Genomic DNA, 72,089 nt, shown 5'->3' on the forward strand with positions numbered 1-72,089 from the left:
TATGGGACATATATCATATACTTTTATAAAACAAAAAACCAAAAAACAGAAAACCACAGCAATGCCAAACGAACCCTTAGCTTTTTATTGTGGATTTGGGGGGTAGTCCAAAGACAACTAGTCAAACACCATGTCTCTAGCTAGTAATTAAATTTATTACTGTTATTAAATACTACCTTTATTTTTTTTAGTTGACACATTTCTATTATCACGCTTGCCAACACATGTTTTTAACGTTTAATATCTCTAATTATCAACATTGTAAAATTATAAAAAGTGGATATTAATAAAATATATATCGAGATAATTCAAACAAAATCCTACATGACTATATTTTATCGTATTATAAATCACAAAAGCGAATCAAAGTGTAGTGTGTAAATTGTGTAAAAGTCAAACGGTGTCAACTTAAAATAATGGAGGTAGTATATGGGAAATTTGGATATCCACAAGTTCTCCAAATTACCATTGGTAACAACTATTGACAAACAAGGTCATAGCCACACCTCCCACAAGTGTCTATTTCACAAGTTCAAGGAGATTCCACCTCAAAATCATATGACAATGAGGGAGTAGCCCCTTAGCCTTATAAAAGGAACACGACTTATTATTATTATTTTTTTTATGTGGGATAGACATTTCAATATTCCTCTTCACTTTATACTCTTTTAATGTGGGACAATACTTTCCCTCACATGTGGGTTTTCTCATGAATCAACATTCCCCCTCACATGTGAGTTGTCCATAATACTGACACATATCACAACACAATCAACCCTGGGCTGTGATACCATGTAGAAAAATTTAAGGACTCAAAGCTTACCCTTCTTTCATTTATCAATATATAGCATACAAAGCTTTCAACAAAACATATGGGATAAAATAAAAAGATACACCAAATATATTCTTGTACCAATCTACTACTAACAAGGAGATAATCAACCAAGATATATCACAAAATATTCTCATAATAATCCTAACAACTATATTACATTAATGATCAAATGATAGTCCAAATACAAAAATCTAAGAATGCATTTTTTTTCCTTGTAAACATGACACAAATTGTATCCATGAGTATATTTATTTACGGATCGGAGTACTTTTAACTAAAAAAAATAAAATTATATTTGTGTCTACAATATTAACAGATCTCGAATTAAATTATCTAAAGCATTATAAGTAGGGGTGTCAAATAAGTCAATTGAATAGAGTTTGGGTTTACGTTACTCACGACTGGTTGGGTTTGTTCGACCAAGTATGTTTGGGTCTAAGTTATCATTTTGACCTACCTCAGTTTGGATTGGGTTAAGCTCAATCGATTTAGGGCTGTGTTTCGGTTAGGTCAACTTCAGATCAGCTCGGTTCATATTCGCTTTTGATGAATTCGTAACGGTTTCAAACTCAGCTTGACTGGGTTAATTTGGGTCGAATGACTTTGGGTTGGATTGATTACGATTCGACAGATTTTGGTTCAGTTTAGTTTGATTATGATATAATTGAGTCATTATTAGGTCAATTCCAATTCAAAACCTTAATGGGTTTGTCTAAATTTTGGTCAAGATAACCAAATTAAATATTTAAATAAGGGCATTTTAAAACTAGAGTAATTAATGAGTTAATACATTATTATTGGGTCACTATTATGTCTTTTATGTATTATCTTTCGTATCGTGTCATTAACATTTCTAAGTTTTGTTATTAGATTAGGTCATGTATAACTTTCTTTAAGTCACAATTTGTCAATACATTGCCATATCTATATAAATTAGACGATAATTAATGAACTAATAATAGATAGATAGATGATAGCCATATGTTGTCGGGTCATACTTAAGTAAAAAGAGAAAATCTAACGATTAATTAAATAATCAATTACGACAATGTCGAAGTAAATATATTTAAGTTAAAAAAAAGTAAGGTCAATATAAGATTGCTGTAAAATATGTTGGTTTAATTCAAGTGAGGTAAAAATCACGTCAGGTCAAAACAATACATATCAGGTTGAATTAGGTATAGTATTTGTCGGAGCAATTTGGGTCGAGTTAAGTTGAAGTTAGTCAAATTAGTGTGAGTTTGACTTCTTGTTAGGTTAAATCGGTTTCAGGTTTATTTAAGGTCAGGTCAAATCGATGTTGGTTAAGTCTAGATCGGGTCAAATTTATATTCAAATTAAGTTCAGATCGATTATAGATCAAGTTTAAAATTTGAATTTCTTAGATCAAATCAAGCCGGTTATAATTTGAGCGCGGCTTACTGTTTTTCGAGACTGGTCAATTTTGGCACCTCTAATTATTAGTAAAGCTGAGCTAAGTAGAGCTATTTAATTTGCAACGGTTTAATTAACTGCCTCAATCTTCCATTATTGCAATATATGATTGATGTTTAATTTATTTTTTTCATCTCTTTTCCTTGACTAGCATTGTATTACGTTAGTAGTTCTTTTTTTTTTTTTGGAGGGACAACAACATAGTTAATATAGAAGAAATACTATAACGACTTGGAAGGATATACATATCCACGCACATTTTTGTTACTGCAAATGTAGTAAAAAGAAAACTAAGTTTCATCCTATCACTGTACATGTTGCTACCTAGCCTTCAGCTAGCATTAAACTTGGGTAGTTGGGTGAACACTAGCGGACCTCGTTGTAACCCGAGAGTCGAGTGCTACCCCTGTAAATTTTTTATAAAAAGAAATTTACAAAAATAAATTTTGTTTACAAAAAATCTCTTGGACGTGGAATACTCCGGTACTGTATATGATTTAAGCATCACACAATTGTGGTCCAAAAATTCTTCGATTACATAGGTAAATATACGCTTTTTTGTTATTGCAAATGTAGTACAATGAAAACTAAGTTTCATCCTATCACTGTACAAGTCACTACATGGCTTAGCATTAGCAACAAGTCAACATTCTTATTTACTTGGCTGTGACCACTGGCGGACCGAAGGGCACGTGATATACCCCCATAAATTTTTTTTTATAAAAATTAAAAGTCTATTTACAAAAAATCTCTTGTGAATATGGTTTTAACATTAAACAATTGTGGTCCAAAAATCTTTCCGAGTCATAGGTAATCCACGTTTTAGCTATTGCTAATGTAGTACAATAATTGAAACTAAGTTTCATCCTATCACTGTACATGGCCACTAGCTAGCATAAGCAACAAGCCAACATTCTTATCTGCTTGGGAGACCACTGGTGGCCAATAATTTTCATTGATTTTCCGCTTCTTCGCCCGACTTTCGTCGATAACTTGGGAACCCCCTCCTAGGAAGGGACCGATGATCGGCCACCTGTGGGACCGACTCCCGACCAGGAAGTACCGGCAGCTACTCGGCCTTTTTCTGATCAATCTCCGCCTTCTTGTGCCATAACCGGGTTTCCCCCTAAGCTGCTCAACTGAGCCTTGGATCTTATTGCTGTTTTTGTAGCTCTGCCAAGCATTTTGTTGAACAAATTAGGGACCTAGATTTTGTATTTTTTTCAACAATGTCTGCTCCACTTCTGAATCCCCACAGACCTCGCATGCCCCAAGAATCCCTAATTACGGTTTCTTCAACCTGACTAAGCTATTGTTTTTGCGAACTTCCTTCTTGGGAAAACTCTCCCTCGTGGGGTTGGGAGGTCGAGTTCCTTTTTGCTGTTTTTCTAAAGCGGAAGTTCACCTGCTCATTTAGGGAAAGGAATGCTTGGGGGGGGGGGGGGGCGTAGGCTTACAGCACAAGGATGGGTACGCTACTCCCGCGAAACATTAAGGCGCTCCTTTCTTCTAACTCCATGGTAGCAATCTTCCTTCTAGTCGTGAGAATCTACCCTCGCGAAGCAGACTCCTCCCCTGGTTCTTTATCGAGATCTACCACTTTGCCGAGGTAATGGATACCACTCCTAGCGTTCGCTTTAACCTACATGAATGGTTTGGTTAAAAATGCGAACCCTTGGGAGCACCAACCCTACTGAGGTTTGTAGCAACCCCCCCAACCTTTTGGGCTGAGCGCCCGCCTCCTTTTCTTGTAGGGGTCGGCCATTATCGGATGACTGCTCAGCAAGTCTTAATAGCGCATGCGCTATAGCGATAGGACCATAAGGAATGACACGTGCGGGTAGTCAGCCTAGCCTCTACGCTGCCAAAGATTCCGAAGCTCAGAATTTGAGAAAAAAAAACTCCAATTTTCATTGATTCACAACAAGCAATAACCCGAGGGGCACGTGCTAACCCAATAATTTTTTCTAAAAAATATAAATTTTGAAAATCTGTTTACAAAAAATATCTCATGAAATACTCATATTGTATATTGTTAGAGATATGAGATACCGGAAATATATGTGTGATATATTTTGCGTGGATATCATTAAGAGAATAATATATTTATGTTAAGATATTATTTAGTGAATATATCTTTAAGATTTATCATTATTCTATCTTGTATGAAGATTGTTTTCCTATATTATAAGCTTTAGTTTTGTATAAATATAGTACCTAATGATCTATAATAATCAAGCCATTCAATTATTGCATCCTTCTAATTTGTCATGGTGCGACTGTTCACAAAATTTCCCCCTCTACTGGTGGGGTAGAACACCCACTGGCGGTCGGTGGGATAAAATTTTAGCCAAAAATATAAATTTTTCTTAAAATATTTCCACAAGTGCGTGAATGCACTTTAAGCATTTATTGGTGATGACTAGCAATGGTTTTCTACACCTGGGTGTACCATGAGCATGGTACACCCGAATTAAAGCAGAAAGAACATAGCTTATAAATGTAAAGAACATATTAAATTATAAAAGAACACATCATTGAAATATAAAGAACATGGTAAGTTATGAGAAACTAATTTTTAAAAAAAGGTAATAGATAGTTACTAATTGATTTTCACCACACATTTAATGTCAAATCATTTCAAAATATTGGTTTTCAAAATTTTCTTTATCTGGGATTATTTTCTACCAAAACTAATTCAAGATTTCATTTTCAAATTAAATTTCAAAAATTCAAAATTTAAAATTTCATTTTCAATATACTTTATTTCAATTTTTTTTTTAAAAAAAATATGTACAAAAATTAATCATATTTTTTCACCGTTACCAAAAAAAACATAAGGGATAAAACAAGGGAGCGCAATGATTAAAAAAATAATACAAGGTTAAAGCAAACGCATATCAATATAGAAGAACATATTATCTAAGTTAAAAGAACATGATTTGTATTAATGAAACCCATCAAAGAACATTTTTAATCTATATATATTAAAGTGCGTACAATGTTTATAATGTAAAGAACATATAGTTCATATACAAAGAACATATTGATCAGATTTAATGAACATATTACATACCAATAATAATAAAAAAAAGAATATGTATGAAGAAATGATAAAAGAACATTTATCATAATACGAAAAACATCATCTTCAACCTCAGAAAATAGTACGAAAACAAGGAAAAAAAATTTAAAAAATACATTTTCTCTCAACAACGAATCAATCAATTACATCATTAAGAGATTATATTGGAACGATAAAATCAACTCTATTATACATTGAATCACTTTGAGATACAAAATTTACCATGGTTTCTCTCTCTATATAAATTCAATTTCTCTCTCTTAACAAAAAAAATGAACTTCTATTCACCAAAAGTATTCTATTAATATATAAAATGTAAATAATAAATCAATTTCATGAATCAAAGAATATAAATAACAAATCAATACCTTAAATCAAGGAGGGAATCGTTTTGATTTTTTTTTTGACTCATGTACTTTAATTTGTATGCAAGGTTCTTTTCGTAATTTTTAATTTCCTTGTATTATGACTGATGTACCATGCTCATGGTACACCCTGGTGTATGGTGAAATTTTCAGATGACTAGATGTAATTACAGCAGCATGCATGGCTTTTGTCATTCTTTGATAATGGGGTGATTTTTTTTGAGTTTGTGTTGTTGACAAGGTGAAAACAAAGGGTCTTAGCCTTTGAGTTTTATTTAAAAAAAACAAATTCCTGCTCTCTTGTGTTGTGAGACAAGATATATTAGTTCTCCTTGTGCCGTGAGACAAGGTTCATGTAATACTCCGTAATTTTATTGTATTTTTACATATATAAATTAATTATTTTATTTTATGTATTAAAATGATTTATTTCATTTTAAAAAGAAATTATTCATTTAATTAAATTATAAGTGTGTATAAATTAAATGGATCATGAATTGACACAACAAAAGTATTTTCAATTGGATCAATCGTAATTAAGTGAGTTGACCAACTTATTGGGAATTTAGAGGCCCAATAATTTGGCCCAAGTGAAAATTTGAGGGGGAGTAGGAATTAGTAATGACATAGTTGTAAATATGAGTTTTATTTTTAAAAGGAGAGTATAAATACCTTAAAATCTCAAGATTTTTTCACACAAGTTTCATAATTGTCAGATTACACAAAAGTCCAAAGTTTTTCTCTTCATTTTCTCTCCCTTTTTCTCCTTATTTTTTTTTGTTTCCTTCTTCTTTTCCCCTATTTTTCCCACGCACTCTCCTCTCTCCTTCTTCCTCCTCACGCAGGCCAACACTACCGGCGCCACCACCAGCACCGGCGGCCCATTTCACGGCAATGGCAGCCCAGACGGCGTCCCTCTCTTCCTTCTCTCTCCTTTTTTGCAGTTTGTGTATATAAAATAAAAAAAAAACTCTTTTACTCCTAAAATTAATTCTATTGATTTATTATTTCATAAGGCATGATTTTTATTATGTTTTGGTATTGATTTTAGGATTTTGATGTTGTTAATTTATTAATATAAATTTCAAATTTTTATTTAATTAAAAACCCCAAATTATAAACCCTAGAAATTGGGGATTTTATATAGTTGGTTAGGGATTGGTGTTAGGTTATTGTTATTGATTAATACATGGTCTAATCATGTTTTTGATGAGTTTAAAGCCCTCAATTTAATGCTGGAATTTAATTATACACACTACTCTTTAATTAATGAGTTAGAGTTTGATTACCCATAAAAGGAAAAAAGATTTTAATGATTTATATGATTTCCTAGTCTAAAAGTGATATTTAATATTAAATAAGTATGCTAGAATTTCATTTAAGTCTTGAAAACTAAGTCTTTTTTAAAGGATTTGAATTATCCACTTTAAGAAAAGATTTTATGGCTTTTATGTCATTAAAAGAGATTGATTAGTATGGTTTTAATAGTATTATAGTTGTTGGAAATTTGTGAGATTAGTATATTAATTATAGTTATGTATTTTCAATTGTAGGAAGCTTCGAGCTAAGTGATTTCTAGCGAGTGTGGCCAATTTAAGACGATATTCAAGATACGTATGTGCACAAGAATATTTGTGTATGCGTAGTATCATGTTAGGATTGTGAATTATGATTGAGGTGATAAATTAGTAGCATTTTTAGTTGATTATATGTTTGGAATTGATGTTGGTTGAACATGAATTATACAAGCATATGAATATGATATTTGAAGCATGATACAAGTGATTGTATGTGAATCATGGAAGTATGTTTTATTTTTAAATATCAAGGGAGCATGAAATTATTAAGTAAGGCTTATGTATCTTTAAAAGAGTTATAATTAGAATTATTGAACATGATTCATGAATTTTATTCTCACCCATTTATTATTGATGTTGAGTCAAGGAAGTTAGTTTATTTATTTGCTCACTCAAGTAAGTTGAGATTGAGTCAAGAAAGTTAATTAGTGCATTCTATGCACCAAGGTAGTAATCGTGCAATATTGTGCACAAAACTAGGCAAGGAACCTTAATTAAAATAAATAGTATGTGCTCACTAATTAATTCAAGAATGAATTGGATGTATGTATTGAATGTTGTTATGTTTATTCTTGATTGATTGGTTGGAATCTTCACATGTTAAATTGATAAATAATGTAAAGTGTAAGAGGATATGCACCAAAACTCTTGGAACGTATATACCTTGAGTATGAACATATGGAGGGAGTTATGGGGTTTTATATTTAACCATAGCTTCTACAAGGGTACCGGACGTTGTACTTTCTTTCTTTATTATTATGCGTTGAAATTCCGTCAAAAGGTGACACTAGTTGGTACTCGCTTGGTTAGCTCCCAAGTGAGAGGTCCCTTATTATTTTAAGGGATAGTTAAGGCAAGGAAACTCATTCGATGCGTAATCTAAAGCTATTATTTAATAATTAATATTGCAAGTTCTGAGTCAAAGGTAAGTTGACTTGTGATTAAATGGCAAGCATGTTTTATTATTTTTCTTGATTATAGGTTATTCATGTTAGTGTGGTGCTTATGTACTCAGCTTTTGCTGATTCGTACTTTTGTGTTTGTGTTTGGCTTTCCTTTGGTTGGCCCTACTATGATCCATTTATATGGTGAGTAGAGGTTTGAAATAAAAGGGAAAGTGATAGGTATTTGAAGTATGAAGAGCATGATGGTAATGAATGCTGAGAGTTATTTGTTATGCTTTCCTAGTTTTATGTTTTGAATTGTTGGATTGTTGATTATGGACTAACTTGTTATGTTTATTTTAAGTTGGATTTTTAAAAGGACCATGTTTGGATTGGTTCCAACTTGAGGTTTATTTATTTTCTATTTTGTTTTGAGGTTGTGAACTCAAATTTTATTTTAAAAGTTAGTTTTTATTTTAGACTTCTGCTATGTGACTTTGAAAAATAGCCTTAGACATTATCACGGTGGCGACGATATTTTGGATATTTCCTTAAGATAAATTTATTTAGAGTAAAAAGAGTATTTTACAGTAAGGGAATTTCCAGGGTGTTACAGTTCATGTGTTGGTTCTTATTGTGCCACGAGACATGGTTTGTGATATGATTTGAGCATGATTTTGCTCTTTGGATATGAGTTTGGTTTTGCTATAAAATAAAACAAATAAAAATTTTAAGTGTGGTTTACGTTGAAAAATTAAAATTTAATTGGAGCTCGGTTTACTTTATTGATGACTGGTGAGTTCGAAAAGAATGAACATTCTCATCATTGAAAAAGAAAAAAAAAATTGAAGGAGTAGTGCATCTCGACTTCAAGAAAATGAAGAATTTCCAATCGCTACATTCATGTTAAATTACTATCGCTACGATTGCAGAGGGTGCTACAGATGTGAGATATCGGAAAACATATGTGTAATATATTTTCCATAGATATCATTAAAAGAAAAATATATTTTGGTTTATTTTATGTTAAGATATTGTTTAGTGAACATATCTATAAGATTTATGGTTAGACTAGTATATCTTTTATGAAGATTGTTTCCTATCTTATATGGCCTTGTTTACTTCACCTTAAAAAAAATATTAAGTAAAAATAAGTTCAGTTCAGTAAAATTAATTTCAGTTCAATAAAATTAATTTCAGTTCAGTAAAAATAATTTCAGTTCAGTAAAAATAAATTCAGTTCAGTAAAATTCAGTTTTCTTAAAGAAGAATTATAATAGAAAATCAGTAAAAATAATTTCAGTTCAGCAAAAATAATTTATGTTCATTAAAATTAATTTAAAATAATTTAAGTTCAACAAATATAATTTTGTTTCAGTAAAAATAATTTCAATTAGCAAAAATAAGGTGAAGTGAACGAGGCCTAAGTTTAGGTTTTGTATAAATACTCTACCTAATGATCAATGATAATCAAGCCATTCAATTATCGTTTCCTTCTAATTTGTCATATATGGTTTAAATGTTACACAATTTATAAATAAGTAAAGCTTATTTAGTGGTAACAAAGCAGGTCAATCCAATCCAAGTTAACGGGTTAGGACATTGGGAGTGACGATAAAGGGTATAGGAATCTCCTCCCTAACGTTTCTCTAGTGGAATTTGATCTTTAATCCCATAATCTGGTACCCGCAAGATGTAAAGTTTCCCACTAAACCAAACTTTGCTTGATAGGATTGAAGGAGTATTGAATAATAAAAGGGCAAGTCTTGTATGTGGCTAACCACACGATGTGACCACATTGTTTTATAAGAGTAATCTTCATTTACATATATGAGTAACCTCATTTTTTCATAAGAGTAAACCCATGTTGTCCATAAAAGTAACAAAAATTCATTGTACAATTGAAATCAAGTAATTTAAAAATAAGTTTAGGTTTTGTATAAATACTCTACCTAATGATCAATAATAATCATGCCATTCAATTATCGTTTCCTTCTAATTTATCATGTATGGTTTAAATGTTACAAAATTTGTATAAAAGTGAAGCTAATTTAGTGGTAACAAAGTAGGTCAATCCAATCCAAGTTAATGGGTTAGGTTATTGGGAGTGAGGATAAAGGGTATAGGAATATCCTCCCTAACGTTTCTCTAGTGGAATTTGATCTTTAATCCCATAATCTGATACCCCTAAGATGTAAATTTTCCCACTAAACCAAACCTTGCTTGATAGGATTGAAGGAGTATTGAATAATAAAAGGGCAAGTCTTGTATGTGGCTAGCCTCACGGTATGACCACATTGTTTTATAAGAGTAATCTTAATTTATATATATGAGTAACCTCATTTTTTCATAAGAGTAATCCCATGTTGTCCAAAAAGTAACAAAAATTCATTATACGAGTGAAATCAAGTAATTTAAAAATACGTAACCTTATTTGTTCATTCTAGTAACCCCTATTATTTTATTTTTAAAAAAATGAAAGAATAATTCCACTTATTTAAGCGAGTCACTCTTTTTTGTCATTTAAGTAACATACATACATCCTTAAAAAAAAAAAAAAAGTAACATACATACATTAATGTAACCCCATTTGCACATCACTGTAACCCTCTATTACTTAATTAATTGTCTTATGTGTGATTATGTGAAATGACCACACCATGTAGCTAGCCCCATATAAGGTTTTGTGATAACTAGACCTAGCAAATGGATCATTCGGGTCGAGTATGGGTTGGGTCATTTCGGGTCGGGTCAAGTTCGGGTCAAAAAGTTATCGGGTCAAGTTCGGGTCGGGTCATTTTGGGTTTTGGGTTGATTTCGGGTCAACTAATAATCAGGTTGGGTGGGGTTTCGGGTCAACATTTCGGGCCGAGTTCGGGTTGGGTTAATTTTCGGGTCGGGGTAGTTTGGATCATATTCGGGTCGATGCATTGAGTTAAATTCAACTTTATATATATATTTATATATTTTTTGACGAGAAACTCACTATATTTATTAAGGCTACTTTTTCATGGAATACAATAATTGTTTGACTTTAGATTATTTTGTAATTTCATTTGGTATTGAACATTATGTTATGTACACATTATTATTGTACTGTTTTCTTTTTTCTAGACTTGTGAGAATTGTGACTTTTATTTCGAGCTATAGTTAATTTTTTTAATCTTATGGACAAACTCCGTAGAATAGTCGTTAAATTTCAATCTTTTTACGATTTTTTAATAACATATAGAGATAAAAGGCCGAAGAAATCGAGAAAAGTAATGCTCAAAATATGAAATTACTTACACTGTTACACATTACAAATTAATAAAAAAAAATTAAGTCACTTTGATTGCGTTTTTTCTCTATTTCGGTTTGCTCGGGTCAAATCTTTAGCTTAAATAGATGCTGGTCATTTAAGGTATAAGATAATTTTGGTTCGGGTCACTTTGGGTTTTGAGTCTATTTGGGTCAATTAATTCAAGTTAAAGGTCGGGTCACTTTGGGTATCGGGTCTCGGGTCACTTCGGGTCGAGTCATTTCGGGTCTCGGGTCAACTTCGGGTCGGGTCATCTCTGGTCGGGTCGTTTTGGGTCGGGTCATTTCGGGTTTCGGGTTAAGGTCGAGTCAATTCCACATCGGGTAGAGTATGGGTCTGGTCGGGTTGATTTGGGTTTTGGGTCAATTTCGGTTCACTGTTTTCGGGTCGATTTTGGGTCATGGGTCAAGTCATTCGGGTCGGGTCAACGGGTCTAGGTCAGAATTGTCAGGTCTAGTGATAACGATTCGAGCAAAAGCTAGTGTAGTGATCATGTAATTAGAACAAAGGAAGTAACTAACATTTTAAAAACTTATAGTTTCATTCGTTGGAGCCTCTTATAAATACTCCCTCCGTACCTATATTAAAAGCCTCTTTCTCTTTATTATGTAAGTAATAAATGCTAGAAAGAGGCTTTGTATTAAGGGATGGAGGGAATATCATTTTACAAGCTCCTACTTTTCAAAACAACTTAGCAACCAAAGCTCAAAAAATCTTAAGAAAATGACTACCTTTCTCCAACCAACAATAATTGCAATAACTGCTCTTCTTTTGCTCCAACTCCTTCCTCTCCCTACTATGGCCGCCTCGTTTTCTTATATCATGGACGAGGATGGTGAACTAGTGCTAAATGGCGGAACCTATTACATTATCCCACAGAGAACCGCCAATGGTGGAGGCCTCACCGTGGCACAAAAACAACAAACCTCGGCATGCCCTCTCTTTATAGCCCAAGAGAAGATGGTTCATCTAATGGTCACCCTTTAAAAATCATTTCTCGAATAAACTGTTAGGGTTGGTGAGCACACAGCGGAAGTGAAGATGTATAAATTGAATTGATAATTGGCAAGATAATTAATATAAATGAACACACGATTTTATATAACGACGAGCACTTTTATTCCACTATTTGAAAATAGAAGAGTACAAGTATCCCTTTAAGGGTTTATATTACAATATGACTCTCTCTATATTACTCTCTAAGGATTATTACAAAAGAGGAATAGTGGATTTGTAAACATGGTAAATAGTACAAGGAGGTGTAGTATGTAGGAAGGCTTGTGTGTAGTATGGCTTATTGTGTTGTGTTGTTTTTCATGGTTGAATGCCCATGACCTATATTTATAGGTGTAGATGGAGTTTGGAAGAAATGGCCGGAATATTCTAGATATTCCTCTATCATTCTTGTATCCATAATGTTCTAGAAAATTCACGAACCATGTATTATATTCTAGCTAATAGCTTCCAATGTCAATAATACTCTAGAACATTCAAGTAGGATATAATTCTAGAGATTCTGGAAGCCTCTAGAATATGCACAATACTCCACCAAAATAATGGGCTTATAGAATTTGGACCATACCCAACAATCTCCACCTTGGACCAAATTTTATATGTGCGCTCATCGTATGTTACCCGATCGACATTAAGTGAATATTTCACATGCTAAACCCGATTGAAACTTAGGTTTAGAATAAGAAAGTGACTTACTTGGACCCGTATTATTAGGGCGTTTTTGCCGAGTCGAGATTGTGTATGATGAAGCCATAATAGAAGATCCTTGTAATACATAGAGATTTCTATGTTTGATAGTCTTCAATATTTCTTGAGCACCTTTGTAGACTTTGCGTACTCCATCTTGAGCCGAAATCTTATATCCTTTGAGTCCAGAATGCCAAGAGAGATTATATTCTTTTTTAGATCAGGAACATGATGATTAAAATTAGACAAAGTCCTGATCACACCATCTTGCGTCTTGATCCATACGGAGCCAACACCATGAACTTTGCAATGATAACCGTTACCCATTGTAATAGTTTTATTCTTCACCAGCTGATAGTCGGTAAAGTGAGACTTTTGAGAACAAATATGGTTGGCAGAACCCGAATCAAGTACCCAGTCAGAATTTTTATTTCTTCTTGGCGAAGTAGCTAAGAGAACTTCATCATCGGACTCTATTTCTCCAAAACTGGCTTTTGCCGTCTCTTTCGGCTTTTCCTCTTGCTCTTTCTTTTCGAGCTTTTTATTTGCAAACCAGCATTCTTCAACTATGTGCCCAAGTTTCTTGCAAAAGTTGCAAGATTTTCCGGATTTGTGTCCATTAAATTTGGACTTCTTATTGGTACTTTTACTACCGTGTGATCTCCCTTTTATATTTAAACCTTCGGCATTTTCATTAGAATGAACTTCAAGGTCAAGCTTTTCTTTTGAAAGTAAGTGAGATTTAACATCCTCAAAAGAAAGAGTATCACTATTGCCATAAAGAATAATTTCCTTAAAGTGTTTATACGAAGGTGGTAGGGAGATAATTAATAACACGGCCTTATCCTCATCTTCGATTTTAACATCTAAATTTTCAAGATCAATTATAATTGAATTAAATTCATCGAGATGAGTTTGAATGGAAATACCTTCGGCCATCCGGATTGTATAAAGCCTTTCCTTGAGACGGAGTTTGTTGGCGAGGCTTTTAGTCATGTAGAGGGACTCCAACTTCAACCATAATCCGGCTGCTGTCTCCTCGTGAATTATCTCACGCGGTACCTCCTTGGTTAAACATAGTTGGATTGCCGAGAGGGCTTTTTCGTCCAAATCTTGTCATTGCTCGTCTGTCATTGTAGGGAATATTTCAAGCCATCCCACACTTGAACCCCACTGTGATCATACACTTAAGCATGGTGGCGTCCAAAGGCAAGGAAGCTAGAGCAAAAGAGTCGCCAACAAGTTTTAGGAACTTGTAAACTGTTCACAAGGTGAAGATTACACCCCTTAACGATCCAGGAGATCGTCAACTCCAAAAGGTCTTGAACCAAATAGGGTTCGGGGATGAGGGTACGAATCCAATCTACAAAAGAAAGAACTCGCCCTAATAATAGGCCTCTACTTTATTCTACTCGTATTCATGTGCGCTTTCTAACTAACAGGCAATCAACAGGTTAATCCTAAACCTGTTTATCTATGTTGATTGAATTTAATGCACAAGCAAAACTATTATTGGCGATCACTTGAATTATAATCATATTAGCCCTAAACAAGATTATTAATTATCTTATTAAGCGTGATTACAAGTACAAATTCCCTTTAAACCTACAAGAGAGGGCGTGATCAAACAATAACAATGAATAAGCATCAAGCAACATAATAATTATCATAATAATCATAACAATTATAATCATGTTAATAATAAAGCTTAGATATAATAGGAAGATCCTAGGCATGATACTAACAAGATTAGTAACAAATCCTAGAATGTCACTAAGCATTAAAGATCAAAGCTTTAAACCTAACATGGTACTAACATGCTATTAGAAAAGAGTAAAAGGCACCTTAAACACGATACTATAAAGCAATAGAAACATCCTAACATGATACTAGGAATTGAACAAATTTAAACATGCTTTCTACAAGAATAGAGCAATAAGATTACATACTTTGATGCCTCGTACCTCTTTCTAATAACAAAATACACGCGTTACTAACTTCAAGGAAAATATAAAACAAACAATTAAATCAAATAATTGAAATAGAGATTAGGGACCAAACCCTCAGAAATTATAACCTTTCACGTCTAGGGCGAAGGCAACTCAGAACTTGGCTAGGTGTGTCTAGATCTTGTGAATGCGGAATTGTGTTTGTGAAAAGCTAGAGAGATGAGAGCTTAGAGAGAATAGATGATAATTGATGATTGTTGATGATTGTGGATTGTAGATTATTGTTGATGATTAAAAACGAAGGTTCAGGACCCTATTTATAAGAAAACAGTCCGAAAATAGGTAGAATTTGATAAGGAATAAAACTCCACTGTCGCCGCAAAACCAAACTTGTCGCTTGGCGAAAGCCTGGATTCCTACGCGCTTTCAAACACGGAGTCCACTTATCAATCAAAATTGACTCGTAAAGTCCGTATGAAAATTGAAATCATATTTTCATAAAATAATATTTTATTCCAAGTAAAATTTATCAAAATATAATTAATTCTAATTTTATTAGGTCTTAAAAGAACTTTCTAGAGAATTCTAGAAGACTATAATCAATTCTAATAACTTTAGGAATAATAATTAACATTGGGCCCTCCCCTAGATCATCGGGCCACATGTAAAGATCAATCGGGCCCAGTTTAGTATTTTGGCCATGACTTCCTCATTATTCATCGGAATTGGGCTTATAATATATCGTTGGAAAGCTCTTTGCAAGCCCCATCCAACTACACTATTATTGGACCCTTATCATGGATCAAAATAAACTAGAATGCACGTTTTCATAAAACAGGGTGAGAAAAGAAATATTTTCAAAAACAGAAGGAAGAGATATTTTAATAAAAAACATCCTCATCACTAGACTTTTCACACTTTCACCTCGATCGATAATCAAATGAAATGAAAGGTATTCATCACTGGGTTTGGTTTTGGGGAGACACATTTGGGTGTCTACAGTCATTAACTCTGGTTTTTTAGCTTTTCCATCCAGAGCTTTCTTTAGTCCGCTCTGTACTAGAACGACTTTCATCTGGACTTTCCAGATGCTGAAATTAATCTTGCCATCAAATTTCTCAATCTCGAACTTCGTGACCGAAGACATCTTTAATGTGTAAACACTCGAATCAACCTGGCTCGGATACCACTTGTTAGGGTTGGTGAGTGCACAACGGAAGTGAAGATGTGTTTGATTGAGATGTATAAATTGAATTGATAATTGGAAAGATAATTAATATAAATGAACACACGATTTTATGTAACGACGAGCACTTTTATTCCACTATTTGAAAATAGGAGAGTACAAGTATCCCTTTAAGGGTTTATATTACAATATGAATCTCTCTATATTACTCTCTAAGGAGTATTACAAAAGAGGAATAATGGATTTGTAAAGATGGTAAATAGTACAAGGAGGTGTAGTATGTAGGAAGGCTTGTGTGTAGTATGGCTTATTGTGTCGTGTTGTTTTTCATGGTTGAATGCCCATGACCTATATTCATAGGTGTAGATGGAGCTTGGAAGAAATGGCCGGAATATTCTAGATATTCCTCCATCATTCTTGTATCCATAATGTTCTAGAAAATTCACGAACCATGTATTATATTCTAGCTAATAGCTTCCAATGTCAATAATACTCTAGAACATTCAAGTAGGATATAATTCTAGAGATTCCGAAAGCCTCTAGAATATGCACAATACTCCACCAAAATAATGGGCTTATAAAATTTGGGCCATACCCAACATAAAATCAAAGTACATTCCACATGGTCCAACTGAATTCTACCTAGTCGACAACACTACCGCCTGCACGAAACCACTTGCGTGGCGATAAACCACGGATAATGTAACCGGCCACATCTATGTGGCTGCAGGTACTACTCATTCGCTCGGGCCTAGTCCATTCAGTATTACAGTACCATCCATTGATGACCAACCAGATGAATATGAGATATTCAATTGTGACAACGTCCTATGCAAACTTGCTGGAATCTTTGAGAACGGACTTTTGGGCATGGATAATGATTTTACTCTTAAATTTACCTTTCGTTTCAGAAAAGCTTTTACCTAAACTTCACAGATTATGTGATGTTTAAATTAATATGGCAAATGTTTGATGTTCCATGCTATGTATGTAGTGTGCATAAATTCCTTCGTGGATTAATAATAAGGCCCCATTCACTTCACCTTATTTTTGCTGAACTAAAATTATTTTTACTAAATTGAAATTATCCTAAACTTAAATTATTTTTCCTGAACTGGAATTAATTTTACTTAACTGAAATTATTTTTGATGAACTGAAATTATTTTTACTAATTTTATATTACATTTTTTTAGGTTTACTGATTTTTACTGAATTGAAATTATTTTTACTAAACTAAAATTATTTTTGCTAAACTAAACTTATTTTTACTGAACTGAAATTATTTACAGAATTGAAATTATTTTTACTGAATATTTTTTTTGTAAGGTAAAGTGAAGAGGCCTAAGACTGAAGTGTTCCAATTTTACAATAATAAAACTCAAGTGTTCCAATTTCTCAAGTGTTCCAATTTTACAATAATGAAAGTGGATTGCTAAACACCGCCAACAAAAATGATCACCACCGCCAATATTTGGTGTGAATGGACAATCGTACCCTTACTACTTCACCATTCCTTCATCCTCCCGGCAACCCACAACCCCTTCCAACCGTGGACCCACAACCCCATTTGACTGACGACCCACCACACCCCCCTCTATGACAACCCACCACCTTCCCTGGCCGGCGGGAAGGTGGTGGTTTTTTTTTATAATTTCAGGCAATCGTGGTAATCGGAGCCCAAAATCGATTACCGTGCGTGGTAATCGGAGCCCAAAACAGGTTACCGTGCATGGTAACCGAAGCCCAAAATCGGTTACCATTGGGTTTCGGTTACCACGCACGGCAACTGATTTTGGGCTCCGGTTATCGTGCACCTTAACCGATTCTATGGTAATCGAGCCCAACACCGGTTACCATGCACGGTAACCGGTTTTGGGCTCTGATTACCACGCACGGTAACCGGTTTTGGGCTCCGGGTACCACGCACGGTAACCGGTTTTGGGCTCCGGTTACCATACACAGTAATTGATTTTGGGCTTTGGTTACCGCGGTTGCCTGAAATAAAAATAAATATAAAAAAAGTAGGGAAGGTGATGGGTCGTCGGTCCGGGTTGCAGCGGCGGTGATCGTCGCCGGTCAGTGTGGTGGTGGTGGTGGTGTTAATCGTCAATTAGGGTGGTGGTGTCAAGGTGTTAGTGATTGGTGGCAATAGGGAAGATAGTAGTGAAGTACTTAGGACATGGTTGTCCATTTACACTAAATGTTGGTGGTTTTGATTATTTTGGATGGTGGTATTTAACACCCCCGAATGAAACTCAAGGATTAATAATAAAACTTGTTATAGGTTAATTTTGTACATTGGTTGACCGACGATGATAGTCGACGACCAACAACCAAGAACGGTGGAATGGGTCAAGAAAGTTAGCCATGCTCCCTAAAATTGATGAGATAATCTCTCTTGCTAAGAAGAAGTCTATTGAACTCCTTGACTGTATGTACACTCCATAATGTCTACATTCAGCAGAAGACCAAGTAAAAGAATTAATCGCCACTTCCTAAATTAAAGGAGTCATGATCATATCTTTCTCCAACCGCCTACTTCAAGCTCTATAAATAGAAGCACTTCCTCTCACACAGACTAAGCCATTTCCACGTATAATATTTCCACCATGCAATCCTATTTCTCCATAATTTACCCCACTTATCCATGATTAACCCCAAATACTTCTACTTTAGTCATCCTTAGCCTTCCTCACAATGCCATAATCAACCATACGTAGCCATTATGATGTATAAAACAAGTTATTGTTTATTCCACCCAAATGATATACTACTTCCCTAATTGAGCCTCCTGATTATACCATAAAGACCACGTACAAGCTAATTACCTTTATTTCTATACATGCTTTATTGTTATCAATTATTATACACATATTGTACTTGTAACATTGGTTTTATGCCCGTATTATAGTGGGTTGGTGTACTCATTGTCATCCGCGGTTTTTACCCATCTTTATTGGGGTTTTTTGCGTCACCATATCGTGTCTCCCTTCTCTCTTTATTTTCCGTCAATTATATTCCACATTTAATATTCCTTATTTTAATTTAGTTGGTCCGCAACTGTATCCCACATCAAATCCTATGTACGAAATCTAGCATAAACATAACTCAAGTGTTCCAATTTCTTAAGTGTTCTAATTTTACAACAAAAATCTGATTATATACATGTTCCACGTAGAATTTTCTTAAGTATAATACTTTAGACATAAAACCAAAATAAACATTTTTATACCATATTCCACTGTTTGATAAAAGGCGATGTTAATTTTTTAAACTAACTTCACCATTATATTAATTTACTTTTGTTAGTTTAGTTTCTTTAAATTTTTTCAAATGATCTTAAATAATAGTATAATTTAAAAACTTAAATATTATTGATGATATTAATTGTATCAAAAAAATTTAACACAAGAAAATTTGAGCTCAAATCTAAGCTCAAGAATTTGTATCAAATATTATCCATTACAGTTGACTCTTATGTGAATAAGAACTTCCCTCACATAATTTTCACTAACCAATTTTTAATTTATTTTTTTGTTGGTTAAACTTATTATTAAAAATAATTGTTCTTTTTTAAAAATTAATCTATTAACTTATACGAGTAATAAAACAAAACATGATGACATCATCCGTCCCTTCCCCAAATTGTATACATGTCACTCTCACATAAATGCATATTTGCTATGATGGCACCATTAGTTTTTTTTTTTTTTTTGGTTTAAACTTTACCTTTATATTTTTATCTATACCTTGTATGTTGATATTTTAATGTTCAAAAGTATTCGTTGTGTTTTTTTTTAAAATTTTTTATGTTTTATTTTTAAAAGAAATATATTGCAGTAGAAATTACTTCTTAAGTATATACGACGTAAAAAATATACGAAGTAGAAAACTATCTTACTTCGTATTATAAACAAATCTCACAATGTATTTATTTAATAAATTCGTGCATCGCACATGAACTAAACTCGTTTTATTTTTTAAAAAAATATTTGAAAATATTTTTTTGATTAATTTTCGGAAAAAAATATATATTTTAAAAAATATTAATCATTTTTATTAAGTTTGACAAGAAAAATAAAAATAATAGTCATTGGCTAATAATTAAGTGTATAGTGATAGTTATTTTAAGGATGACTACAGTAAAAATAAAGTATACTTAACTAGCTTAATTAACAGTTAGAATTTGAATTTCCATTAATTTTAATAAGCAAGGGGATAACTTATAATTTAATTCTCATGTTTTATATTGAGATCCCCATGATTTTATACTTTAGCTACTAGTAATTCATGTGTCAAACAAAGAAACACTAAATATATTTTGTGATACTTTTTTTTTTTTTTTTTTTTTTTTAGGAAATATTGCGTAATACTTACAATACTATATACGAAGTAATTTTGATTTTTTTTTTCTTGAAAGGGAAAGTAATCTATACTTATATATTAAAAAGCGTTCCTAAAATAAAATATGTTACACGTGTCACCTTTTTTAAGTTCGACATGTCAGCAATATACGCTACATGTCATTATAAACATGACATGTCACTATCACATGTATTAGGTTTGCATCTAAAAAATGGTTATAACAAGACTTGAACTCAAGGCCAACAAGTCTTAAGTTAAGATTCTTACCATCTTAGCCATTTCTTAATTGTGTTTTTTTTATCCAACAAAATTATAGTTAAGTTTGATAAGTTAATTTGCGTCTTATTATACTATTTGTTTCCATTATGTAATGATTGAGTTTGATAACTAAAAAATATTTAACAAAACTTAAACTCGAAACCAACAAGTCTTACTATCTAAACAGTCGAATTTGATTGATAAATTAAACAAGTACAAACTAGCGACCAGGTGCATCGCGCGGGCCACACACTAGTTATGATTAGAGTCGTGTGAGTTGGTTTACTTAGTATTTTCTATAAATAAGCTCTAGAGCACTAGTTTTTTTCTTCTCAAACTTCAGAAGTAAAAAAACGAACAAAACCCAAAAAATGGCTAATCTTTTTCCCCGACTTTCAACGACGATAATCCTCCTTATTTTCTGTCTTACCATCGTCACTTCAACCAAAGCCGCCAACGACGTAGACTCCCTTGTCTTAGATGTCGAAGGGAACCCACTCGAAGCAGGCTCATCTTATTACGTCCGCACTGAACTTTCAAAAGTCAGAATAGGAGGTGGCATAGTCGCGGCATCCAAACCAAACCAACCTGAATGCCCTCAATACGTAGCCCAATTAGCCGAAGGCTGGTACGGCGAATCCCCAATAACATTCCTACCATCAGACCCATCACAAAAACACATCCACCTTTCCTCAGACCTTAACATAATCTTCAACACCTCATCTAGCGTCTGCTCACAAGGGGCATGGCAACTTACCCCCGACGCCAACTCCGGTAATCTCCTCTTGTCTACTGGAGGTGGTATTGGAAACCCGAGCCCTCAGACCGCAGCTAATTGGTTCAAGATAGAGAAAAGTATTACTGGTTCGGAGTTTTACCAGCTCGAATATTGTCCGTCTAGTAGTACAATCAATGGGTTTGCAGCTAAGAAAGATATTGTATGCGGCGTTATTGACGCTACTTCGGGCACAGATGATTACCGGATGTTGTGGTTAGGTCTAGTTCCAAGAAGGGCAGACTTCTTCCACATTCTAAGTTTCATTAAAGTTTAAGTGTTGCATTGTCTTAAGCATATAAATAATTAAGAAGGTTGTATGAAGTATAATAATGTATGTTGTCGATCTTATCAATAAAAGAATTTCATCTTGGAAATTTCTCTTCATTTGATTACTTAATTACAGTATGATTTTTTTTATTTTTATTTTTATTTTTTTTTTATTTTATTTTTGGTAAAATTGGGTAATTTTCGAGTCAGATTAGATCGATGGTACAGGTCAGATTTTCACACCGCTAATTTAAACACCATGTCTCTAGTAAATTTAATACTCCCTCTGTTTTTTTATTTTTTTATTTTTTTTTATTTTTTTTAATGCATCATTAGCTGATGTGCGAAATTTTAGAAAACTAATATGCTCTCCATTCTTGAAAGTCCGACTCACTTTACAATTTTATGATCTCCAATTAATAACTTTGATCAATAATAACTCCGCTTGTGTATAAGTGAAAATTATAAAAAGTTGATATATATAGATTATTTAAAATAAGGGGAATCTAATAAGATATCACATGCTAATTTATTGATATTGTTTAGCTCATAAAATGTGGTCAAAATTATTTTAATTATTTTGACCACATGATTAGTAAGTGGATCGAATTTCAGAATGGAGTAGTATAATATTGTGAGTTGGTGAATAATTTATTATAGTTAAAGTAAGATGAGACCATAACAGAGAAAATATGTGTGAGTGAATAGATATTTTTATTATTTAAGTGAGGATCATGGAAGAAAGAGAGAAATAATAAAATAATTTAAGTGAAATTTAAAGTAGAAGAGGGAATTAATTAGATATACTATAAAGTTGTCAAGTATAGAAGTGATGCATTTAAAAAAATCACCCATAAAAAAAATGATACATTAAAATAAATAAATAAATAAAAAAAGCATGAGTAGTTTTATTTTAACTTATGGGGAATTGGATGTCCACAAGTTCTCCAAAATATCACCGGCAATAATTAGGGTACATGAATGATAAAATGATAAAATGATAAATTGATAGTCCAATAGGTGGAAGATATTAAACGCATCTATTTCCTTGTAAACATGACCTTGAAATTGTACTTGGAAAATATAATACAAAAAATGATCAATGTTGTCTAATAGAATTAGCTGATCTTGAGTTAAGTCGTTTATAAATAGATTGTAAGTAGCACAAAGTAGAAATTGTTTGATCATGAGTTTATATGAAATGTTCAACAGCTTATATCTAAGTTTTAAAAATTATATTAAAAAAATTTATATAAAATTTCAAATAACTTATATTTGGTTTTACCGTTAGTCTGCATTCACACAATGTCTTCTCATTTAATGGGGAGAATAATTAATTAAAAAATTTGGCGAGTTAGCAAAATATCACAACTTTAGAATGCAATTCAATCTCACATAACTTATAAGTGTACAAACTTGAGGAAAGGGTATTTCCAATTGGATTTTTCATTCATTTAGTTAAGGACATATCGGTAAAATCACTTCAATTTTGAAGGTCTTTCTACGGCCGTGTTTGTTCAGATTGGCAGACTCTGCGTGGATCTTGTGGTTTATGCTTGATCCAAATGGAAATGGAAATCTGTCAAGTTTCTATCTCCAATTAAATTATTGTCCTACATCTATCTCCACAAATTGTGGTCTAAAAATCCTTCGGAGTACATAGGTAAATATATCCACGTTTTTTTTTTTTTTTTTTTATTTATTTTTTTTTATTTATTTTTTTTTTTTTTACTGGAAGTGTAGTACATTGAAAGCTATCAAACATCAGTACATGTCGCTACTTGGACTCTATGGTCTCTATCTAGCATTAGTAACAAGCCAACAACATTCTTATCTACTTGGGGGACTTTGCAATATTTGAAGCTAAGGATAATATAACCAAGAAATATATAGATAATAAGTGAAGGATATAAGTCCAAATTTTTCTTTATAAAGAATAAATATTTTATTTTTGGATATTTTAGGAAAAGCTACCATATACGTTTCAAATTTTGTGAAAAATTATCTTTTATAAAAAGGGTAATGATATATGTAGCCCTTAGGGCTGTGTATAAGCATTAAATATACTTCCTAAAATGGAATTAAGTTGGAAATTCATGACAAAATCATGCACAGATCGGTGTAATTAATGTTAATCTTCTTCCATTATTTCCTTTTTTAGCTTCTTATACATAGCTTTAAGTAACTTCCTTATAAAACACTAATGTTATAAGAAACTACCTTATAAAGTACTAAATGTTATAAGAAGCTACCTTTTGCTGGATTATTGCACCTTTTGCTGGATTAATGCATTGAATAAGAGACCTTAATGACCCGTTTTCAATCATATTTTTATCCTTTTCCCACCCAATTTCCCCTTAGCCCCCTTATAACCCCTAATTTCGCTTTCCTTTCATTGTTAATCAAGCACATGGTAGTAACTTCCTGCATTTAGTTTTTATATAAGGTAGTTTCTTACAACAATTTTTTTATGAGTTGTCACAAAATTTGAAGTATATAAGGTAGTTTTTAACAAAAAATCCTTTTTTTTTGTTCCATCTAGTTCACCCTTAGGACTAATCCGGATTCAAGGATCAATTCTGAGTTGTTAGGTTCCAGTCCCCTCCCAATTCTCTACAAAAAATAGCTCGATTTCGATGGACACGAAAATCTGTTGGAAGTCCTGTATTTTCCGATGAATTTTGTGAGAAACTACTTACTAAAACCTAAATTTTGTGAGAAATTACCTAATAATTTTTTTTTGTTAGAAACTACCTAATAAAAGGTAAAATGTTGTAAGATACTACCTTTGACCGAATTTCTACACTTAATTTTATGATGGTTGCTTCTCAAGGTGGTAAGGTTATTTTCGGGGTGGTTAGAGGATATTCTGAGATGTTGAGGGTAGATTAATGCTTCGGGATGGTAGTTTTTTGGGTTATAGGTGGTGGTAAGACAATTTTAAGCAAGTTGTGTTAGTTTTGGGAATGAAAGTAGTGGTTTGAGAGTGTTTTTTTGGCCGAACAGCATTGGAAATCCGGTATGGGTAGTATTTTACAGCATTTTACCTTTTTTTAGGTTGTCTTTTTTTACAACATTTTACCTTTATTAGGTAGTTTATTATAATATTTTTTTTATTAGGTAGTTTCTCTTAAAATGTGGGTTTTATTAGTTAGTTTTTGACAAAAAGATGCTCATAAAAAAAGAATAAAAAACCTTCATATGTAACTAATTATATAATTTGAGATTTAGCACTAATTCGGCTTAAAATCCCCAAATGCATAGTCGTTTGGGAGTAAATACTGATATGATTGTTTAAATACTTACGACGAATATAAAATAAACACAAAATCATCAACCGGGATCTATTTATTGAATGCAATGAAAAGGTTTGGGGCTTATCACTGGTTAGTACACCAGTGGAAGCCCCTACAAATATTCACAACCGAGATCAAGAAGAAGAAATGAGATGTAAAAAACGAGAGAAAAGAGTAAAAAAAATCTTCTACAAAACAGAAAATCTAAAAACGGAGGCTAGGAAAAACCCTAGAGAATACCCTAATTAGCATAAATTAACTAGTTTTCAGCCCGTGCAATATAATGCACTGGTTTTTTGGCATATTTAAACTAGAGAAATTTGTGAAAAATGACCTTTTAGTGGTCGACTTTTTGTAAAAGTAACTTTTTAGTGAAAAGTTGTGAAAAAGGACCTTTTAAGTTGTATTTTTTTTAGGGGGTACTTGGGCGAATTTTTTGGTGGTCAACGCCGAAACTTCAGTATTGACTTTCACATGTTAGTCACGTGAATTAAAAAAAAAAAAATTCCCCAAATTTCCCTCCATTCTCGAACTACCCCTTTCATTTTCCCCCTTTCTCTTTCTTTGTCTCTCCCTTCTCTAATTCGTCACTTATGTTCTCTGCAAATGGAGGGCCAAACATTTACTCATTCTTCCATTGTTGGTGAGCAATGAATTGAAGGGAAATTGAGAGCAATTGCAGATGAACTAATTATAGGGTTTGAACTTTATATCTGATATGTTAACTCTTTCTCTAACGAATTAGAGAGGAGGAGAGAGGAACAAAAAGGGGAAAAAAATGAAAGGGGTAGTTCGAAAATGGAGGGAAATTTGGGGTGAAAAATGTACTTCATATTTTTTATTTTTTTAACTTACATGATTAAACGTGAATGTCAAAGTCGGAGCTCCGGCATTGACCACCAAGAAAACTCATCTAAGTGCCCTCTAAAACAATAGTACAACTTAAAAGGTATTTTTTCACAATTTTTTATTTAAAAGGTCATCTTACAAAAAATCGACTACTAATAGATTCCTTTTCGCAAATTTCTCTTTAAACTAAGTTATTATAAAATAAAGAAAAATCTTGGTGTAACGACTATATTGTGACAGTGGGGGTAACATTTTTTCTCTTATAAATACCAACTCTTACTAGCTCCTACTTTCCCATACTACTCAAACAACCTATCAAATAAACCTCAAAAATTCTAAAGAAAATGACTCCCTTTCTCCAACCAGCAGTTGCAATAACCACTCTTCTTCTGCTCCAACTTATACCTCTCCCTACTTTGGCGGCCTCGACTGCTTATATTAGGGACGAGGATGGTGAACCGTTGCTAAACGGCGGAACCTATTACATCATCCCACAGAGAACCGCCAACGGTGGAGGCCTCACCGTGGCCCAAAAACCACAAACCTCACCGTGCCCTCTCTTTGTAGCCCAAGACAAGGACGGTTCATCTAATGGCCACGCTTTCAAAATCACTTCTCCAATAAGCTCAAAGTACCTTCCATTTGGTCCAACTGAATTCTACTTAACCGACGTCACTACCACCTGCACTAAACCACTAGCGTGGCGATTAATCACAGATAATGCAACCGGCCATATCTATGTGGCTGCAGGTACTACTCAGTCACTCGGGCCGAGTGCATTCAGTATTACAGTACCATTTTTTTATGTCCAACCATTTGAATATCAGATATTCTATTGTGACAATGTCTTATGCAAACTTGCTGGACCCTATGAGAACGGACTTTTGGGCATGAATAATGATGTTAATCTTGCCTATCGTTTCAGAAAAGCTTTTACCCACACTTCACAAGTTATGTGATGTTTAACTTATTAATTTTGCCAGTGTTTGTTCCATGCTATGTAATTAATGTGAACAAATTCCTCCTTGGATTAATAATAAAACTATAGTGTCGCTGTTATTACATTTTTGTGCTAAATCATATATATTTATAACAAGTCCGTCCATTGATGCTTTTTGTGCTAATTTTAATTTAGCTATATATTGAGGCTAACACACCAATGTTGAATGGATATCCCTCTGTTTTATGATGTTTCTCACTTTTGCATTTAATAAACAATTGCTAATTTGCCCTATTTTGATTATTAATTTATATTTTTCAATCATGTTTAGTAAAATTGTAAACTTTTTATTAATTGTAAAAGTAATTCATTAATAAAAAATCATTCGTCATCTATAAAAGAAATCGAATATAATAAATACTTAACATATTGAATTCTATAAAGAGTTCTTTTATAAAAATTAGGAAACTTGGTATTTTACCTCCCACATATATCCCAACTTTTGAAATTACCACCGGATTTTTTTTGGGATGTACATACAATAAGGCGTATGCAAAATCATCAAGTAATTTCATTCATAAGAGAGTACATGAGGTTTATGTAAGGGAAGGTGTGTATTATCCAATCTATACCCTTGTCTCATCTTTTTTTTCACTTTTACTTTGCCTATTTATATTCAGTATATTGTTGTGTATATGTCACACAAATCAAACACATTAGAAGAATTCAATAAATCCAAAATATGGTCCCCCAGCTAAAAAAAACAATAAATTCAATTTTTTTTTTTTTAGCATTTAGAAGGATAAGAAGCCAAGAACCACATTGAAATGATAGATTGCCAATTCTCTTTTGTCTTGATCAATTATGGTAAAAAAAATAATATAAAATAAAAAGACAAAATTCGTACACTATTTATGGTAAACATCTAAATAGACTTGGTTCACAACCACAAATATTAGAGACATTGTGGTCGTTTTATTAAAAAAAAAAAAAAAGTCACTATATTAAAATAAAGGTTATTGTGTTAAAATTAAAGTCATGTGCTATTCTACATGTTTTAAGAGGTTAATTTATTAAAATGAAAATTTTAATATATTGATTTTAATTAATAATATAGGTTACTATGTTAAAACTATTAGAGTTACTATTTTCAACATAACATCGTATTTGAGATTCACAATAATATTAAATGTTTTTAAACAATATCCACACCTAACTCATAGTGTCACTTGTACTTGAACTCATAATTACTCGCACTTAAATTTACAAATGTTGTCCAATTACTAACCCCTTAGTGATTCAAATACAACACCCAACATCCCCTTAATAACCCTTTCTCACAAAGCAAAGGTAAGACACAATTTATTCGTAACAAGATATGTGCATAAACAATTACTAAACTGACGAGATGTTTTCCAAGAGTGTTTTGAGCTTTTCAATAAATGTCTCAAAAATATAAGTGAAAAACTATTTATTCAATCCTGAAAAATATGTGTGTGTTTTATAGTCCTTGGGAGATGAATCATTTCGTGACATAAAATATCATATCTTAGGTAAAGATCCTTTCGTTTATGCATAACTTGCATAAAGGAAATTAAAACACCTCATATATTATTCTTTTTCCACAAATAGGACTAGAAGAATATCTTAGGATATATGTGAAATAATGTATCGTTCTCCTAATTATCACAAACACATATTCCATTAGTTGGAAAATATTCCCAAGCTAAAAATATGTTAGGATAGAATCATAAACTTTAGCAAATATCAAACATTCACAAACTAATGGATCGTTAAAAAGTGGCAAAACAAGTTTGAGATAATCTAGGGAAGTTGCTTCAGCTTGCTACCCAAGTTTCTCTTTAAGAGCAACTCCAATCGTTGTAGCTAGAGAGTTGCTTGCAATTCAGAAAATATCCTAACTGTTATAGCTTGACCATTGGATCTAAAAAATTAAATTAGCTTGGTCAAACAAATTAGGTTGGGAGCTTGACAAAAAAACTTGTCAAAAAGATAGGTTGATACATTAATAAATTTATATGTAAAATGCTAATTAACAAATTAAGACTCAATTAAATCACAAGCTACTAGCTAACCATTGGAGCACAAATTAACTACAAAAGAGATTAGCTTAAAATCTTATGTGGCATAACAAGCTAATTTGCTACTTAGCTTACCATTGGAGTTGCTCTAACTGCACTTCCTAAAATTAAGGGAGTGTTGACTTAGTGGGGTTTAAGCAACGACTAATGTAACTGCCTAACTCTTCTACAAAAAAAAAAAAAAACTTTGTTTTTAGTTAGAAAAAATACACTTGAGCTTACAATTTTTCTAGTTTTAAAGAAGTTGAAATCCACTTGAGTCTTAAAGTGTATTGTGCTTAATATTAGAGTTAATTTTGTGTTGTATTGGGTTAGAGTTTGAGTGAACTTTAAATGTGAGTTGCTTTGAGTGAAGCAAGGAGAAAGTGAGAGTTTGAGAGATCAGCTGGTTGAGGGATTAGTTGATAGGGGAACTCGAGTTTGTCGAGGAATTTGAGTTAGAGTCTTAGTTTGCAATAGGTTGTTTTCCCTATTATAATTAAGAGTTGAGTTTTAAGATCCCTTGTGGTCATGGTTTTTCTTCGTGATTAGGCCAAAAAGTTTTCCACGTAAAATCTTTCTTTGCACTTAAGTTCATTTAAGCTTTGTTTTATAAATTCCGCAAAATTACCCTATTTCCTCTACAATATAATTCACCCCCACCAGTCCTGATCTTGGAAATTTATGGGCCCTAGGCATAATGTAAGAAAAGGGCCCCTTACGTAAAAAAAAATTTTTATGCAATAGATATAGATAAAAGACAATAAAAATAACCTATATCATTTAAATAGTAAGTCTCGATACACAATTATAACTTTGCATAATATTAAAATAAATTTCTCCGTCCTAAAAAATCGTAACAAGCAATTTCTTTAAGTATTTTTTTGATGCAAAATCATTTATAATTAAATCAACATCGATGCTATTAGAGTCGGTTTGGTTAATTATATTAATATTGTATATTTGGAAAGTATATCTTGTTAGGAGTTTTAGGCAAGTTAGGTTATGTGTTGTATTGTGTATATATATGTGATTATTAACAATACAAAGGCTAAGCCGTTTTCTCCACATCTTTCTCCAATTCGACATGGTATCAAAGCCTCTCTAATTTCTAGGGATTTTTAATTCGATCTTGGTTTGTTCTTGATTTTAATTCTGCAAATTTCTTTGTTTCATTGTGAGATTCGTGCTTCGATTTTTTTTTTTTTTTTTTTTCTGTTTTCACAAATTTTTTTGGCTCAACATTAGGGCTCCCAAACCCTAATATTTTTTCTCGAGAATTGTGTGGGTGCGCATCTCTTGTGTGTGTTGTGTTGTGGTGCCTCGAGTGGGGTGCTGCGGCAGTTTGGTGTTGTTGTGCGTGCTGTGAAGTTGTGTGGTGCATGTGTTGTGTGGGTTGTGTGTGTAGGGTAGTGCTTGGCGTGGTGTGTATGTGTTGTGTGGGAGTTGTGGCTCGTGTGTGGTTAATGCTGCTGTCTTGTTGTTGCGAGGCAGTGGGTGTGTGCGTGCTGCGTTCGTGGTGCGGTGCGTGTGTCTTGTTCCGTGTGGTGAAGTTGTGTGCTCGTGATTTGGTGTGATGGCTGGCGACGATAACACTTCTTCTCCTCCTCCTCCAAAGTACAAGTCGTTCACCGACTATTATCTTCCTAGTGAGGGTTCTCAGTTGGTGATTTGTCCTGTGTTGCTTATTGTTGACAACTACGAAGAGTGGTCAAGGTCAATTCGCAACAATCTTCGGTCCAAGAGCAAGCTCGGGTTTGTTGATGGTTTTATTGTCAAGCCCGATCCCAATCATGTGGATTATCGTCAGTGGGGTATTGTAAATTCTACTGTTGTTGCTTGGATTTATAATACTCTTGATGTTAGTATTCGTTCTACTGTTATTATTCCTGATGATGCTAGAACTTTATGGGATGATTTGCGTGATTGTTACTCTCTTGGTAACAGTCCCCGTATTTTTGAATTGAAACATGATATTGCTGATTATAAGCAAAGAGGTCGTTCTGTTGCAGTTTATTATGGTGAATTAAATACATTACAGAGTTTGTTGTCTAGTTATGTTAAGTTGCCTGCTTGTACTTGTTCCGCTGCGAAAGAATATGCTAGTTTGCATGAGAATGAGTTATTGCATCAGTTTTGTCTTGGTTTGGATCCAAAGAAGTTTGGTTCTATTGTGTCTACTTTGTTGATGAGTGATCCTTTGCCTACTATGAATGCTGCTTATGCTAAAGTTGTTGTTGATGAGCATAAGCAATCTGTGTCTGATGCACATGAGACCTCTTCTTCAATTCTTCTGCGAATGTTGGTTTTAATGCAACAGGTACGGCTTTCGGTCGGATGTCCGAACGAAAGGAGTGTACTTATTGTAAGAAGTTTGGTCATGATAAGGACCATTGTTATGAGCTTTACGGTTTTCCGGGTGGAGTTCGTGGTGGTCGTGGAGGTCGAGGTGGTTGGTCGTTTGGTAAAGGCAAGGGTGAGTTTGCTGGTGCTGCTGGTAGCTCTACCAACCCCATCGCCGGACCGGCTACAAGCCCCACCACCTACTCGCCGCACAGCCAGCTAACCACCGCACTACACAACGCACACAATCACCACACAGCCACCGCACCAACCGCATCCACCGCACCCACAACACACCAGCCACAACCATTGCACCTACAACACACTAGCCACAGCCACCGCACCGCACAGCCCACAACCCAAAAAGCCCTTTCCTACCGAATTTCGACCACTCCTAAAACCCTAGCCGCTACCAAATTTCACCTACTCCTAAAACCCTATCCACCACTTAATTCCGACCCCTCTTTAGCCAACACCAAATTCCGACCGTCCCTAACACCACTTGAAATTTCGACCAACCGAGGTGAGTCAATTTCGCTGCCAGCTAGTTGACATGGAAGATTAGGGGAGATGAAGAGAAAACGTCAAAAAGGTGGGCCCTACTAATGGATTCATGGACGGAATTTGTTAGTTAATGGTGAAATCAAATTTTTGGAAATTTTATTGGTGGTAAAATAAAACTTTTTTTTTTTTTTTATGTAGGTGGTAAAAGCAAATAAATCATTTTTTGAAGGTGGTAAAAGTCAAAATTTTCTATAAAATATTACAAAGTTGCAAAAAATATGAAATGGAGGTAGTATAAAAATATGTGTAGGTACTGATGGTGTTTGCTTAGATTGTCATGACTTTTAGAACAAAGTTGTCTTATGAATTGCCCTTCAACAACATCGTGGTCATGGACCTAAACTCAAACTGATTAAAAAAGGGTTAAAATGGGTTTGAACTCATAGGTACTCATCCATGATTTCTAATATTTCAAATAACCTAAGGTTAATACTCCTATTGAAATTGGAGTTGTTGCAAGGACTAAAATTTTTAGGCAGTTTACATTCTTGATATTATTATGTTCCGATATTAATTAAACTAGATGTATTATACGTATCAGTTTAAGCTTGGTCTTGATCTAAAATACAGTAGATCCAAACACACTTATTAAAATACTTAAATCCGAAATTGATTACAGTAGATTCTATGGGTTGGATCTAGCTTGGTCTTGATCTAAAATATCACGTTGACTTGGACCCAAACACACTTATTAAAATACTTAAATTTAATTTTTATACTAGTTTTGTGCCCCGTGCGATGCCCGGGTTGTTTATTGAATTTTAAGATAAAATTTTAATCTATATATCAAATTTTAAAACATATTATTGATACAAAATTAGTTAGGAATTGATGTGCTTTTGTGATGATTTGGTGTCTAGTAAGCATGTAATGACTAATAATAATGATGGTAGAAATATTCGATTTAATACATTAAAAAAATAAAAAATTAGCAAAAAATAAGTTAAATAAATATAGATGTTCAAATCCTATTGGGTTGACCCGAACCCAAAACTTTGGGTAAGGGTTGAACATTTCTTGACTTGTAACCTGAAGTGACCCAATTCGAGATGACTCATGACCTGACCCTAATTGACAGGTCTATATAGTAATAAAATTCTATTAGATTGTGAAAAATATTATTTTAACCGATTAGATTTATTATAAATGGATGTTTTACACTTTGAGCTACTTCTTTCGCACCAAAAAATATTATGATATAAAAAAAAATTTATATGATAAGTTTTTAGAATTATAATCTAATAAATTTTTTTGAATAACATTATAATTCAATTTGTACATCTTAAATATTGGTATTTTATCGAAAATAAACATCTAAACTAACAATTTTATCATTTGTCACAGTACTGACGACTTTAATCACCAATTACGGAGTAATAATTAATCTCCGATCATCGAGGCTGGACAAAGCCGTCAGGAAAGTACTGACAGCTAGGCCATCGTTCGGCCTTTTGTAACTCAAAAGAATAAAAAAGTAGAAAAATTAACTGGAATAATCCCAACTTTACTCGATTCGTTCAAAATAATCCCAATTTTCGATTTTTTTTTAATAATCCGAAGTTTAACTCGAATTTGCTTCAAATGGTCCCAACAGGTCACCAACCTACATAGGGTAATTGGTTTCTTATGCCATGTGTTGCTTTCTATTTTTTTTTGGTTAAAAGGCGACCACTTAATCATTCAACTTCACATCATCAAAGTTACAAGAGTTCTCAAAGGTCATGCCTTTGACAGTTAAGTTTTTACAAGATAACCCAAAAATTAGCAGTTTCATATACAAATCTATTGAAACTCATTACTGCTAGCAGCAAAAACAAAATCCTTTAGCGTAGACAAATGCTCCTCCCTGCTTGTTTTCGGGACAATCTTACAAAAGGCAGTTGAAAAAGTCAGCAACTGTCTAGCCATTCTGGCTACTGCATCAGCTTCAAGCACTTGGTCCCGCTTCCCTTGCTTTAAGGATAGTCTCTCTAGCTGCTGGAGGAGTACCCTGTGTTCACATATATATTAGTGAGTTCATCTCAAACTCTGTCAGATAGGGTGATCCCTTGCAGAGGCCTTTCACGGTCAGATAACAGCAAACCATCAGCAAAACTCCTAGATTTAGCCCAAGTCGGAGAAAACAAGATAGCCAGAGTTCCCCCCTACATAGTAGAAGTGCAGGGAACATGCATAGCCATGCCATCACACCAGGCACCTTGGGAGTCCTTACAAACACATTTTATACCAGCAAACAGGGTAGCAGAGGAGAAGGAAGCATAACTTTTGATTAACACTTGATTGGCTGCTAAAGAAAGGAAGGTTGGCAGTCTGAATTTGGGAGGGTTGGGTTGAGCATGGTGGAGAGTAGAGTTCTCCTCAATGAGCCAAGTAGTGGACTTCCACCAAGACTCAAGGGAGATGTTCTCCTTTTCAAACACCCATCTATTTCTTCTAATCCAGATTCTCCAACAAATGAAAGCAAAGACCACATTCCATGGCTAATCCATGGTATTCTAGTAAGAAGAATTACTGAGGTTATCACACATCCAAATAGAGACAGAGTCAGCTAAAGGGGAGAGGGGGGGGATGGGTGGTCCATATCTCCACTGCCCTAGGGTAATGTCTAAGAACATGAAGGATTGTTTCCTCCACCCCTTGACAGCAAGAGCATAAGGCTGAAGGGATAATATTCCTAGCTGCTAGATGGGAGGAGGTAGGAAGTCTCTCCCACATAGCCAGCCAGAGGAACATTTTAACCTTGGGAGAGCAGTTGATATCCCAAATAGTTCTCGATTTCCTATCATCTTGCGAATTTGGGTGTTAGGATCTTCTTAGGGTATCATAAGCAGATTTGGGTCAAAGAACTTGCCATGGACAAAGAAGCTAATAGGGGGAATGAGAAAGGAGAGGTGTTAAAGAGACCAAGAAGCTAATGAGGGGGAATTGGATATAAGTATCATTGATCTTTTGCATGATGTCAGGGGGAATGAGAAAGGAGAGGTGTTAGAGAGACCAAGAAGCACCTTCTCTAGCATGGTGAAGAGTCATTTCTAACTCCTGGTTTTGAAGAGGCCCTAGATCAGATCTTTAAGTGGGCCAGGACCAAGCCAATTATCATGCCAAAATCTGATCCTAGTTCCATCTCCTATAGCCCATTTTGAATGGGCTTGAAAGTGATGCCATGCTTTGCCAATATCTTGCCATATATGGGAACCAAGGTTGAATTTTGTTGGGTATTCTTTACCTTTAATGTATTTCTCATGAAGGAGCATAGTAGCAAGATTTGTAATAGAGTGAGTTTTCCAACAGAGTTTCGTCATGTGGACAATATTGGCCAGGGTGGCAGATCTAATGCCTAGACCCCCTATGGAGGAGGGCCCACAAAGCTCATCCCAAGCTAGGATATGAGTTATTGGTGACTCTGAGGTAGAGTTCCAAAAGAAATGGGAGCAGACTTGGTCAATTTGTTTAAGAGCGTTTTTGGGGAGAAACAAGACTTGCATTGCATGCTTAGCAATAGGGGAGAGGCAAGACCTTATCAAGGTAGCCCTGCCAGCTTTGGATAAGCATTTACTTTTAATTAGTTAAATTTTTTTTTTTTTTTTTTTAAAAAAATATTATTATGATTATAAGGAACTAATTAAGCTTACTTAAAATAATAATAAACACTTAAAAAGTAATTAACAACAAAAAAACCACCACTCTCCTCCAACTACAACTAGACCCACCCTACCTGCTGGCATCACTGCATCCCCCACCCCTAGTCGGCGCCCAGACCGCCCCTCCCTTACGTGTCGACGCCGCCCTTTTTTACTTAAGTGTTTTGTAATGGATTCATAGATTTCGATTTGACCCGAAAAAATACAAAAGTGGAGAGTTCAAACCCAAATAAGAAGCTCAAACCTTGTCCATGGCCGCCGGTGCCGGAATCCAAGAGTGCTAGGCATTGATGCATCTTCCTACACCATGATTTTTTCTCAAAGTGTCTTGTGTAAACGTTGTTATTTGCGAGATACAAGTCCGATAGCCTTGCTTCCCACTTTGAAGCCTAACGCCAGTTACAGAAATATAAGTTTATCCTATGGTTGTGCCAAATTTAATGTCGCCAATGCCGCCGACTTCATGGGCCACTAAAACTGGGTTTCGACCCAAGTTTTTCGACAATTCCTGCAGCTGCTATTCCGGCAAGGGGGAGGGGAAAGAGGACAGCGTCAATAGGGGAAGGGTTTGGGTTGGGCAGAGGGGGGGACAGGCGTACTATAGCTGGGCAGGAGGTGGTTGGTGGGAGAGGTGGTTTATTTAATTAATTAATTACTTAATAATAATTATTTATGTAAATAATAATAATAGGGATATTTTCGGCGACCACACGGTGTCGTGTGCTGGTATTTTGGGTACTAAACATCGGCATAATGTTGTTCGGGATACCCTTGTTGATATTTGATACAGATCTGGGATTTCAGCAAGAAAAGAGGTTGACATAGGATTGTCTGGAGGGAATGACGGAGTACTCAGACGTGCCGATGTGTTACTTTATTCATGGGATCGTGGTCGTGATGTATGTGTCGAATTCAAAGGATCTTCTCCTTTAACACAGACAGGGCTAGCTGATTTTGTTCCTGATCAGGTTGTGGCTGATGCGGCTCATCGGAAGTGGGATAAGTACGAAGCTCGTTGTTGAGCGAATGGATATGGTTTCATTCCCTTCTCCTTTTGTTCTCTTGGGAAATTAGAGAAGGAGGCTGTTGCGTTGCTGAAGCGGATTCAGAGGTTCTCGACGACGCAAGACATTGGGGCTCGTGCGGCAGCTCATATCTTCACTAGGGTAGGCTTTGCTATATCTAGAGAAGTAAGAGTCCAGATTGTATCTCGGCTTCCCACTAATTTATTGTATGTTGTATGACTTTTGTTTTTGAGATATAATAATAATAATAACGAAAAAATAATAATAATAATAATAATAATAATAATAATTCAAAGTTAACTTGTATAACTGGTCACCAGTCAAGTGGGACTACTAGAAACAAATTCGAGTTAAAGTTCGGATTATTTAAAAATAATCAAAAGTTGATATTATTTGGCCTAATACAACAAAGTTGAAATTATTCCTATCAATTTTTCCTAAAAAATTACCCAACAATTCATAGGTTAATCAACTCCACCCTACTCACCATAGTATTCTTCACCCCACCAAGACTCCCTCCTCTTACCGTTCACCACCCTTTCTCCCTACCAAGACTCCCTTGCCAACACAAAAGCCTCATTAAAGCAATATCTAGCATTCTAGCAATTCAATTGAAATACAAAAACATAACAATTTACTTAATGATAAAGTTATGAGAAACAGAATGTTAGAAAGCTTGAATTACATAATGTGATTCCATGATATAGTACATGCATGAGTGAGCAATAAAATACGACTAAATACATTTGAGCAATTAAATAGGTACATTAGCTAAGAATTAGGGATAACTTTGACTATCAATCAAAAGGAGTAAAATAAGGGATTAATATAAAACTATAAATAGTAATTAATAAGTCATCATTATCCTTTACACTTAAAACACAAAAATTACACAAAAAGATTTTAGCTCTGAGTAAAAAAAACTGTATGAAAGCAAAAAAAAAAAAAAAAAAAAAAAAAAAAAAGAATACTGTATAACAATTTGAACATTAGAATAACGTACTACTAATTAAGCTGAATTTTTTTCACTTCCCAAAAGAACCCCATATATTGTTACAAATTTTCTTTCATACCATTTATAACAATTCTTTATATACCACCTATAACAAATCATTAAAAATAACATAGTAACATAAAGTTTCACAAAAAAAAAAAAAAAAAAAAAAAAGCTTCCTTTCTCCTACAAAGTGCTACAATAACTGTTCTTCTCTATGTCCTTTCTCCTGCTTCTAGTGTCGCCTCCCTCGACTGAGATAGAGACAGGCGAGTTACAACAAAATGGAGGTGACTACTACAGCCTTCCTCGATCATCAGACAATAATGGTGGGCTAACATTGACACCAGCTAATTAAGGACTCTTCACACCCTGCCTTCTTTTTATAACCCAAGACTCGTCCAATAGCCGCGGCTCACATGTGAACCATTGAGGTGGTGAGTAGCCCCTAGTGATTCCAACAACAAAACGTACGTGATTGTCGGTACTAACGGGCCATTCAAGCCTACTTATTCATTCCATATTGAAGAAAATAAATATGCTAAGGGTTTCTACTTTATCAAGTTTTGTCACACAATTGAGTCCGAAATCTTAAGGGTTTCGGCTATGGAGTGTAAGGATGTTAGTATTCTTGATGATGGAAAATTGGGAGTCACTGAAGATGGGCCTTTTCCTGTTGTTTTTTGAGAAATATTGTATCCCAAGGATTGCATCTTATGTTTAGGTTTCTCACTTTTGTATGTGTACATGTGGCTATAGTATATGCATGAATAAACTTCTCCTCTATTGATGAAATAAAAAAGTGTTGAGTAATTGGGTTTTGATGATTATAAACTAATGATGATTATCTATCTAATATGTTTGTTTAGTTGTGCATAGAAAGAACAAGTTATGCTTGGAACAGGGTACAAGGAACCTGAGTAATGACAGGTATATATCCGGAACTTAAGCAATATAGGATAAGCAATAAAGGAACAAGAACAATGATGAGTGTTATGGTTGATAAGTATGATGATGGCTAAGGAACCATGAAGGTAACTGTGTAAATAGGTGTTTGCATAAGTTAGCTTCACGAGGTAAGTATCCTATGCATGTATAGGTCATGTATGTGTAGGAGTCTTTTAATTTAGTTTAGTTTTCTAGTTTGCTAGCTCTAGCTCTAGCTTAGTTTGGTTTTGTTTTAGTCTTCTTTATTGTTTTTATAAATAAAAATAACCTTTTGTTTTATTTTGTTATCCTCAGAAGTTTGCTCAGTTTGTCATCATCAAAAAGGGGGAAATTATTGACCTTGATTAGATCTTGATGATGATGTTAGTGATTGAGCAAACTTCTATCTAATAAGATTCTTTTAGTGTTTTAATGTTTGCAGGATAAGTAAACTTTAGGAGTTGAAGTGAGGAATGAAACAGAGGAACCTTAGAAGACTAAGGATGACAAGTAAAGCAGAAGAAGAGTTCTAGAAATGGAACTTCAAGGTGTTCTCTGACAGGAACATATCAAGGGTTGTAATGACCTGGTTCTGGTGTGATGCTGGGGCAAAGGTGTGTCCTGACAGGAACATATCAACGGGTTGTAATGACCTGGTTCCGGTGTAATGTTGGGGCAAAACCCAAGATCCAGAATACATCAAGACTACAGGATTCCAGAACAAGAGTCTCAGAAAAGCAACATGAAGACGGAGAAATAAAAGTATATTGCTCTAGGATTCATGTAAGTATGTTGGACATAAAAGTCGGTCTGGAACAAGTTTATATAGAACCAAGGTGAACTCCAGACAGTCAATGAAATTAGAGTAACTGACTTGTCAGGAACTCAGAGACTGTCAGAAGTTCCGAACCTAATAGGAACTTAAGTATGCACGTCTTTAAAAGTCGGTTTTAATGATATATATATATTTACCTAATACGTGTATATCTTTTAGGGATTTGGTTTTATTGAATAAAGATATTTATTTTCTAATAAATCCCTTTTGGAAAAAGATAAGTTTGTTTAGAAAGTATTTTTTAAATAAAAAGATAAGATTGGAATAAAATCTAATTTTATGTTAATTATATCTTTATTATTAATAACAGATTTTATTCTTAAGAAAAAGATATGTTTTTGGAAAACTTAGAAAATATCTTTTAAACTTATCTTTTCATAAAACCTATCTTTTTCAAGGTGAAATGAATAATTCGAGTGTACTATAAATATGCTCATATGTATTCATCCAAAGTTGAGGCTGACGAAGTGTAGTGGTCGTGTTTAAGGGTTTTATCCTTCACCACGAAGCTAAGTCAGTTCTCCTAGTCAAAGTTCCTATCAGGTTTTGGTTACAGTACGTCCAGTGAGTTCCAGACAGATCTCAAGTGTCCAACATATTAGTTTTATCTCTTTATTCATATATATGTATTTAGAGTTATTCAATGAGATCTTGTAATGTGAAAAGGGTTTGAGTATTTTGGGTATTGAGGTGTGATGAGTTTGAATTCTCTAAAATTCAAGTGGTAGCTGTGGGTGCACAGTGAGTGAAAGGAACCTGAGAAGTGTCTTGGATCAAGGAAAGGAACCTGAGAGGCGTCTTGGGTCAAGGAAAGGAACCTGAGAGGTGTCTTGGGTCAAGGGAAAGGAACCTGAGAAGTGTCTTGGGTCAAGGAAAGGAACCTGAGAAGTGTCTTGGGTCGGTAGGATAGGTTTCTATCTTGTAGTGTCCGCGGAGGAACTTGTGAGAAAGGTCTGTGTAATAGGTTGTAACTAGGTGTTGCCCTATTATAGTGAATTGTTTGTGTTGAAAATCCCTTGGTGGGTCGAGGTTTAACTTCCAATTGGGCCCTGGAAGGTTTCCTCGTAAAATCTGCTTTGCACTCTTTAAGTTCCTAACTATAACTGTTTTATATTCCGCGAAAATTAGGCACTAGGAACTTACTACAATTCACCCCCCTCTTGTAGTATATCATCTGAAATAACAAAAAGTTCGTTAGATGTGTTTTGAGGGTATATCCCTTGGTTACTGCCTTTAAAAGTGAAATGCTTGCTAGAATATGCCTTTAAAAGTGAAATGCTTGCTAGCATATACGAGAGTAATTTAATGAATACGAAAATCATTTGAAGATTAATACAAAACAGAAAATGAAATATAAAAAGAGGTACAATATAATTAACATTATTCATTGAAGAATTGCACAAACTAAGGCTCTGTATGGTTTGACGTAAAGAGGAAATTAAGTAAACATGGGTAAGGATCGAAGAAAGAAGAAAATGTGACTTTCCTTGTTTTTTAAATCAAAAAATTTTCTCTCATTGAGAGTGTAATTTTCTACCATTGAAAACATTGTTTTTCACCTCTAAATCTCTAATCAAACATAAGAAAATGAGAAAAAACATTTTCCATAAAACATTGTACATCAAACCAAACATAACCTCAAGATAATTCAAGGTTGACAATAAAGAAGTGTGATAGGATGAATACCTCCATCTTCTTCATCATCAATACAACCAGAGACAAAGTAATGATCTTAATACATGAGATATCTGCACTAGGCTAAATTAATCTAGCTACTAAGCCTAAAGACTAAAGGTAAAGTTAAGAGCTTTGAAATTAAAAAAGAGTAATTGTTATTTTATTTGGGTTAGATGTCCTTTCTTCTTGATCTTTGAGTGCTATTTATAGAAATTCTGGTTGGTTATGATCTTCACATTTTCCGCGTTCTATAATGTGATTGTGTGGTGGTGGACCTCTTAATTAAGGCTCACAAGAGTTAAGCCCTTAAAAGCTTTATGAAAAAATATAGTATTGTACAAACAAAAGGAAATTTTGTATTATACCCATCCCTCAAAACACCATATTTATATTTAACTACTCATCTTTTCATTTGTTTTATTTAACCACCTACAAAAAAAGAATTTTGACATCTCTTAACAGTTTTGTTAACTTCTATTTTTCGAAAAACAAAATCATCAATATTCGTGACAAATCTTGATTTATGAAGGTTTTGGTTAACTCTGCAAGGTTCGATTTGAGGTAAAAGAAAAAAAAAAAAAAATCAAAAAATTTGAGAAATTTTTAGTACGGCAAAAACTAGACATTTTAATTTGACCCTAAAACGTACCTTAATGATTCGTGCCTTAGTTTGATCTCGAACTTTCTTAGGGTATGCAAGTGCCAAAGTTACAAGTGCAATGTAATAATCAAGCGACTGTTTTGGTGCTAACCAACTTTGATGTTTGTGATGGAGAATGTGTGCATAGCATTCTAAGATTCAAGGAGTTAATTGATATCTAAAGAAGTGTGGCAGGTGGAGATCAATCATGTGTATTGAGTAGGAAATCAAACAGCATATTGGCTTACGAATTAAGGAATAGCCAAGAACAACAAAATTGAGTTGATTTAATTCCCTCCGGCTCTTGATCGTATTTTGTATGTTGTTTAGTTATGACTTGGACTCATGTAGTTCCTCCCTAGTCTTAGTTTTGTTTGTTTGTTTTCTTTCCAGAGTTATTCTTCTCTCTCTTATAATAATAAGAATATTTTATACTCATTTGCATATAAAGTTGTTTTTAATTATTAATAGAGTATGAGAATTTTTTGGAAATAAAATACAAGCAAATATATTTTTATAATAAAAATTTAACACAACTTTTAGTTTTCTAAAATAATTATACGTCAATAAACCATTTTTTGTCTGGAATTCGGGAATATATCAATTTAACGTTCATATGCCCTAAATATTTGCATTAGCGCATTAGGCCAATAATGCCACATCAGAGAAAATATATGACACCACACAAATATTTCTAGTTTTCTTTTGATCATATCCACTTCTTCATGTTTTTTTCATATTTACATTTTGTAGTTGACGAGCTTAAGCGAATATGCACCTCCAAATTTTGTCACATGTTAAATACTCCCTTCATTTTCTTTAGTTCTACAAAGTACTAATTTTCCATTCTCATTAGTTTTTCTCTAAATTTCATTTTTTAACGTTTTCAATCTATGTCAACTTTTTATTCATTTTTAATCATCCAATTGGTCTCTTAGGTACACCGCTAAATAAAACCAAGCCACCAGACCAGTTCGCCCTTTTATTTTCTTATCAAAATCAACAGACCGATTAAATAAACCTGGTCTCTTAGATATTATTCAACAAATTTCAGTGTTTTCCTACTCTTAAAAAACAGGTCTCTTAGATAACTCCTCTTTTTTTCTTACACAATTTTATTTGGTTACTAATTTTACCTAGTTGTTGAGCCTTAAGGGCTAGGTATAAGCATTAAAAACATTTTTGAAAATTGTATAAAATTAGAAATTCATGACAAAAATACACTAAGGGTTATGTATAGCATTTTCCATAAAGATAAAGGATTTGGCAATTGTTCATTGAATTTCAACATAAGATTTAAAAATAAGGACATACAAAATTTACAAACTTTGAGATAGATTGGGTATCTAATTATTATTGTACCTTAGTTGTAAAATTAATCTTAATGATAATAAAAAAAAAAAAATGAAAAAAAAAATTATTCTTGTTATAAAAAAAAAAATAAAAAAAATAAAAAATAAAAAAATAAAAAAAAAGGTTACTAGTATTTAGATAGTGAAGTTACTCTCTTTAAAGAAAAATTTGTTGATTAATTACTACCTAAAATAGGCGGGCACCTTGTCATTTACTACGACAAAAAAAAAAGTTATTAAAAACTACCCTAAAAAGTGATTAGTTTGTACAATTATTACCTCCAGCCAAGTGTCCAGTGAATGAGCCCAATGACATTACTTATCACCTTAAATTTAATTTATATTAAAGCAGGGAAACCAATTATAAGTGCTTGGGTTCAAAATGACAAATTTTACATTTTTCAGCTAATAAGTGACATCATAAATTACATTTATTGGGTAATAAGATGATTAATAGGTCACAAAGATGAAATCAGAATGACATAAATAAAAGTTAATATAATAAGTGACCTTATAGTTAAGCTAATTCGCTAGAAAAAAATTGGAGGGATTAACATACACTTTAATCAAATTTAAGGGTAATAATTAATAGCATATGTTATTTTAAGTAACATTTTTTAATAATCAAGAAACTTTTTTGTATAAAAATTGACAAATTTTACAACTCAAAAGAAAAAAAACAAAATGACAGAAAAATAATAAAAATCATGTCAACAAAGATAAATACTCCGTTTAATTATTAAATATCATTCGATCATACCTTACCTGTTTATTGATTGATAGTGATCAGAACTGTAGCCGACAAGTTTAAAGCAGAGTATGCTATATGCACCTCCAAATTTTTTCACATGTTAAATACCTAGATTAATAGAATGATACTTTACCATTGTCTATTGAATACAACAATATAATTTAATATGCGGGTCCTGATGAAAACTATAGATAAAATAACATAATTAATAATTCAAACGAGTCATCTTCTTTTTTAAGTAGAATGTACAAATGTAATGAGAAATACCCTTTTTTTGTTTGAAAATATAGCTTACTATTTGGTAGACATGGTTTGAACACATTTACAAGAACCATATGTTCTCAAGTTTGATCAATTATTGTATATTTATTTTGGATTTTTAGTTAAAAACTATATAATATAACCTATGATTTTTGAGAGATTACCAAATAAAAAAAATGTTTTAAAAAACTACCTAGTAAAAAGTAAAATGTTGTAAAAAACTACTTCTGGTCAGAAATCTACTATTGATTACGTTTTTCGACATTGGCCTACCTATATGCCGGTCACAAGACCTTTGAGAAAGCTTCTTTCCTTTTTTATTTATAGACTTGAACTTTTTTGAGAGGTTATTGAGTAGGCAAAGGTTGGTTTTCGAGGGAGGTAAGGATACTTATAAGGTGGTTGGGGGATTTTCCGAGTTGGTGGGAGTACTTTTGAGCTACAAAAGTGACAGTGGTTTTTTGGGTAAGTGGGGGTGGTCAATTTTGGGGTTAGGGGTGGTTTCAGCGTAGTAGAGCCGTGGAGGCAATTTAAGTGGGTTGTGTTGGTTTTAAGGATAAAAACGGATGATTTTAGGGGTGTTTAGAGGTATTTTAACATTGGAAAATTAGGTCAATGGTGGAGACCTCATATCTTATATAATGGGTCTCGGGTTTTATGAAATTTGACTGCTTCCTATGAAGAGATTGCCTAGCTAGAGTTTGCCTTTAAGGCAGTATCTTTGGTCAATTTTATACTAGTGCTTATACACTTGTTTTTTCATGTTCCCATAATTCACTTTTCATTGACAACATATGGTCTAATTATTTATTTTTTATTTATTTATTTATTTATATATTTATTTATTTATTTTGTCAACTTCTTCAATACTACAAAGAAAATACGTATAAAAATAATATATATAAACTATATGTTTGTAGATTTCAATTACATAGCACTTACGTCAAGAGACATGATTCATGTCATACCTCTATCATTTCACAATATTGTTGGACTCCAATCTTATACTTGCATCATACTGTATTACAGACTTTACATTGACAATCTTATCAACAAATAATTAATACTAAAGCACATCATGTAAAAGTGCATCTTGATGTTTCTCTCTCTTAATGGGGGTATAGTGCTACATTTTTATATATTATTATGCATGTATAATGTACCATTAAAGTATAGGTTGTTTTAATACGGATTAATACATTTTTGTGGATTATTATGCATGTATGATATACCGTTAAAATATTCATTTTTATCATTAGATAAATATATATACCAATATACCATTATACTATACTCCGTACCATTTAATAATGGTATTATTTACCATGTAATGGTACTTTTTGTCATCCTATATTTTACCATATCGTTGAATATTTTTCCCCAAAATACCTTTTACCTGTGACATATTCTTCCCACCTGTCACATTTTTCACTAATGCTTTTTCTCATTTTCCCTTAATTCACAAAAATGTCATACTATTTGTTTATGAAGCAACACGGCTATGTTTATTTGTAAGTAGTAAAAAATAAATAAATAAATAAATAAATAAAAAATAAAATAATAATAATAATAATAATAATAATAATAATAACCTACTGTATAATCATCACAATTTTCTATAAATAGCATCCTTCGGTTTCAGTTCCTCATCAACCCACAAAACACAACAAAAGAAAACAATATAACCCTAGCGCAAGCAAGTGATACACCAAAATAGAGAAATGGCTTCATTTCTCCTCCCAGTTGCTGCAGTTACTCTTCTTCTCTTCGTTCTGTCCCCCGTTTCTAGTGTCGCCGCCCCTGTCCTAGACACAGACGGCGACCTAGTCAAAAACGGGGGAAACTATTATATCCTTCCACAGCTAATAGGCACTGGTGGCCTAGCCTTGACAAAAGTTAACACGTCGTCACCATGCCCTCTTTTTATCACCCAACAACGCTACTCGTATGGCTTACCTGTATTAATGTCTTCCCCTTTGAGAATTGGGTTCCTTATGACCTCTATGCCAATTGAATTTTACTTTAATCAAGTGTACGTTTCTTGCAACAAAGAGTTACGGTGGTGGGTAGCCGAGGAAGACGAAAACAATAATTCGTACGTTCTTGTTGGTGCTGATGGGGAATTTGAGGACACTTATGCATTCAAAATTGAAGAAACTAAAACTGGTAAGAATGTGTATAATATAAAGTTTTGTCACACAATTCAGTCCAAATTGTTTAAGGTTTCGGAAACGGAGTGTAATGATGTTACATTTGTTAACGGACTTATGGCAGTCGTCCCTAATTCTCCTTATCCTGTTGCTTTCATGAAAGCTGATCCAAAATTAGCTTCTTATGTTTAATTAAGTTTATTTGGTACTTGTGTATGTATTATGTAACTGTGTAAGTGTACGTGGTATAATGTGGCTATATATATACTTCGTATATATTATATAGTCCACGGATGAATAAATTACTCCTCTAGTTTATGAATTATTCATGAACGGAGCTGAGTTATGTATTATTACTCTCTTTCATTTCGTATCTATTTATATTCTGTCAATTTTATATAATTTTTGGGTTGGGAGATGAGGATCCAAATCTAAACCCAAATTTTAATTAGATCACCTATACGACATGTACATTCTATAAATGTTAAATCCGATCAAAACCCAAATCTGATGTGTTCAACAAGCTCTAAGTCTAAAATGGGTGGTCGTATTCTAAATTGATAAAAACAATACCTAGGGCATGTTCTGATTAACTGAATTGAGCTGAATTGAATTGAATATTTTATGAGAGAAGGAAATTAAGAACTGAAGTTAACTGAACTAAAAATAATCTGAAGAGAACAGATCCTTAGTTTTAATTTTTTGTCGCCACTTTAACTACCCATAGAGTTGTCACCCATTATTATTCGAGATCATTAAGAGGCCGACAAGTTTTGACTAGTTTGGTACAAAGTACAAGTTAAGAGTCATTAATCTAACAATTTTTTTCTGGGGTAACAATAACATCGAACAACTTGCAAAGGGTACCATAGTACCAAAACCATTCGCAAAATAAGCAAGCATGCTCGCACAAAACGTTGCTCGTTGCATATTTACATAAGTGATGAGCATGCACCACAGTTGCACATAATTACATTTTAAAATGAAAAATATATGTGTAATAGCAAAATTTCGTTGAGCAGTATAAAATTCCAAGTATAGAAGAATCACCAATGAATTTTTCCTAAATTAGGCCCTGTTCACTTCATCTTAAAAAAATAATATTTAGTAAAAATAATTTCAGTTCAGTAAAAATAAGTTCAGTTCAGAAAAAATAATTTCAGTTCATTAAAAATAATTTCAGTTTAGTAAAAATCAGTAACTTCAAAGAAGAAATATAATAGAAATTCAGTAAAAATAATTTCAGTTTAGTAAAATTAATTTCAGTTCTATAAAAATAATTTAAGTTCAGCAAAAATAATTTCACTTCAGTAAAAAGTAATTTCAGTTCAGCAAAAATAAGGTGAAGAGAACGGGGCCTTATATGTATGAATGTTTCATAATCAATTGTAAACAAAATTTTTTACATTTTTAGCGCATATTCATGAAAAATAATTAATTAATCTATAATATAATTACAGAGTCAATTAATGAGATTTTCCTAAAACCTCAATCCTCAATTTTTATTAATTTAGGGTTTTTTTTTGGGCTATATACTCCCATTAAATAACTTTTTCATTTTTTTTTATAACTTCCCCCTCTCCTATCGTTTTATTTCTTCTAAATATACATGCTACGTATATACCCGTGTGTATAGTAATTACAATTAAGAGGCAAACAGTAGATTAGGTTGAAACACCCAATAATAAATCCTTGTCGAATTACTTAATGTTGAAGTATATACTACCAAATAACACATGTGTCCAACGTTGAAAAAAGAAGAGAGAATTAAACACTTTATAAGGCTAAGGAGCTACTCCTCCTACTGCCATATGGTTTTGGGATGTCATCTCCTTGGTTATATAAAAGTGGACTATCTACTACTAAAAAACAGCCCATTTTCGACAGCAAAATTCCGTCGAAAACACCTTGAAATCCGTCGAAAATCCGGTCCGACGAAAATTCCGTCGGAACTGGTTGTCAGAAAAGGTTTGGTAGGAAAACGGTCCCTTCCATCTGAAATACTTTTCCAACGGAATTCATTTGTTGGAAGAGATTTTTCGACACCGGAAAAGTCCATCAAAAATTTCCGACGAACACAATTCTGTCGGAAATTTGCGAGGGAAATTCCGTCGGAAAATTATTTTAAAAAAAAAAGCCTCCCACCCCCCCCCCAACCAGCCCACACCACCAGCTACCAGCCCACACCACCAGCCCCCCTAACCCATATCACTAGCCCCCCTAACCCGTATCACTAGCCCCCCTAACCCGTTCCACCACCCACAACCACTAGAACCTTTACCCACCTAACCCTAACCCACACAAACTTGCCTAGATCTACCACCCCATCTAAGCAAACCACCCCACCACCCACCTAAAACAACCACCGCCATCGCCAAAACAAACCATCACAACCCAAAAATTAACCAAAAAAAAAAATAAAAATCCCAGCTAAACCCCCAAAACCCAAACTCCATTATCCACCATTACCACATATATTTGATCTAGTAAACCAGAAACTTGAAAATAAATTTTTAAAAAAAAATGAAAACTGAAAAAAAAAAAAAAAAAAAAAAAAGAAATTCAGTAAAAAAAATTGAAAACAAAAGATAAAAAAAATTGTAGATCTACTACGCTTACCACAACAATTCGACCACAATCAAGAATCAATCGAATTTAGTGATAAATTTGGTTATATTAGGCCAAATTCGATCATGAAAACGCTAGATGGTCGAACTTGTCCTTAAAACCATAAATTTTATATATATATATATATATATATAATAAAAAAAACACACCAAGAGCTTGGTCGAAAAATAACTCGGGAGTGCTTCGTGGGCTAGCTTGGTCGGAAATCAACAGAAGAGAGGGAGTAGCGAAAGAAGAGAGGGAGTAGCGAGAGAGGAGAGATAAAGACAAGAGAGGGAGTAGCGAGAGAGAGATAAAGAGAGAGGAGAGATAAAGAGAAAAGATAGATGAAGAGGGAGAGGGAGTACGGCGATGTAAGGGAAAGAGAAGAGAGAGAAAGGGGAACTGAAATGAGGGGGTTGCTTTAAGGTTAGCTATTTATACGCCGTTTTCTTTTGTAAAAATAAATATAGTCAGATGCCTTTTTGATGGAAAATTACATCGGAAATTTCTAACGGATTTAAATCCGTCAGAAATTATTTTATTCCTGACGGATTTTTCCGACGGAAATTAAATATTTTCCGACGAATCATATCCGCAGTGAATTTTCGACGAAATTTTCCGTCAGAATACACTTTCCTATGAAATTTTTGTCAAAACTGTTTGAAATCTGTCAAAAATTTTGCGATTTGCGACGGATTTTCATGTTCGTCGGAGATCGGCCTATTACTTGTAGCGCTCTCTCTTAGTTTGTAGGTGCGGCCCAAACCCGTATTTGACATGGTATCAGAGCTAAATTCACGGTATAGGACCTCTAATGGCTTAAGTATATTGTCAGACCCCAAGGTTTTGGACCTTTAATGGCATGCGTTAAGTATTCTAGGCTAAATTGATTGGATCAAGTGATCCTTGAGTTAAAGGGACCTTAAATGTGAGGGGGAGTGTTGAAGTATATCCTACCAAATAACACATGTAAGTGCCTCACATTAAGAAAAGAAGAGAAAGTTAAAAACTTTATAAGACTAAAGGGCTACTCCTATTGCCATATGATTTTGGGATGAAATCTCTTGGGTTGTATAAAAGTGGACTTTCTCTCTCTCTCTTGATTTGCTTATGCGGCCCAGATTCGTATTTGCCATTTAAAATCATCTATTATTGCTCCCAATATCGCTGTGAATAATGAAAGGGAAGGGGAAGTTAAAGATGAAAATAAGGAATGAAATAGCACAAAAGGAAGAAGCAAGTAAATTGATTTTTTTTTTTTTTGAGAGATTAAAAAAATAAAAATAAAGAATAAAAAAAAAATCAAAACAAAACAAAACTGTTAAGAGGATGCATTACAAGAAAATCTTATTTACCAAATGGTTTTTATTAAATAGTTTAGATTAGGGATGCATGGTTACCTGAGATTCTATGATAGCGTAGTCTATTTTTTGCAAACGTCAAATATGAATGTCTGTTAACGTCAATTTTAGTCTATTTACCAAAAAAATTTGGTAATTTTTGCTAAAGGATCATCCCACCGGTGGGTTTAATTTCTAACCCACCGGTAGGGGGGAAATTTTTTATGAACGGTCCCAAGATTTAACCTGCTCTGATACCATGATAAATTAGAGAGAAGAGATAATAGAATGGTTTTTGTATTGATTGCTTGTTTATTATTCATCAATAGGTTGAGTATTTATACAAAACCTAATCTCATAAGATAGGAAATAATATTCCTAAAAGATATACCATATATCCTAATGATATATTCTCAAAATAATATCTTAACATAAATATCCTAAATATATTATTCTCTTAAATGATATATACGGAAAATATATCACACATATATTTTCCGATATCTCTAACATGTTAGAGATAATATCGGAAAATATACGTGTGATATATTTTCCGTATTAATCTTATTAGGAGAATTATGGTAGTATATCTTTTAGGAAAATTGTTTCCTATCTTATGTTCTTAGGTTTTGTATAAATACTCAACCTATTGATGAATAATAAACAAGCAATACAAAAGCCATTCTATTCACTCGTCTCTATTAATTTGTCATGGTATCAGAGCAGGTTAGATCTTGGGATACTTCACAAAAATTCCCCCTGCCGGTGGGTTAGAAAATTAAACTCACCGGCGGGATTCATAAATTTTACCCAAAAATTCCGCTGGGCAATTTTTTTTCTTTTTTTGTGAGTTTATTCGAGAACCAATAAGAGATTTGAGTGTGGTTTACTCTAAAAGACCAATAAGAAATTTGAGTGTGGTTTACTCTGAAAGACCAATAAGAAATTTGAGTGTGGTTTACTCTGAAAGACCAATAAGAAATTTCAGTGTGGTTTACTCTGACAAACCAATATTTGATTGGAGCTCGGTTTTGCTCTGGAAAAACCAAAAATTGTTATATTTGCAGGTTCGAAAAGAATGACGTTCCTGTTTGATTGATGACTGATGAGTTCGAAAAGATGAACATTCTCATCGTTGAAAAGAAGAGACAAAAATTGAAGGCGACATCACAAGAGTGTGCATCTTGGCTTCAACAATTTGAAGAATTTCCAATCGCAACGTTCGTGTTACTGCCGTTACGATTGCGGGAGGGTGTTAGAGATAATATGGAAAATATATGTGTGATATATTTTCCGTATTGATCTTATTAGAAGAATAATATATTTAGGTTTATTATATGTTAAGATATTATTTAAGTATATCTTTTAGGAAGATTGTTTCCTATCTTATGTTCTTAGGTTTTGTATAAACACTCTACCTATTGATGAATAATAAACAAGCCATTCTATTCACTCTTCTCTATTAATTTGTCAATACATTGGTGGAATTTACTTCAACACTCCCCCTCACATGTAAGGTCCCTTTTTAACTCAAGGATCACTTGATCCAATTCAATTTGGCCCAGAATACTTAATGTCATTAAAGGTCCCAAACTTGGGTCTGACAATATACTCAAGCCATTAGAGGTCCCAAACCGTGGGCCTGGCTCTGATACCATGACAAATTAATAGAGACGAGTGAATAGAATGGCTTTTGTATTGCTTGTTTATTATTCATCAATAGGTTGAGTATTTATACAAAACCTAAGAACATAAGATAGGAAACAATTTTCCTAAAAGATATACTTAAATAATATCTTAACATATAATAAACCTAAATATATTATTCCTTCGAGAAGACAATGCTATGTAAATTGCATGAGACCAATCGTTAAAGTTATCAAGTTTGAGTCTTTGAGAGGTTATGAAATCTCCTGGACGATCTTGAGGTCCAAGATAGAAGGGGGAATTAGGTTCGATTTTAAGCGGTGGCGGGGGTGGTGGAGGATGGTCTTCTCCTCCGGCCATGGCTGACTTTGTTTTAAAATTTTTTTTTATTTATTTTTTTTTAGAGGAAAATCTGCTCTGATACCATGTTAATGTAAGTGTAATCAGAAAGCTTGCCTCATTCATTCATCATCATAGAATATTTATACAAGCTAGTGCCTTGATCAACAAGGATAAAAGTCTAACCAACTTAGGAAATCTATCATACTTGCCTAAGATAAGACTAATAATATAGCAAATAATTATCCTTGCCCAACAATAAGATCCTGAGAAGATATTCTATTATCTGTTCCTAATAATGTCCCATATCGTAAAACACGAAGTAATATATACTCCGTAGTTAATTATGTTACAAGGTTTAGGGATTAATCCTCCGCCCATTCCTTTGGACTTTCTTTTGTGATGATTTATGGATACGTCTTAGGCTTAAATCTAACCTGATATTAGAGTTCACCCCATAACTAAGTACAAATTTTTAATTACTAAGCCCTTTAATGGCTTTTATATACTATGGGACGAATCAAATTGGATGATACATAATTATATATATGGAATATCGTATATGGTCGAATAAAAAAATGAGCTACTTTGCTTTTGTGGTTTCAACTAGGGCCTCAGATCGGTTTTTTTTTTTTTTTTTTTTTTTTTTTTTTTTTTTTTTATGCCCACACAATACTCATATGAATTTTTAGCTTGTCAAATTTGGGTGTTTATCTCTTTTTAAATTTCAAATATTTACACTTTTTTTTTTTTAATAATTCTTGTTGACTATTTAATGGCTACATAAACAATGTAGTTATTGTAATTGTTTACAATTTCTTTTTCTTTTTCTTTTTCATGGATTAGCTTGCTCATGACGGTTACTACTTGCATTCTTAGGAATTAAAATACGTTTTATATATATATATATATATATATATATATATATATATATATATATATATATATATATGTATATATATATATATATATATATATATATATATATATATAAAAGAAAAAAAAAAATTGGGTGTATCATGAGTGTGCAAAATTACCACATGTAACATTGCTTATGAGAGAGTTTTTAAGTGAGACGAGGGAAGGTATTGTATGTTGTATTCCCTCTAAATCTCTTCTTTGTCTATCAATAAAAGCTAAAAAGAATATATTATCCTTGTCTCGTGAATGGTACTTGATTTGGGTATTTTTACCCCTCCAAGTGGACCAATGAGAGGGTGACACGTGTCGCTCTCTTAGGTGTTCAAATGGACTCCCCATATGATGACAAGTGTCACTCAGATATGCCCTCTGGAAATGGCGGCCTTCAAGGCCCAGATCCCGAGGTGAGTCGCAAAACGGCGCTGCCCTAATTCCTAGGTCATCAAACCCTAGGATAAGGCACATTTTTCTAGGACCCTATAAATAGGGAGATTCCCCCTATGACATCTGGAACTTTGCGTCTTAATCATTAGGACATTTATTGCTCTCGAAAACAGAGAACACCTGATCTCGGAATCCGAGATGATACATACTTTCTGCACGTTTTTCTTCGAATCCGTACTAACTTAATCTTCGAAGGCGGACCTCCGACCATTCGGAGCTCCGTTTGTTTTGCAAGTACAGGCGCCCTTGTCGGATCTAGTCTTCGAGTCGTAACTCTCCCAAGGGACATAAAAACACCCGAAACATTTGGCGCCGTCTGTGGGGAGAGTACCTCAAAGATGGCTTCACAAGATCTACTTGTACTGCCTCCAGAGACCAACCAGCCTCTGGAAAATGTAGTGGTCCAGTCAGACCATGACTCTAGTGAGGATGGAGAAATCGAAACCTATGTGGCCCACGATGGGTCCTTCATCTCTAAGCGCATCCGTCATAAAGACAGGCAGGAGCGCAATGCTGACCAGGTGGGTACAAGCAGGCCCCCTAGATAGACAAGCAAGCCCTCAGGGCAGCCGACTGATCCATCCTAGGTGGCAGGATCAACCCCAGTCACCCGAGATGAGCTCATGAAATTCATGAGCAGCTTCAAGGGTGAAATCAAAGACTTAATCACCAAGCGGGCAACTGCTCCTAGAAGGGAACAGTCGGCCAAGAAACTAGCTCAGGCTGGAAAGCAGAAGTCGGTCAGGGACCGTCAGCTGACTCCTCATCCTGCTCCAAAGGAGAAGGCTCGACCACAGATCGACCTCTCAAGACTCCGTTTTTCCCAGAAACGGTAACAAGAAAAGCCATCCGGCATGTACAGCCGGATGGTAGCAAAAAGGCATTCTCTGATGCTCGGCAATACATCGAGCAAAAGAAGAACCAGCAGTTGTTAGAGTCGGCATCCACGTCGACTTATCATGATAGCTTCCAGAATACCTCTGTGAGGAATTCTCAATCTGTGCATGGGACCCCGTCAAGCGGCCCTCTCGCCCAGTCGGGACCCCATGTAATCAACTCGGCGCAGTATATGGCCCAGCCATTTGTCGCCTGCTTTGCCCTACATTCAGCCTGCCTTCTTCGGAGGACAGGCGGCATATAACTACCAGCCTATGGACTGGCAGCTTCGGCAAAAAAACCTTGGGGAACAACCCTCTACATTCTCCAGGGAAATAGTTGAGGCCGAACAGCCGGCCAAGGTTAAAAATGTGTTGGTTGGGACCTATGATGGTACCACCAACCTAGAAGACCACCTTCTGGCATACACCCACCTCATGTACTTACAAGGGTTGGATGATGCCGCATGGTGTCGTTGCTTTCCAGCTACCTTGAAGGGCATAGCCCAACAGTGGTTCGGCAATATGTCGGCTGGTTGTATCAATAACTTCAAGTCGCTTGCGTTCTTGTTTGCTTCTAACTTCTCTATGAAAATCCCTGTAAAGAAAACGAGTCTTGATCTAGGCAATGTGCAGCAGGAGGATAGAGAAGGGTTGCGCTCCTACGTCAGGCGGTTCCATCTAGTGAGGATCTAGATCCAAGGACTCTCTGACGAGGTGGCTTATACAGACTTTTTTAAAGGTCTGAAGGACGGGCCGACTTTCAAATTCGAACTCGTTCGCAAGAAAATCTTCACCCTCCAAGGAGCCTTGATGGAGGCGAAAGCCTACATACAGGCGACCGAACTCTGCTCCTCAAATAAGTAGTCGGACTCCAAGAAATCTGACAGGCAGAAGGAGAGTCGGCCTGCTCAACCGTCTCTAAAACATGAAGAGAGCAAAAACAAAAAAAGAGATCTAGGCGGTTGATAACTCTGATCAGCCGACCTAGAAGAAGAAAAAAAGAGTGGAAACCATACGTTCCAAGGTAACAGTTCCACAAGGACATCTACTCCATCCTCATGGAGATAAAGGATCGACTGACTCTAGAGAAGTCGACTCTAATGAAAGGTTCTGCTGAAAATCGGAACAAAAATAAGCACTGCCATTACCATGAGGATGTCGGCCATGACACCAACGACTACTTCAGCCTCAAGCGAACGCTTGACCGTTTGGCTGATAAGGGAGCGCTGAAGTCCTATGTGAAGTCCAAAGTGACTTCCAAGGCGAATCTGGGGCAATCTAGCAAAAAGTCTCCCCAACCTACTGATAGTTCCGAAACCGATGAGGAGCCGGTCTACACAATAGCAAGAGGATTGGCCGTTGGTGGCCCGACCATGTGGGGCACCAAAAACCATCTTAGAAAGATGGTCCACTCTATTGAAGAAGGACAGACGGCTAGCACATCCGCCTTCCCCGAAGTCATCATCACCGAAAAGGACAAAGACAAAGTCCGTCGGCCGCATGATGACCCTGTGGTCATAGAATGCCAAGTGGCAAACCAAAAGGTTGGCCGCATATTGATTGACACTGGAAGCTCCTCAGACATCATCAGCCGCAAATATCTATCCAACCTAAAATACAGGCTGGATAGCATGATGGATGTCTCCCATCCCATTGTTGGGTTTGGGGGAGGAGTTGTGCACCCAATCGGACGGATAGATTTGCCTGTCCGCCTGGGAGAGAAAGGAAGCGGTCGGCACATGACCATCCGGTTTTTGGTGGTTGAAGAGCTAACCGCCTACAATCTCATTCTTGGCCGACCCACTCTTAATGAGTGCAAGGCCGTCATCATCCCTGCCCTCATGCTGGTCAAGTATGAGAAGGATGATGGAATTGTTGGCTCCCTGAAAGGGGACCAGAAGACGGCTCGAGAGTGCTATTTGTCGGAGGTCAAGCCCGCGACAACTGCAGCCGGTCAGGGCAAAGAGCCAATAGACCTTGACGAAATCAAGGATGACCATCCGGCCCTACCAGCCGCCAAGAAAACAAAAACTGATCAGCTGGTGGCGGTCAAGAAAGAAAAGCAATAGCAATCACTGACCGGGGAACGGCCAGATGACCTCCGTCCCCAGCCGGTTGGAAAGCACATTGATATTCCTCTAGACGACAGTTGGCCAGAGCGAACTGTTAAGGTGGGGACGGCTGCTTTTGCTAAGTTGGGTGTAAGCTTGCACCATCTGCCGAAAGAATTCAAAGACATTTTTGCCTTTAAAGTGGAGGAGAAGCCAGGCAAATCAGCCCGGATCTTGCTGTCCACAAACTCGCCGTGGATCCTAAAAAGAAGCCTATTCGGCAAAAGAAAATAAATCATGGCGATGAGAGAAGTCAGACGGTAGCCGCTTAAGTAAAAAAGTTGTTAGACGCTGGGTTCATTCGGCCTGGTAACTTCCCTAATTGGGTTGCGAATGTTGTGCTGGTAAAGAAGCCGAATGGTACCTGGCGCATGTGCGTTGATTACACTGACTTGAACAGAGCATGTCCGAAGGATAGTTATCCACTCCCAAAGATCGACAACCAGGTCGACTCTACAGCTGGACATGCCCTGATGAGTTTCATGGATGCCTACTCAGGCTTCCACCAGATTCCCCTGTAGAAAAAAAATCAAGAAAAGACGGCATTCGTCACTGATCAGGGGTTATTCTGTTATACTGTGATTGTAACACCCCAATAATTCTCCCTTTTTCAAACCACTTACTTTAAATAAAATAGTGGAGAACCATTGACATGTTACCGCCACGTGTTAAAACGTTAAGGCTTTATCAAAGTATCGCAGCGGAAAAATCAAACTTAAGTATTTAAAATAACACAATTTAGAAAACGAATAAGTCAAAGCTTACAAATTGGAACCATATAAGGCCCTTATTTAAAACCAAACCAATATTAAAAATCCAAAACAATTAAAATAACATTAAGCAAAATAATGAAACAAAGGAGGATGAAAATAAGACTAACCTTTTTGTGTGGGAAATTTTGGGGATGTATGGGGTATTTATAGGAGAGAGAGTGGTGTAGGGTTAGTTTTAAGATTGGGCCTCATAAAATTAATGGGCCAATTAAGAAAAGAAAGTGGGTTTGGTTTGTTTGCTGGATATAAATTAGTGAAGAAAGGTTCATAAAAAGTTCTTTGTAATAAAATCGTTCATCAAACCCAAAAATAATTTGAAACTTTTGAAATTAAATCCGAAAAAAAATACAAATAAATATTATGAATAAAATATAATTTCATTAATAATATATTTAAAAATACGGGGGATTACAATCTACCCCTCTTAAAAGAAGTTTCGTCCCGAAACTTAGCACAAAATCCCTTAAATTGCAAAGCTTTTGCATAAAGCCATTTCAAAAATTTCAAAATTATGTTGCTGGAATTCCAATTGTGTCATAATATCGACACTAATACTTTATCACCATCCCAATTTACGCACTTCTCTAGATGCATAAACAAATAAAATTGCTATGAAAAGCATGAAAACACCATAAAATAGCATAAAATAGGGTAAAAAAAAAACGCGAAATTATACGCATTCTACCCCCCTTAAAGAACAAGAGTTACGCCCTCGTAACTCACCTCATTAAACAACATATACGCATTCTTGATTATAAATTGTTAGTATTGATTGTACTTCATATTGTTATATGTAAATTTTATTATTTGTGAATTATATATATATGATCATGATTTATATGTATGTGGTTAGTGTGTGGTATTGTATGATTTAAATGTCGTATTGATTGATTGTGTTATATTTCTAGGGTTTTAATGTTGTTGCTATAGGGAGTATTGTTTTATTGAGGTTTTAGGGTTATTAATGCAGAGTATTATTTTGGGTTGAAAATTAATTAATTTTGGGTACTAGTATTAGCCATATAAGAGTTGAGATATTTTATGAATTGGGAACTTGTGCCAATATTGAGATATTATTTATTATCATGTGAAAGATTATTTGATCAAGTATGAGATCAAAATTAAAGGTTGAGAAATTATTATTTTGTTCTTGGTTTGAGGCTCGGCGTTATTGACCTAGTCCTTGGCATGTTGGTAAGGAGATAATGATCATGAGTTAAGAATGAGGTACAATCTTTATATTATTTATATTTTTCTATGGTCCCCTACAGTGGGAATTGGCCCGTATGTGGTCTGGTTCAAGGTGTTTTCTAATTATTGGGAGTATTCAAGTTTTTATACTTGTTGGCTTGTTATTCAAATTACCCATGTCCAAGGCTAGGTATAGAACAATGAGCATGGCACACTTATGGGTTATATGAGTTGATTGAGTAATTATTATTCGAGGTTGAGTTGATAAAAGTTATTTTTTTTTCAGAGTACAATGTGTAATGTAGTTTCGAACTACATTGTTTAATTGAGCTAGTAATATTAATTATTCAATTATACTCTACTGATATGTGGTGAATTGGTGATTACTCAGCTTTTTGCTGACGTGTGTGTGTTATTTTGTTGTGCTACTTGTGTTTGCGGCCATGTCTTTTTCTTATGGTGGCCCTGCGACGATCTATTTTGGAATTTGTCCTTAATGGTGAGCAGACAAGATTATTTAGCAGGTTGATCAAGTGATCGTAGCTAAAGGAGCTCAAGTGTTTCGATTAGTTTGTTATAACAAGTTTGTAAAGTTGTACAAATAGCTCACCTAGATTATTGGGTTGTAACTATTGGGATTTTGTAAGCCTTAGCACTTGACAGATTGTCGAGTGTGGCGGTAATACCTCCGATTTAGGTGTATGCTTCCGCAAATTTTATTTAAAGGTTGTTTATTTTCCTTTATTTATTGTTTATTATTAGCTAGTAAATCGGGGGTGTTACAGTGATGCCGTTTGGCTTGAAGAATGTGCCTGCTACTTTCCAACGAATGATTAATACAATCTTCATTAATTAAATTAGGAGGAATGTAGAGGCGTATATTGATGACATGATAGTCACCCTCAGACGGCACAAGGTCATGCTTAACCCCATGAAGTGTGTCTTTGGTGTTGAGTTTGGGAAGTTTCTCGGATTCCTAATTGACTAAAGGGGGATAGAGGCCAACCCTGAGAAAATACAAGCGGTCATCGACATGCAGTCGCCCCGCACTGTTAAGGAAGTACAAAAGCTAACAGGTTGCCTGGTGGCCCTGGGAAGATTCCTCAGTCGATCAGGCGACAAGTTCCTCTACTTCTTCAGGCGATCAGGAAGAAGACTAGATTTGAATGGGGGGATGATGCTGAGGCGGCCTTTCAAAAATTGAAAGCACATCTGCACTCTTTGCCAAGGCTGGTTAGCCCTCTACCCAAAGAGACGCTCTATATGTATCTGGTTGTCTCAGATCATGCCCTCAGTGACGTTCTCTTAGCTGAAAGAGACGGCATCCGACTCCCGGTCTACTTCATTAGCCACGTTCTCAGGAACGTAGAGCTTCGGTACCTCATAGTCGAAAATTTCGGTCTTGCTCTTACATGGCTGTCAAGAAGTTAAAGCCCTACTTCTTGGCACATTCGGTTGTGGTCTACACTGACCAACCGATCAAGCGGCCAATGACGACCTTGAAATCCTCGGGCCGAATGCTCAAATGGGCTATTGAGTTGCAGGGACTGAAAATCACTTTCGAACCAAGGAAGGCAATAAAAGGGCAGGCATTTGCCGACTTTATTGTCGAAATGACAAGGCCGTCTGAGCCGGTTTATATGGATCAGGTTTGGAAAGTTTATGTGGACGGGAGCTCCACTATGAACGGTTGTGGTGCAGGCGCAATTTGTTAGTCTCCTGAGGGGGACAAGTATGAGTATGCACTACGGTTCAAGTTCCAGGCCTCAAATAACGAGGCCGAATATGAAGCCCTGCTAGCCGACATCTGCATGTGCAAGGTGGTAGGGGCAACAAAGATTGACGCCTGCTCTGACTCCCAGTTAGTCGTAAGCCAATACCATGGTGACTATGAAGCCACCCATCCCGCCATGATCAAATATTTGGAGGCGGTTAAAGCTGAAGCTGGAACACTTGAAGAATTTCATCTAAGTCAAGTGCCCAGGTCTGAAAACAACCAGGTGGATGCTCTGTCAAAATTGGCATCCTCCACCTCCTGTGATACGCCTCGGTAAGTTTTCTGGGAAGTCATGGGAAAAAAGGAGTATATTTGATGAAGAGCCCATTGGAGTACTTGACCGAAGCTCTACCTGGATGGATGGCATCCGGGCATATCTGGAAGACGGCACGCTCCCTGATTCATCCCATTAAGCGACCGTGCTGAAGAAGCGAGCTGCAAACTTCGAGATGAGGCAAGGAGAGCTTTTCAAAGCAAGTTTCTTGAAGTCTCTATTGAAGTGTGTTACCCCAGAAAAGGGGAAAGAAGTTCTCGAAGAATTGCATGCGAGATACTGCGCCTCTCACATAGGCGGCAGATCCTTGGCCGTCAAATCCAGGCGGCACTACTTTTGGCCCACCCTTGAATCAGACGCCATGGAGATGGTTAAATAATGCGATAAGTGTCAAAAATTTGGCAAGATAATCCATCGTCCGACCACCGATCTAACGACAATCCACAACCCAGTACCATTTGCTAAATGGGGCATGGACATTTTGGGGCCTTATACAGCTGCTCCATGCGGCAAGCGCTACATCTTAGTGGTTGTGGATTACTTTACCAAATAAGTAGAGGAAGAGGCGGTCAAAAACATCAAGACAAAGGACGTCATCTCCTTCATCTGGAAGAATATCATCACCCAGTTCGGGGTGCCTATGTCTATGGTTTTTTACAATGGTCCTCAGTTTGAGACGCCTCAACTCAAAGCTAGGTTAGGAGATCAAGGGATCTCAAGTTACTATGCATCAGTCGGCCGACCCTAAGCAAACGGCCTTTAACAAGTTAATCTCAGACGGCATAAAAAAGAAGATTGAAAGAGCTGGCAGCCTATGGGCGGATGAGTTACTACACGTCCTATGGCCCATCAGAACAACAGCAAAAAGAGCGAATGGAGATACCCCATTTCTCATGGTGTACGGTGCAGAGGCCGTCTTGCCCATCGAACACTATGAGTGGGCTCTTCGAATCATGTTGTATGATAAAGAGGAAAACTGGGAGGTCATGCGGCTGACATTGGATTCACTCCCAGAGCGCTGGGGCAATGCCGCCTTATGCCATGAGATCTACCGCTTGAGAATGACTCGGGCCTATAACAAGAGAGTACAAAAGCGCCCCCTGAAGGTTGGGGACTTTGTGTTACGGAAAATAGAGGCAATAGGTAGGGCGAATGAGCAAGGGAAGCTAACCCCAAATTGGAAAGGTCCCTACCGAATCTATGAAAAAGTAAGAGGCGGCACCTACCGTCTGGAGACACCAGATGGCAGGCAGCTACCCAGAACATGGAATGTAGATAAATTAAAAAAGTACTACTACTGAAATTTTGTAATTTTTCACTTGTTAATGAAAATCTGCCTTCATTTCCAAACTTGTCTTTTAACATGTTATTAGAGCGCCGCCTGCACAATGTGCAGACTGACCAAGCTTAGAGTTTTTATTAGAGCGTCACCTGCACAATGCGCAGACGGACCAAGCTCAAATATTTTATTACAGCGCCGTCTGTACAATGTGCAGACGGACCAAGCTCAAGCTTCTTGACATAGTTGAACATCGACTGCACAATGTGCAGACGGAAAATGTTCAAACTCTATAAGGTACCGCCTGCACAATATGCAGGTGGCCTTATTTGCTTAATAACTTTGTTTAATTATCTTATAAAGGGATCGTCTGCCCCAACAGCAGACGCCCCAAACCTTGCTAAAAAGTGACGACTGCACAAAAGTAGTCGCCCCTATTATTATTCACCTTTAACAAGTTAAGTCCCAAAGACTTAGCGGCTATCTACTCTTCAAAAAAGAGGCCAATGGCCAGATACAATCTATTCAAACAACCGTCTGCTCCAACATGAGTACGACTGTCTGCTCCAACATGAGTCAGACAACCGGCGACGTCCATTCGGGTGAATTCGTCGAAGGCAACGCTACCGTATGCGTTAAGGAAACGCTCACAGTCGTTTGATCTAATCTGACTTGAAATCTAAAAAGCGTTGAGCTTTTCGGACTGTTCTAGTACAGGCGGAAAGTGGCTACTATTTCATTTTAGAGGCTATTCTACCGCCTGTTCTTCTTTTGGGGCAAGCCAGGCGAATGATCATTTTTTCAAATTATAAGCTAAGTCCAAAAACTTAGCGGCTTAACTAGATCTCAAGAGGCCTTTGGCCGGATGCACTTAAGCTATTAAACCGTCTGCTCTACATGGCCGTCTGTCGCTTTGTTTGGGGCAATCACCATAGTGATTGATTGACTTAGAAACCATGCATACTCCTAAAAGTATCAATAATTTCTAAGTCAATCAATCCATTTTTTGAAACCAACCGACATCCGACCAGGGGCAAGGACATTCGCATAGTATACATGTTAAAATAATACTTAGCCAAAAAATCAATCTATGCATAAAAATTGAAAACTTTAAAAAATTTTAAAGCATAACACCAATATAAACAAAATCGGTCAAAACGACCGGATGTTTAATCAAAATAAATAAACAGCCGTCAAAATTGACGACTGTGAATGTCAGCTGGCAGAGCCAAAAATTGTCAAATTTACTCGACCCCTCGGTCGGTAAAGATACACAGTTACTCGGCACGCAGGCCGAAAAAGCAAAATACTTGGCCATTCGGCCGCAGAAATGATACCAATAAGCTTAAAAGATCAGGGGAGGTTTTCAGCATTGGCAGCCGCCTCATCCTCCGACGACTGCTCCTCGTTCTTCTCTCCCTCCTCCTGATCCTCGTCGTCCCCTGAGGACGAATCATCCGAGGAGTCGGACTCCTCATTGTCCCCGGCAGCCGCCTCCTCTGCTTCCCACATGAGTCGGTTATTAAACTCATCATTCGCCGCATCAAACTTGGTTTTCCAAATCTGACAATCGGCGGACGGCTGCAATGATGCCTAGGCCATTCGCATGATGGCCTCATTATCCTCAATCATTTGTTTGACCAGGGCCGTTTTCTCCTCCTCAGCCAAGGACCTATACTTGGCCTTGAGCTGAGTTTCCTGATTTTGCAACCGACCCTTGAGTTTGGTAATCTGACCCTCAAGGCGGCCAACTTTGTCATGCGCGTCCTTGAGGGGCTCCGGCTTTTCCTTGATGCTTTGAACCTCATTTTGGAGCTCAGTGATCCGCCCCCTCGCTGCATCTAAATTTTGCTGAACCTGCAGGTTGGCCGACGCTTGGGAATACATCATATCAAGAGTCAGAATCTCATTTTGGGCAATATCAAATTGAGCTTTGTCTAAGGAGGAGGCGACCCGAGCATTAGCTGCCTAAAACGGAAGAAGAAATCAGTAACAATCGGCCAAACCGTTATTCAAATAAAAAGTTACAAGTTTTACCTCGCAGAGAAGCGCCAATATGGCGTTCAGGACGACGCCTTGTCATCAAGGTCAAGCGCCTTAAGCATTCGCTTGTCAATCTGTAGGACAATTGGCCTCTCCGGAATCTCTGTCAAAACAAGCAAAATAAGCTAAGTTAAAATTATGAAGAAACAGTTCCCTTTGTGGTCAGTGTTATCTGATCAAATAAGTGGAGTATGGTCGAATGATATCACCTTCCTCCTCCCCTGTGGCGGCTTTGCTGCCGCCTACTGCTGAGCCGAGAGTTGTATTAAGTGGCTTGCCACTCTTCGATACTCCCTAAGGAGTATCCGGCTTCATTGAGGTCTTGACAGGGGTGGAGGCATAGGTCCCCTTCTTTAGGTTTTAGGTGATGTGCTTTCAGCTTAGGGTCCGGCTGTTGAGAAGGAGAAGGCTTGGACGAGCCATCCTGCAAAGAGTTCACATGTTAGTAGTGACTTCAAAAAATCTTGACTCATGTATAAAAGAAGGAATTTTTTTTACCTTGGGAGTTTCGCCTGGAGACTGCTCCTCGTTCATCCGTTTGCCCAGAACTTTCGAACGGTAGAAGGCTGCCGCATGTGCAGCCGGCTTTTTGTGGGATGGAAGATTTGACATTGCTATGTCTACACAATACAACAATAGAGTTAGAAATTCAGACAAAAATAATAATCATTATGAGCAGCTAAGTAAATCCAAGCAGGCTACTACCTCTCGGCTTCTCAAAGCTAAGGCCATAAGCGACCAGATATGTCCCGTCCGAGAGCCACTCGAAGCGGGGAATGTAGCTCTAGGGGGTGACCTCCTTTACCCCCGTCTCTGCATTGGTTCGGGCGGCCACAGAGAAAAGGCCCCGATCTAATATCTCCTCTTGCGCCTGCCTTGGGACAGACGACAGGGCTTTCTTTCTAGCAAGGAGGGGCGGCTCCTTGTTCCAGCAGTTGTACCGCCTGTTTCTCTGGAAGTTTGGGGAAGAGACTATATAAATCTTAGACCTCCAGTTTTTCCACTTGTTCTCCTTCCCCAGCGTCATCATAAAACCTTTGTAGCTGGTGAGGGTAAACCAGCTGGCCTCGCTTGCATGTGGAGTCTTGCTCAAATAATGCATATGAGCGAATGCCTCGAAGTTGGGCTCCACCTCCAGCATCTTGCAGGCGGCAACGTAGCCCAAAATATTTACCCAGGAGTTGGGAGCTAGTTGCCAGATACCTAGTTGGTATCCATCCAAAATCCTCTCCACTGCCGGATGGATAGGGAAGCGCAGACCAGCTTGAATGGTCGCCTCATAACAGCCGAAACACTGGTCACCGTAGCTGACTTTCTCTGGGCAGGTGACCGTGTCCTCACTATCCGGCACAAACAACACAAACCCATGTCCCATGACATAGGTGGAGATAAATTTTCCGAAGTCGGCTGTCATTTTCTCCCGCCTGCTCTTAGCGACGTGCAAGAAATAAGGGGCACGTTCCAATCACCGCGAAGCAGACGGCTCCGCCCAACCCTCACCCATGTCCACAGAAAGGTACTCTCGGGCGTCCTCTAATTTGGACCGCGCCTCCGAGTCTATGGAGGCGCTGTCAGAAGATGATGACCCAGATTCATCATCAGAGTCTTCCTCGGAGTTGGGGGCCTGCTGAATAGGGCCGGCAGTGTCCTCCCCTATTTCTACATCCGGCACCGAATCACTCGGCCCGAGGGATTGATTATCATCCGACTCCTCCAGAATTGAGGAGCTTAGGGTACTAACAGTGCTTGGAGGGTCCTGGCGAACCTCAGAGACAGGCGCCCTAATGGAGCCTTCAGAATAGACTATCGAACTCTCCGAATAGCACCAGGAACCATCCGTCCTATACGTCCGACTGGTCTGCTTTGTTCTTGCCATGGTATCGTGCAGGGGCACAGACACTGTCGGATTTGGAGAAGTTCTCAAAGGGGAGTCCTCGAACGAGCATTCGGCACTCCTAGTTCTAGATTCAGCCGTCCCTAGTGACCGGCTGATCACTAACCTAGGTCGTGCCGAGTGCGTTTGGGAAACCATTTTTAAAAAAGAAAAATGCAAAAATAAAATAAAGAAAGGATCAGGCAATTACCTTATAAGAAGGTACTAGAGGCACTTGGTCTGAAAGTCTGCTAAAAGAGGCGGACAAACGGCCGAGTGTCGGATGCTGTCAAGAAGAAGTCAAGTCTTTGAAAGTCAAAGATTCAAGATTCTCTCAAGATTCACACAAGCGTGAATCAAAGGGAAGTCAACCCCTATTTATAGAAGGGGTGAAAACCTAGGGTGAAACCCTAGATTCTCCCCAACAGTAAAAAGTAATAATTCGGCCAATAAAAGGCCAACACCTGTCACAGGCGTCACATGGTAAGCCACATCACCCCTGTGAGGGGCAAATGATTTGGGTATTTTTACCCCTCCAAGTGGACCAATGAGAGGGTGACACGTGTCGTTCTCTTAGGTGTCCAAATGGACTCCCCATATGACGACACGTGTCGCTCAGATATGCCCTCTGGGAATGGCGGCCTTCAAGGTCCAAATCCCGAGGTGAGCCGCAAAACGGCGCTACCCTAATTCCTAGGTCATCAAACCCTAGGATAGGGCACGTTTTTCTAAGACCCTATAAATAAGGAGATTCCCCCAATAATTGAGACATCTGGAACTTTACGTCTTAATCATTAGGACATTTATTGCCCTCGAAAACAGAGAACACCTGATCTCGGAATCCGAGAAGATACCTACTTTCCGCACGTTTTTCTCCGAATCCGTACTAACTTAATCTTCGGAGGCGGACCTACCATTCGGAGCTCCGTTTTTTTTGTAGGTACAGGCGCCCTTGTCGGATCCAGTCTTCGAGTCGTAACTCTCCCAAGGGACATAAAAACACCCGAAACAGTATTTATGGTAGGTGTCAAATGTCCTCAACTAAAAGGTTTGTTAAATTACGTTGGCTCTTAATACCATTTTAAAGAATTAAGTTATTCAAAAACATAACTTAATGGTTAATTAATGCTCATGATTAGATTATGCATGTACTTTGTTTGATAAAGTACGTTAGACTAGTACGTAAATCGATCCCTGGCCCAACCATCAACTTATGGTTTAACCAAAAGTAGATTAAAAATTGATTTATGTACTCTAGCAATAGAGAATATTGATTGGGACAAGTAATTTTGTAGTACATTTTTAAACTTTTATTTTGCATATTATCATGATTCTCAATATGAATGAATCATCAAACGTAAACTGATAGTAAATAGAGTAGAGAGCTTATTATTTAGTTGCAATAAGACAAAGTTGATCATTTTAGCTATATTTATTAATTGATTGTATAAAAGTGTTCGGTAAATAACTAATTTCATAAAGTTATCTGAGTATGCAAAATAGCTATTACGAACATTGCCATGTTCTGTTGTGGCAGGGTTTTAGACTAATTTAAAGTTAATTTGTCATTTCACCTGAAAATAATTGAATAAGCTAATGAAAAAGTTTCTCTGAGCAGCTTATTAAAAATGAGCTTATTTGGTGAAATCGGCTAATCACCAAACACTTCAATAATTAGCTTATTATAGTGGTTAATTAGTCAACTAATATTGGCCAAATAAGCTAATTTTTTTGCTCCAATAACTCTTTACCAAACACCTGGCCTCCATTCTTATTTCATTGACTACAATTGTATAAAATCTAACTATAACAATAAAATAAACGTGTTGTTATAACTACAATCAAACACATTATACAAAATCAAATCGATCCAGATCATCAGAGAATGGCCCCCTAGCTAAAACATTATACTTCATACAAGGATGATAGGATGTCATTTCTCTTTTGTCGGGTTCGATAGACTTTGTTCTATTATGTGTATGTCCAAGAGAATTCAATTATTCTTCTATAAAAACAAAATACGTACTCCCATTTAATTTATTTTCATATTAATAACGTGTCAAAATTACGAATCGATTTTTCCAAGGAATCTATAGGAATGAGGGTGGTTCAAAAATGGACCCAATCGACAATGTATTTTTATATATCAATTGTACAGAGTAATTAATTGTTTGTAGAGTAGGCCGAACATAAGAGTAATACGGAAAGGTTGATTTCATTGAATAAAAGTAATTCAACATTTACAATTATGTAAATGTTCAAAAAAAAAAAAAAAAAAAAAAAGTAATTCAACATTTACAATTATTTCCAATGAGATATGAATTCTAAATACAAGTATTAAACCATCGTTTGATTACATTTGTACTTACTCCTTAATTTATATATAATTAGGGATTTGTATGCGTGCGATGCGCGCAGATGGCTAGCTCTTTGAGGAAAATTATTATTGATGATCTTTATGCTCTATGCATATTTGCATAGTATTTTATTACATCTATTTGCATGGTAATTTTTAAGTACTTATTGAGACAAATTGAATGAATTAAACAAACCATTATATAATTATATACTTCATATGTTTCTACTCCATATATATTAAAATTAATTTGGAATACGTTGTATTAAATAGTTTTTATATTCTGAATAGGAAAAACAAATAGTTAATCATTAATCAATTTTGGTGATTCAAAAGACAATTTTAAGACTTTAAATTCAATTATCCAATAGCTTAAATGAAATCCCTAATATGCCATAAATCATAATTAGTAATCTTCTTCGCACATATATAGAACCAAAAATAATCATTTCATGTTTTTGTTTGCATATTTTGAAATTAGAAATTTGGTCATCTAACAATAGCTTTATGCTTGAAAAAAGACAAAATTAGAACAATTATTAGTTAGATAATATTTTGCTTGAGACAGGAACCAAATAAACTTCATTAAACCATATTTCTACATCTAATAAAAATTTTCTAAGACCTTTTTCTTTTGGAACTATTTACTTGATTCCCATTTAATTCTCATTAATTTAGTTTAGTTCAGTTTAATTTAATTCCATTCAATCTAATATAGTCTCATTTTCCTTTTAAATTATACTTCGGAATTTATCCTTATGTCCTCTCGATCTGTCAAATTAACTCAATTCAATATTTCCTAAAATATTATCTTCCAAAATATTATCTCAACACGATCACATGTCCAAAACTCCCACTTGGTTTTATGTTTAAATTTATTGATGAATATTAAGTGTATGAGTCTGTCAAAAGTTGAGCTCAAAACTAAGAGGCACTTACAGAAAAATTCCCTGGCTTTTAGCCACTTCTATAAAAAAAACTCTTCCCCTGTTTTACAATCCTTTGTTCCTTGCCTCTAACTTTTCTCATCATACTTAAAAAAATAAAAACGCACAAATGGCTAATCTTATCATCCAATTTTCAGCAACAATCTTCCTCATCTCTTTCCTTTCCATCGGAGCTGCAAAGACAGCCGCCAAGGACCTCGTCCTAGATGTCGAAGGGAACCCACTCGAAGTAGGCTCGTCCTACTATGTCCGCACGGTACTTTCACAACTCGGTATTGGGGGTGGCATAGTCGCGGCATCCAAACCAAACCAACCTGAATGCCCTCAATACGTAGCCCAATTATCCGTAGGCTGGTACGGTCAAGCCCCAATAACATTCCTACCATCAGACCCATCACAAAAACACATCCACCTTTCCTCAGACCTTAACATAATCTTCAACACCTCATCCAGCGTCTGCTCGCAAGGGGCATGGCAACTTACCCCCGACGCCAACTCCGGTAGTCTCCACTTGTCTGCCGGAGGTGGTATAGGAAACCCGAGCCCTCAGACCGCAGCTAATTGGTTCAAGATAGAGAAAAGTATTGCTAGTTTGGGCTTTTACCAACTGGAATATTGTCCGTCTAGTAGTACGATCGATGTGTTTGAAGCTAAGAAAGATATCGTATGCGGCGCTATTGATGCTACTGACGCCACAGATGACAACAGGATGTTGTGGTTAGGTCTAGTTTCAAGAAATCCAAATTTCTTCCATGTTCTAAGTTTCATTAAAGCTTAAGTGTGGCGTTGTCTTCCTTGCTCCAAACTACATTGCTACGAATGTAATCAATGATATAAATTATAAGAAGGTTGTATGATGAAAAATAATGTATGATGTCTTATTAATAACAAGAATTTATCTTGGAAATTTCTCTTCATTTGAGCACGTAATCATCAACGTCTCTTAATTTGCAGAAGTGGATCGGAGAAGGTTACCTTACAGGCTTATTATTATGGCATAGACCAAACAAACACGTTTGATCTAAGCCATACAAAAATTACAAATGATTTTAAAAATCAATAAATGAGATTAACTTTTAAAAATTCAACAGCTATGATATGATTAAAAGTTAAAATGATTGCAAGTTTTGTGTAACCATTAAAAAGTTTTGTGTATTACTTTTTGTTTAGATAAGAGCAACATTAGCGGAGTCTCATGTTAAGACTTTAATTCATTGTCACATCAGTTTTTTAGATTAAGTTTAATTATTTTTCTAATTTATAATTATGTAAGACTCGATAAAATTTATCTCTTCAATCGCTCAGACCCATTTTTTACATATAAATTAAATTATTAAAGATTTTTAAAAATAAAAAAAAAATTTGATTGAGTGCTAAATTGAGTCTGAAGTTGAGTCTTGAATTTTCAAGACTCCACTTCAGATTTTATTAAGACCAAATTTCATAAATGGTTTAAAATAATAAAGTCTTGTCTAAAATTAGAAAATGATGATGTCATCTAGAATGTTAAGAGTTAGGTCTAATCTTGCTCTTAAGGTACTAACAGGAAAATATCTTATGTGAAAATCTTTTGGCCTCATAAATTTTGAACTTGTATTTGGTAGTTAGAAGTTCTAAATTCTGAAGACCACCAGTTAAACCACTATGTGGACAATGTGGTCCATGTCCCAAGCAAATGTTATTTGTTATTTAATCCAAAATATAATCGGTGACAATTATGGTACGAGTAAATGTTTTTTCAAAGATTATTACTAAATGATCCTAAACGGCGTGGAAAAAATTATAATGTAACTTTTTTTATTTTTTTATTTTGAACAATTGACACAAACTGTACGGAGTGAATTTTTTTTCCCTTTTATAATTTTAACGGAAAAAAAAATATGTTAAGTACAATTAAAGTCTCTAAATTATTTTACTTGTGCACTTTTGGTCCCTTAACTCTTAAACGCCACTTTTGATCCTTCAACAGCCAATGTAGGTGTTTTCTGACCAAATAGTTTAGAAACTAATCATAATCAGCAAGAGTTTAGGGATCTTACTTTGGTATGTGTCATCTGTTTTCCGTCGGCATTAATTAAATTATTAATATTCTATGCTGAGTTGGCAAAAGTAGTGACAGAAAATAGTTTATGGACTAAATTTGACACTTCGAGCAATAAATTACCACATAATCAAAACACATTTTAAGCTCCACTTTCCTATGTGAAATGTTCACTTGGCGGGATAATTATGATCAGAAAACTTCTTTATATATAATTCTTAATCTATGCACCTGGATAGTGGGATATTCAGAATTTACAAACAAGGTGTGCACAATTATTTGGTGAGAAATAATTGTGCACACCTTTAATTAGCTATGCACCTTCTTTATATATAATTCTTAATATATAATTCTTAATCTATGCACCTGTTTGGTGAGAAGCTTATTTAAAGAACTTATTTTACTAAATAAGCTCTTTTTCAAAAAGCTCTTTTTAGGAGCTTTTTTAATTAGCTTATTCAATTCTTATAGTGAAATGTCACTTATACCTTCATTTAATTAAAAATCCTATTTGAACTACTTACCCCACAATTATGCTTATTGGTCATTTTACATAATCAATCAGCTTTAAATAATCAGCTATTTACCAAATATTTTTCTACAATAAGTAATAAAATAAGTTAGTCAAATCAGTTAATACAATTAGCTAGTTAAAATCAGCTAATACAAGTAGCTTCAGCTTTCAACTTTTAGCTTTTCCCCAAACACGACCTTTATCTTTGAATTTTTTTAATCTACTACTGTGCTTTTTTAGCCGATAAAATTATAGTAATTAATTTGGATAAAATGATAGTGTTTAATTGTCTAATTTGTTTCCACTAGAGTGTACCCGTGCAAAATGTACGGGATATATAAGAAAAAATATATTTAAAATATGGAAAGTTGATTTTGATGTTATAACTTATACTTGGGCTGCAATGGTCGATTTTGGAC

General features: G+C 35.4%; 4 protein-coding genes across 4 annotated transcripts; all 4 read left to right on the plus strand.

Annotated features, from left to right (window-relative positions):
* The first annotated feature begins 21,285 nt into the window (after positions 1–21,285).
* On the plus strand, positions 21,286–22,103 carry LOC145581525 (miraculin-like). Its single transcript, XM_081638529.1, has one exon. It carries the CDS (start codon positions 21,313–21,315, stop codon positions 21,991–21,993), a length of 681 nt encoding a protein of 226 aa, XP_081494655.1. The 5' UTR covers positions 21,286–21,312; the 3' UTR covers positions 21,994–22,103.
* Positions 22,104–26,475: 4,372 nt separating this feature from the next.
* LOC145583449 (trypsin inhibitor 1B-like) lies at positions 26,476–27,090 on the plus strand. The gene has a single exon (XM_081640682.1). It carries the CDS (start codon positions 26,476–26,478, stop codon positions 27,088–27,090), a length of 615 nt encoding a protein of 204 aa, XP_081496808.1.
* An 18,793-nt stretch (positions 27,091–45,883) lies between these two features.
* LOC145583450 (kunitz-type trypsin inhibitor alpha chain-like) lies at positions 45,884–46,504 on the plus strand. Its single transcript, XM_081640683.1, has one exon. The coding sequence runs from the start codon at positions 45,884–45,886 to the stop codon at positions 46,502–46,504; it is 621 nt and encodes a 206-aa protein (XP_081496809.1).
* Positions 46,505–69,029: 22,525 nt separating this feature from the next.
* LOC145581526 (miraculin-like) lies at positions 69,030–70,022 on the plus strand. The gene has a single exon (XM_081638530.1). It carries the CDS (start codon positions 69,225–69,227, stop codon positions 69,891–69,893), a length of 669 nt encoding a protein of 222 aa, XP_081494656.1. The 5' UTR covers positions 69,030–69,224; the 3' UTR covers positions 69,894–70,022.
* Positions 70,023–72,089: the final 2,067 nt, after the last annotated feature.

This window comes from Chenopodium album, chromosome 15 (genome assembly GCF_948465745.1).
Source record: "Chenopodium album chromosome 15, dcCheAlbu1.1, whole genome shotgun sequence".
Lineage (NCBI taxonomy): Eukaryota > Viridiplantae > Streptophyta > Magnoliopsida > Caryophyllales > Amaranthaceae > Chenopodium > Chenopodium album.

Bases quoted from the DNA above. Each gene is read 5' to 3' on its own strand.
- LOC145583450 (XM_081640683.1), top strand. From the start codon at position 45,884: ATGGCTTCATTTCTCCTCCCAGTTGCTGCAGTTACTCTTCTTCTCTTC.
- LOC145583449 (XM_081640682.1), top strand. From the start codon at position 26,476: ATGACTCCCTTTCTCCAACCAGCAGTTGCAATAACCACTCTTCTTCTG.
- LOC145581525 (XM_081638529.1), top strand. From the start codon at position 21,313: ATGGCTAATCTTTTTCCCCGACTTTCAACGACGATAATCCTCCTTATT.
- LOC145581526 (XM_081638530.1), top strand. From the start codon at position 69,225: ATGGCTAATCTTATCATCCAATTTTCAGCAACAATCTTCCTCATCTCT.